Source organism: Pleuronectes platessa, chromosome 10, assembly GCF_947347685.1.
Source record: "Pleuronectes platessa chromosome 10, fPlePla1.1, whole genome shotgun sequence".
NCBI lineage: Eukaryota > Metazoa > Chordata > Actinopteri > Pleuronectiformes > Pleuronectidae > Pleuronectes > Pleuronectes platessa.
In genome coordinates, this window is record NC_070635.1 from 10181764 (window position 1) to 10251005 (window position 69242).

The window sequence follows — 69242 nt, forward strand, 5'->3', positions numbered from 1 at the left end:
AATAGCAGCAGAAGTGGCCAACAGAGTCTCAGTTACCTGAAACACCCCAATGTTTCAAGCTGACGTCCTCCGAGGTTTGACCAAACCTGTGGAAGCATCTCAGGGGTTTGCTCCAGGAAGACTCTGCTCCAGTGTTGGGAAATGACATGAGAAACAAGGAAAACACTGGTGTGGGCCCTAAAGCACTGGAAGTCACAGGAGGTAGCATCTTACTCTCCTGCCATTTTTTCCCTTTCTTTTTTTTTATGCAGCAGGCAACGTTTATTGATCACCGTGATTATCACAGCGGTCCACTCACACTGAGCTGCATTTTTCATAGTGTCTCTAGTGAAAGCTGTATAACAACTGCTTCAACATAAAGCTGTAATATCGTGCTGAAGATGTGCAGATGCACAGATATCCTCTTCTAGTAAGAAATCCACTGCGGCTGTCTTGCTTGGTAAGACACTAGTTCATCATCAGAACAAAAACAAAATCAGGCCGACAACAAACGTGACATGACCTCAGATCTGCCCGGTTCTGCCGCCTTCACACAGATCACTAAACATTACCTTTTTTCAAAATAAAGTGGTCATAAAGAAGGACGTCCAGTTAGATATGGAACGAGATTAATGTTCCAGATATGGATGAGCCAATCAGAGCTCTCCAAACATGATTGATGGGTCGGTGGGCCAATCAATGGCAGAATGTAATTTTATGTAGATGGGACTTTGTATCTAAATTACATTTATGTGGTACAGCGGGGGCTAATGGTAGCTAGCCTCCGTCAGTTCTTTCCCTTTAATGTCATTATGTTAAGTGGGGGTTGAGAATGGACATAACTCACTGAACGTTTATTATGCAAACAAATAATGTACCCATTCCTGCGCCGCCAGTAAATCATCTACAATATAAAAGCAACATCAATGTCGCCATTAAGAGAACGGGCAGCATTTCACTGCATCAGCTCCGCGCTCATCTCCGGGGCCCCACGACTACTTTCATATTCTCTCCTCATCTATATTCCCTTTTGCTAATTCTACAGTGCATCTTCTCTTAATAGAAGTGGTCATTTCTTTTTGTGTATTGTACAGCAATGTCAAATAGAAACATTTGTGGAATTCATTTACACAAAGTGAACAGGTGTGGGGTCGGGTCGTGAATCGGTGCTAAATCTGGCTTTGCGAGTAGCAGCGTAAGCTCCGAGCAGCGGGGCCACGCGCTGTCGGGGGTTAATAGGGGAACAAAATGACCACCTGTTTTTTTTCTTTTTTGTGATGAGGAAACTTTCACTCGTCTGATTGGTTCATTTGTTCGAGGACTGTTTGCTGGGTGGTTGCCTGATTGCTCCGCTGGATAACTTGAGCTAGGTAACGTGGTTTCTGCTCCTGATGATTACACTGGATAACTACACTGGAGTTACTGCCCGCTGGCAAAGAGACTACAACGAAATGTCTGGTCTGGATGTGGACACAGAAAAATCCTCCAGGTCTTTCCTGTGTCTCTCACATGTATCCTCTCACACACACACACACACACACATACACACACACACTCACACATTCACACACACACACATACATGTGATCGTGAGCAAACAAAAAGCTACAAGTGCAGTTTGGCATTATTGCTGATAAATATACATGGAAGCGTTTGTGTGTTGACACATACAAACAAAAGCAGTCTTGTGTGCACAGTCACACACTGTCAGACATATTGAACACACGCATACTTAACTAACATGCACACAAACGCACAAACACACACACACACTGCTTGTTTGTGGCTTGTGCCAGCTTTCTCTCTCTGCATGCCGACTGTGTGTCTGGCACCGGGGTTAAGGTCTGGAGCCACACACAAGCTGTGTGCTCTGTCTGGCTCTTACACACTCTAAATGGGCTTTATGAATGGTTAGGACTCAATGACTGAGTCAACACCAGGGGCCACACTCAACCCAGTCCAACAGCGGATTTTTGGAGATAAGTCAGAAACAACATTCCCCCAGTGCAGCCAGGAAGCATGTTTAAATTAATAAGCCACCAGGTTTTCTTTTGTTTTGCACTGCAAACACTGTGCCGTGGAGTGTGTCAGTCCACAGATGTGTTGCTTGTTTGCCTTCCCCGGCTGAACCCAAGTGCTTTAAAGCAGCGCAATGCAGTGTCTATGTGTGCGTCGGGTGCATGTGTGTGCATGTGTTTGTGCTCTTGCTGCCCCATCAAAGCCATGTTTGATCTGATCGCTGCGATGACTCCAGCTCTCGACATTGCGTGGAGCCGGTGACTCTGGCAGCCTATCAGATCGGGGATGGATGGACGGATGGGGGCCTCTAATCACAATCTTGTGCCCTCTGGGGGATGCGTACGTTTTGCCCCATTCATTACCATCAAAAATAAACACGTAAGTTATGTGCACACAAATCCTCACCACTGCTCTATCATCAGATCCAACACTCGATTGACGTTCAAATCTGAATCCAGACTGAAGTCTGACTCCACAAAGGGAGCTGTCGGTGGGGTGAGAGGGCGGAGGCCACACGTCAGCGTTTCGAGCCAGTCGGCAGCGTCAAACAGAGTCGGGGCCCGTCGCTTCCGTGACTTCACAGTGGACGGCAGAGGGGAGGTGCAGATGGGAGGTGGGGGAGGAGCTGGCACAACCTGGCTGGGGTTTATTACCGCGGGAGATGGAGGTAGCTCCAGCAAGAGAGAAGAGCAAAGTGGCGAGGGCAGGAAGTTGTCGTCCCTGGTGTGCAGCTGGGAGGCCTGGGACTGATCGACTTGAGGAGGAGGAGGAGGAGGAGGAGGAGATGGGCCGGGGGCAGAGTGGACCGGGGATTTAAGATCAGAGACATTGACAGAGTCTAGAAAAGAGGAGGTTAAAAGGATTAGACCCTTAAAGATGAATGAGTGCCATTTAAGTTCTATTCTTTATTAATTATAGGACACTCACCGTCGCAGGTAATAGGCTCATCCAAAATGTCATCTATGGACTGCCGAGGGTCCATCTGTGGCCAAAGGGGGAGAAAAAAAAGCTTAATTCCCTCGATCAAAAGAAATTGTTAATGCTCTCCTCTTATTCATCTACAGACGCTGACCTGGGCTTTCTGGATAGCCTCCTGTAGCTCCTCTTCCAAACTGCGAACGCTGGGCAAGGTCTGCACAGGACTGGCTGTAATCTGCACCGGCAGCTCAAAGTCCTGGCCAATCACATCACATGGTTGAAAGCAAAACACCTGATTAGAAAGCGGGGGTAGATTAGTCCGCAGGTGGTGGTAGGAGGACGCTGATGTTAGAGCAGTATTTTACATTACAGGCTCTGTAGTGTGTCTTTGAAAAGAGACGTCTGCATGCGATTATGTGAGAAATGTGTGTATTGGTTTGTGTGTTTACCTGTGTGAACAGCACCTCTGTCTGCGCATCTGTTTCTGGTTTCCCCCGAGAGCATCCTGGATCCTGTTGCAGGAAAGGATGCAGGGCTCCGTCACAAGACTGAAGGAATGGGGGGAAAAAAGGGAATTGATGCGATTAATTCTCACTAAATGAGCAGTTTTGCAACACATCCAAGTGGCTGGCTGTCCTCACCTCATTCCCAGTGCTCGTGGAGCGGTCCCTGGGCCTGCTCCGTATCCTCTGCCTCATCTCCAGCTCCACATTCAGCTCCTGCTGCTGCTGCTGCTGCTGCTCGCTCTCACTTCTCCAGGGAGTCACACACTGCAGGGGCGAAGAGGACGACATGGGGAGACTGGGACTGGGAGTTCCTGAGGCGGTGCTGGCAGGAGCCAGGAAGACGGCGTTGGTAAGGCCGCACTGTTCCCCTGCCAAACTGACTGACGCAGCACTTGTGAACCTGCTCGGCACGGCATTCAGATTTCCATTTGGACCGTCACTGAGAATCCCATTAGGGATTCCTCTGTCTTGGATGTAGAGCTGTTGGTTCGGGCTGCCGGGCGAGTCCGGTCCAGAGCTGGAGCTGGAGCCAGGGCTCTGGCTGGGTGGCAGCAGGGGGCAGGGAGTGAGGGGCTCCTGGTTGGTACCCAGTTGGCACAGGGGAGCAGGGGGCAGGTGAGTGTGAGGAAGCTGGAAGGGAAGTAGACGCTGCAACAGGGCCGGCTTTGTGCCGGAGACGGGGAGGCCACGCTTACGCAGCTGCTGCCGCAACTCTGACACCTGAGGAATGAGAAAAGACGGGGTTGGAAGGGCAGAGGGCAAACTTTCTGAAAATCATAAATCAGATCTCGGATACATATCTTATGGGCTTTAAGATCAATTATTACCTGCAGGGAGGTCATGAGGTTTTTTGTTTTTAAACAAAAACTACTTGACTGATTATCACAAAACCTATATGGGTCAGGAAGAACCCATTCAATTTCAATGTTTGGATCTCAGAATTTCTTTCCATTTCTTTAACATTGGTAGATAGGGAGATTCATTTTATTAGAGTAATTCATGGGTTTTGATGAGACATATTTAGACTGATATTTGTGAATCCAGATCTAGTGAATTTAAATGGTTTCATAAGGGGGAGCTGTTGGGCCTTAGCGGAGTTAGGTGTGATAGACAGGTGTCTCTTACTGTTAGATCAACGAGGTTTGCAGGCAGAGGCTCGGGGTTGGACGTTGGGTTTGCGTCCATGGGGGTGTGGTTGGTTGTGGCAGGCGCAGGCTGGGGGTTGAGGGGCAGGGCTCCAGACGACTTCACACAGTGATCTCTGCTGAAGAATGACAGCAGCATTGACGTCTGGCTGTGAAGTTGGCTCAGATTGAATTACTTGGCACTGTCACCAGGGAGCTCAATGCATACCTGGATACAACAGCGACCTGTTGCTGTGGTTGTAGCTGCTGCTGTTGCTGCTGCTGCTGCTGATGTTGTTGTTGTTGTTGCTGCTGCTGCTGATGTTGTTGTTGTTGTTGTTGCTGCTGTTGCTGCTGATGTTGTTGTTGCTGCTGCTGCTGGTTCTGGAGGATTTGAAGCTGGAGGATGACCTGCTGCTGCTTCAGGAGGTGGGAATAGGCTGGGTCTAAAGACTGGGTAGGGGTAGTGCTCTTCTGTTTGGCTCCTCCCGCTGAAGAAATAGATTTGATTTAGTGTTGGTTTTAAACAATAAAATACTTCTCAATGATTTAAAATAAAAATAAAAGAGACAAACGGATACCTCCAGTGCCAGAAGCTCCTCTCTGGTCTGGAGGAATGTACTGGTGATACTTGAGTTTCCTCATTTTGGGTTTGGTGTCCCTCGGTTTCCGTGGGCGGGGGAGGTGGTTGAAGTGCAGGGAGGAGCAGGTCGGGCTGGCAGGCTGAGCTGTCTGTCAAGAGGCACATTATCCACACGTCCTTACATTGCAACTGTACTGTGGTTTGTGGCGAGTCATTTGAAGAACGGCGAATAGAACATCAGGGAGAAATGTCCAGTCATTTTTACCTTGTTTGACAATATTTGCCCCGTGTCAAGGTTAAACATGAAACGTAACAATGCCTCATAAAGCTCCCGATGACAGCACATGCTGGTGTATGAATGCGTTAACCTATGGGGCAAATACTGAGCTACCCCAGAAGTGCAAAGTGACAGTAATGAATGCAGAGCAGCTAACAGCAGCGCTTTGTGTTTGACAAAACAGAGGAGTGACCATCCTGTTGGGTTAAGACCTCTAACGTGCTCGATTATCTTTTATGTTGTATACCTGCTGTGAAAGGCTGCTACCATGACAAGCACATGGTTTTCTCAGTGACAATAACATAATACTGCCTTTATTCGCCATTCATTCTCATCTTGAAAACAGAAGTGGTCCTCATAAGTTTTAACTAGCAGCTGAAGCACGTTGTTTTTTGTCTGTGACATCATTATCATGCACTAACCCCACATTACCTTTGGCAGCAGGGGGGTGGTCTGAGAGGTCAGAAACATCCCATTTGGTCTCCCAGTTGTTGCCATGGAGTTTGATTCACCCAGCGTTACAGTCATCGGGTGTCTGATGCCCTCGGTTGCCGGGAGCAACGTCAAACCAGACTAAACGCAAAATATAATAAGACTGTCAGAGTTGACCTACGACCCCATATATAAACTCATCAGCCACTTTTATCAGAGGTTGTTTATCAGACTTTCTTTCTTTTCAAACCTCGACCCTGTTTCCTCACCTGAGCATGAGCGGGGCTGTGGTTAAGGGGCGGGCCCACAGCTGAGAAGTCACTCAGTAATTGGTCGCCTGGGAGCCCTGGTAGAGAAGAGTAGGCCGGTGATTGGTGAACGCCATGTTGCCCGGTGGGCGAGGAGGAGGCGCAGGAGGAGATGTCATCTTCGAAGACATCAGCGGAGAGAGAGAAGGAGGCCGAACCTGAGGAGATGAAAAGTGAAGGGAGGTAAGGTCAGAGGAGGAGATTGGGTAGAAGGTGGAGAATGTGTGTGTGCGTGAGAGTGTGTGTGTTGTCAGTGTGTTGACTCACGGTTCTCCAGGGGCAGCGTGTGTTGGTGCTGTTGCTCCACAGGTCCAGGCTGACAATGGATCCTCTCGGTGAGGTCCTGCGCCAGGCGAGCCTTCTTCTGCCTCTGGGCGCCAAACACACTCCTCTCTACTGGGGGGAGGGAGGGAGGGATGGTGGAGTTAGGCAGGAAGAAGGGGGACAGATGGGAGATCAGTGGATGAGAGATTGGAGAGAGAGAGGCAACAGGAATTCAGAACATATGTGATGTGAGCATGCACAACATTGTGGCCACGGGCGATCAGTCCCGAAATCAAACCAACAGAGGCGTCAAAAAATAGTAAACACTCCTGTCTTCAGGGAGACGCTCAGTATTCCCCTGGATACAAACACATCCACATGATATTTTTTAAAAGGGCAGAGAAGGACATTTTGGGCGATCAGACTGTTAATAGAAAAACAGTCTTTTCAAATTAAAAGCGGGGTTAGAGGGTGGGGAGATAAAGAGGGTAGTGAGATGACACAGGGAGATGTCAGCGCCGGAGGAAAAAAGATGACTGATCTCCGGATGGGCGGGTTTATCACATGCCGTCAATCACTGATATGTTTGAAGGCGGTTTTAAAAAAAATCAAAGTACAGCAAGGTCATATTTCTGTTTAACTGACAGCTGATGAAACAGCGACAGATTTACACACTGCATTTCCTCGCACAACAATGGAGAGCAAATCAGCTCAGAAGTAACACAACGCAGACAGAGAGGAGGGAGACGAGGGGGAATCGAGGGTAAAACCGGACCCAGTAACATTTCTGTATAGATGGAGCATCTACCTTGTGTGGTTTTAGTGTTCAGACCACTAGGGGGCAGCTTCTGAGTGGTACCATCTTCATTCAGACGCTGCAGCAGGAAACATCAGGTCAGAGCAAAGCTACAGATTAGACAGCAGTTCACTGAGGGGGAAGGTTAAATAAAACTGGACCTCGGTGTCAGTGTGAATGAACACCAGGGTTTACACATATTCACCCATGAAACTATTATAGAGTTTGTTAGTAGATATTTTTGTGATTATAAATGTATTATATAAATACAGTCTATTCACCATTCACCATCAGTATATACATTTTTAATTTCTTCATAACTTACACAGAGGATATTGATAACTGCAGCTAAAGATTTATTCTCATTCTATCCCATCATATATATCCAGTCCTCCTAATTGTATTCACATACTATGTGTATTGGTATATAATGTATGTGTTGGTGCGTAGATTTATTTTAATGTTTAATTAAATTAATAATTAATGAATACATTATAATTTATTTAATTAGCCAATAAAAAATAAAAAATGTAAACATAATCAATTAGTGCTTTAGAATCAGTACTTGATGCATAGTGTGAAACGTGATGGATGGGATGAAACTCACCAGAGCTTCACTCTGGTCTTTCTCTGATTTTTGAGGTGGAGCAGTCGGTTTCAATCCTATGAAGACAAAGAAGACGTGGTTATGAGAGGAAATCTAAATAGCGAGGACATTTTCTAAAAATCGGATTTCTCATTTTGCTTTTTCTTTAGACAGCGTCAGCCGAGGGGAGCAGCGTCGCAGCTGCATCAACAAATCCCTCTCTCAGCCTTTTAAACTCCAGCTCCTCCACGTTACAGCGTGGAGCCTCACAGACGCTCTTTGGTGTCGGCAGGTATCAGAACGTGCAGCTCTTCTTGTGCAGCCTGTTTCAGCCTCAGACAGCCCAGTGGGACCTGGAGCCAGGTGCTGTGCCTCTCAACAAAGTAGCTGGGATTGCTTTTCATATTACTACAATATGGACTAAAATGTTAAACAATCTCCACACAGATGCAGAGGAAGATATAGGAATTTGAGCTTATGTTACAATTTATCAACTCTGTTATTGAATGATATTCGGGTACATATATTTACTTGTGTTGAAATTGGCAATATATCAGTTTCATTACAATTAAATAATGCAAGACTTGTTTTTGCATCTCTACAATCATGATAGCTGCTTTATGTGAGGCCCTTTTGCAGACTTGGCACTGGGCATATTTTTGCATATCATGCATATTTGAGGTCATTGTGTCATTGGATTTAAATCTATAGTAATTGCTGCCGTTGTTCAACAAGTATTTCTGTGTAAACACTCCAGAAGGGTTTTCAAAGGAGGTAAACGCTGGTAAATATGTGCACAGACATCGAGTGATCAATAGTCAATCATCTTTCAGTGGGAGAGGTGACTTCATTCGTATGAAATCCAACATGCAGTCATAGTGTAGATGGATCAATCACAATGTTAATGACACACATGGACTAACCAGAGTCTGCATTGATTTCACTCTGCCTCCGGTTCTGAATCCTCAACTGCAGCACTGACAGAGAAGGAGAGAGATCATGTCAAAAAATGATGAAATATTACAGTGAGTTAGTTTATTTCCCTTCACAGGACAAATGATCTGAGACAACAAAATCACGCTGACATCACAAGTAACATCGGAGCAACAGCGGACCACTCAGTCACTGTTAAATGATACCGCCTTGGGACTGATACCACCCCATACTTTGCAGTGCTTGTAGATTATGTATCTTCTCGCATGTCTGCAAACATCTACACACGCAGCACCCGTCTACGCACACATGTGAACATTCAGCACGTACACACCAACAGGTGACGTGAGGTAGCACTGGGCCCGTACCAGTGCCCAGTGCTTCCCTGAGTGCATGATACATTTCGTTTTGAGTTCTGAGACCTGAGAGACCTGACGAGGGCATGGGGAGGGGGGGGGGGGGGGGGGGGGGGCGCTGTGCAGGGGGTTGAGGGCAGCAACTATTTATCTCTCAGTATGTCTATTTCTGTTGGTCCCATCCCCCCTTCAGCTGTCCCACTCTCTCCACAAGCGTCTCATGCATCCCCTTCTCCTCACGTCATCCTCATTTGTGCTGCTAACCACACTCTTCCTGCTCTCCTGCCTCACTGACAACGCAAAACATCTCACAAATCGGGGTTTAACAGCAGATTTGCACACTGGGCTCCGTCCGCTTAAGACGTCAGAGGCGCAGTGCTTGTCAGAGGGAAGTTTTCTGTTTGGTTTCAGTGAGTGGGTGCATGCTTGTCTGACATTTGAATTTGAGTCATAGGAAATATATAATGTTGTTTGTTTATTTCTAATTTCCGTGATGAATAATGGCCTTTTAGGATCGTTGAAGTTAAACACTTCTTTGGTTGAACTTCTTGAAACTCAGACACATAAAAGCTGAAAAGGTTGAGAATCATGACTTAAACTTAAACACTTTTGAATTTGAAACAAGTCACATCCAAGGCCAACAATGAAATTGTTCAACTTGCTACACTGAATAAAAACTCAGACAAACTGTATCATAAACAATATCCAAAGTACATACATTGGTTTGATAGTGTATACTCTCAGCCTGATATATTCCTCATGTTTCCTCAGCTATGTACATACATGTTTTCAAACCGAGCAGCTGCTGTAGAGAATCATGTTTTCCAGCAGGTGTTTGTTCACCTAAGGGACCGTCTCCATGTCATTTCCTCGCCTTTCTATTTTACCAGACGTTTGCGACAGCTGCCCGGAACCACAACAGTAGCCACTGCAACTGCTGAAGGTTGCACTCGGCAGTTCTAGGCAGACAGTTGTTTAATTGTGTATCAAAGAATCATGGCTGTGTCCTGAAGTTGTTGTATTCAGCTGAGTGAACTTCTTTTGTACAAGTACAACTCAGGGATATAATTTAGAGTTGATGTCAGCTGTCGTTTCCCCCCAGTGTGCTCCCTTCTCATGTCACCTTCAATGATAACCTTTTCGACTGTAATCTTATATCTGCAACCTACTTTTACATTTCAAATCAAATCCACATAAGACCCATTTTACTCGGCAGCAAATCTGAGTAGAGACAAATAATCACTAATGAGTCTTTTCGCTGTGGAGCTTTATTTAGTGAAAGGTCTTGAATGAACACTGTTTTCTGGCAAATGCACAACAACTTCAGATGTAGTGTGCATGACAGTTTTCTGTATTTGTGTTGTTTTATTTTTTCATTTAACTTCTGGTCAATATTGATAAATTCCTAATAAAGCTCACCGATGATCTTTTAAAAAACTTTACAGCTGACTGTCCCACATTAATGTTTTGATACTAAAATAAATACTTTTCCCTGGTAACGGCCCATTGTTGTTTTTTATCAACCAACCAGCCTGTGTTTTGGTCAAAGTGTGTCACAGTAACATGCAGAGATCTCTGCTGTCCTCTCGTCTATTCAAGACATCGCTGTCGGTGAGAAAAAAAACACTAAATCCATTCACCATGATCAAGACCTTCACTCTATTGACCACATGATGGACAAGGTGACTGATCAGCCAATAACTTATCGCAAACAGTTCACCCCCATATATTGATGCTAATGTTGCCAATTATGCCCGAGATGTAAAGCCGGTGTCTTAGATGAAATAAATCCTCCTCCTTGTTGAGCTGGTGGAGCGGAGCCTCGACGAGGGTCCTCACCTGAGCGGAACTTGTTCCTGATGAGAAGGGACCTCTCGGAGGCCAGCAGTGTCATGGTCGAGGGGAGGTTGCGGGGGAAGCCTGGGAGCGGAGCAGAGAGAAAGAGGAAATTCCTGGTGTCACTCGACCAGGAGGAATGGACCCTCCTCTCCTTCTGTCTCTCTCTCTGCTGGGGGAACATCAGGGGGAGCAGAGGGAGCGGGACAACGAGAGAGACAGATGCTTGTTATCCACTGATAGACACAAACCAATATTGATAGAGGCACACAAAGCGCAGCCGAGATGGATGTGGGGGGGGGGGGGGGGGAATAGAGACGTAAAGCCTCTCAGACCTACAGGCAGACTGAACACTGCGGTGAGAGCTGCTCTGGCAACAGCAGGCCTCCCCACAGACGGCCTGTCATAATCACACAGAGAGTCACAGAGGCCCACCCACAGAGACGGAGCTGACGACACAGAGAATTAAACAGACAAGGAGGCTTTTCCTGAGACGGAGCGAGGAGCCAGAGGAAGAGGAGGATGAGGAAAGTCAAGCTTGCATGAGGGACGGAGACAGAAGCCCCAGCAGATGCTTGGGCACCAGAGCTGGAGGACGTTGATCTGGACGGACAAACCCGAAGCATTGCTGCACCACACATGTCCCCCCACAAAGCAGAAAGAGCTGGGAATCTACATAAGCTGCATTAGTGCACACACACACACACAACTTATTAACAATATTGATTTGAACTGGCCGGCCACAGAACACCCAGAGGAAGCCTGTTTGAAGGGAACGGACAAACACACAGACACACACGTGCTGTGGAATAGCTGAGGTGATGCATACTAAATCACCAGAGTGCTCGTCCTATTCCCACCCCCATAAATGCACACACCTGACTTATTTACAATATGAAGAGAGCAAGAGGAGGCCACTCACTCATTAATGCAGTCAAATAACAAGCAAGTGATTGAGAGGTCTCGTCTGGCGAAGGCGTACCTTCACAGCACTCAGAGCACTGACAACACAGAGAGAATAAAAGCAAGAGAATGAAAGAGAATACTTACAGGAAAAGAGAGAATTGAGTCCCCCGGGGGAAATTGGAGTGGATTTAAGATTAAATTGAGGAGAGGTGCGAGATGGAGGAAGAGAGGGAAAGAGAGAGAACTTCGTCGTGCGTTTAATGACGATTTCTTTCTTTCATGTTCTTTTCATATCCTTTTTTTTCTGCCTTCCTTTTCGCCCCCCCTCTCAGTCTTCTCGTGTCCCTAAAGGCGAAATGCAAGGAGCAGAAGGACCTGTGGTTTCCTGCGTCCCCCTTACGATAGAGACTCACCCTCTCTACCTCTGCCTCGCACTTTCTGCCCCTCTCCCCCATCCGCCCCAAAGCATCCTGGATCCTTGGTGCCAACTGTGAGCGACTGTCAATCTCTCCCCCTCCCCCTGCATGGCCTCATCTCCCCCTCCCCTCCCCTACAGCAGCCATTCACTCCCCAGCTCCCCCCTGACATACTGACTGACTGATCCCCAGGCAGGATCAGACAATAAGTGCTTTTCTTTGTGTTTGTGTACTGTCAAAAGTATTCACAGATGAAGTTAGTGCGGCTGCTTAATGTGAGCGCCTGAGCTGCCACATAATGTGACGGATAGAGAAGTGAAGGCAGGATAAAGAGAGGGTTTATTACGAGGCAGCGGGAACAAGCCCGGGAGTGTTTTGGACTCACATCAAATCATGTGCTGCAGCAGGACTGCAGGCTCGTATGCTGCTGTCAAGATACCTTTGGGTCAGACCTCTTAATGTGATTTAGTGGTGTTTGCGTGCACTTATGCATGCGTGCGTGTGTGTGTTTGTGTGTGTGAGTGTGTGTCCTCACAGAGTGTCACAGGTCACTAAATCAGTGTGCATCAGCATAAAGTTTACAGTATGTATCAGAGCTGGAGTTTCACTTCGCTGTTCAGGCGTCCAAAACAACCTGGGTGAACATGGGGGAGAATGTGTGTGTGTGCATGCTGTTTTACATGCGTGTGTGTGTGTGTGTGTGTGTGTGTGTGTGTGTGTGCATGTCTGTGTGTGTGCATGTCTGTGTGTTTGTGTGCCTGTAGGCTACAGTGTGAAAGTGGGGGAAGTGAGGTTGTAGCTGGAGCACCTGTTCCGTGGATTTGACAGACAGGCCGGCGTGTGCTGGTTCAGCAGGTCGTAGAGAGGGGGAGACACGGAGGGGAGGTAGAGAGTGGTGAGAGAGGAGACAGCAGAAAAGTTGGGGAGCAAACACTTGGGGGGGGCGGGTAAGTGTTTACGATGAGGACATGAAGAGGGCCGGAGCCGATAGGGTGGGAAAAAAAGTCGGCCGCTGCCATTTTATCTGATGTGGAAAGAAAAAGACGGTGACGTGGAGATCCACTAATCTGAGAACACGCAGCAGAGATAACGCTGCGTGGGCCAATTACAGTTGCCATGGAACAAAAATGGAACAACTAATGGAACACCAAATGAATGGGAACCTTCAGTTAATACATGGTTATAGACAGACGGCACTTTCAGGTGCCATTTGCACAGCATGACTGTTTGCCGTGATTATAAAAGTGTCACCTTTGACAGCTTTTGCCACCCCTGCATTTCACACACACACACACACACACACAAACACAAACACACACACACACACACACACACAAACACATACATTGACACCATGGCACATTATTGTAGGAAAGGTGATGTAATTGCTTTTTCCTCTGCTTCCCTGCACCACATCTCCGTCCTCTCCTCCACAGCCGGGACTCCCTTTCTGATTAACACCTGTTATCCTTCTTTCAACACAACCCTCCCTCTCTCTCTCTCTCTCTCTCTCTCTCTCTGACACACACACACACACATGCACACACACTCTCCATAGTGTTAATCCTGCACTGTGTCTGGTGAGCGAGGAGGCCTGCACGCTGTCAACCTTCCCCTCGAGATGTATCATATTTCTCTGTGTAATTCTGGGAACAGTAATCTTTTCATATAGGCCCTCGACTTCACACGAAAACGCCGGCTAAATAGCTCAATATAGCTCGGAATGACAACACACTCCATGTGTCTGCATAGGTGATTTCATATTTATGGCTCTTTGACTGCAGAGTTTGAATGCGGCCCTCCTGTCTTCTGCTCTCCACCCTGGTGTGTGTATCCCTCCACCATTTGAGAGACAGCACAGAGTGAGAGAGCCAGGTCCACACAGCACATCATAGGTGTGAGTGTGCCCTCACATGGCGGAAACGTGAAACAACAAGCCATGCATGGTGGACCTAGGGGAAAACAAGAAAAAGCATTCACGGTTAGTTTAGCTTCTCGCTGTTGGGCTCCCGTGGCAGTAATGGGACGTCTGCGATGCAACAAAGCAGATACACAACACAAACATATCAAAGCACTGAACGTATCAGAGCGAAACACACCAGTACAACAACACACCTCATTACATGTGCTGCCTCTCCCTGTTGGTTCACTGGGTCTTTTCTCACCTCTCTCTCCTCTCCTCCTATGCCTTTATCACTTCAATCACTTGGCCGTGTGCCTTGTGCCACTCAGAAGGCCCGCTGCCCGCCCTGCTTAACACAACTACAGACACACACACACACACACACACACACACACACACAAGCACAGGCACACGCACACACACACACAGATTTCTGTCCATCATCCATCTGTCTGTCAGTCACTACACTTTGAAGCTCTGAGCAGTCTGGATAGCTCCCAACACTACATCCTACACACACACACACACACACACACACACACACACACACACACTGCACTGTACACACACTTCTCCAGCTGGACTGCTGATCCCACACATTTGGCTGGCTGAATATTCATCATGCACTGAGGACCTTGTAGCTCAGCGAGGCAGCGGCCCACTGGTATTAATTAGGGGACCAGAACCTGTTATATGAGGATTTATTCTGCTTTTTTTTTTCTTGACAGCATCACTTTGATTTAATGACTGAACCCTCAGAGTGACCTTAACAATGTGTAAGTGGCTCCTCAACGAGCCTCTACAAGAATGATAAGAGCAGTGGGGAGTTCACCATCTTACAGGGTTATGTTATTATGAATAAAACAAATCCTATGGTGTTATATGTCGTTTTATAGAGTGATATCTATCAACAAGATGTGAATGTTTGTTGTTAGCTCTTTGTTAGTGAAAACAACGAGCATGTTTCATTAATAGTGACATGACTTTATTTATTTATCATGGAGAAACAAGAAGAGAAAAAGCTTCAAATTGGGATAAACTCACTTTACAAGTAGAAATATTTTATCATAATTTGTAGCTGTATAAATAATCAAACAATATCTTTTACAACTTAAAAGCTTATATGGGCACTTGGGTCATTTGTCTTGTATGTTGGGATCCTACTCATGTATTTGCAACCTGGCCCATAATGGTCCAAAACACAATGGTTCACATTAATTCAGTTAGTAAAGTTCATTAAAACAAATATTTCCAGTAAGACTTGGTCCTGAGGAGGTGTCTCTGTAGAGACGTGGGGAAAAGGACAAAACTGTTCTTTCACTGTGCATGGAACGACTTCTGAAGTTCTGCTGAAGTGAACACAGGGTTGAACTTCCTTTCTTTTTGTTTTCCGCTGACACTGTTTCCTCGTTAACTTGTGGCAGAGGGGAAGTAAAACAATGAGGGAGCAATGACTTGTTTTTTCTTCTGCTGAAGCCTGATATTAGCTTTACATGAACTTTTAGATGATTTCAAGATACAAGATACTTACATTTACATCCCATTAGGATCTGATTGTGAAGACACATTATAGTCACCAATATCACCTACATATGAATGTGAGTATTGACGGACCTGAAGACCTGTGTGGCCGCCCTGCAATAAATAGCATTACTCATAACACTCACTTACACTCTGGAGAAGTGAGGTTTTCAAACTAAAACACAATGGAGCTCAGTGCAGGCCTCTCACCCAAAGTGCCACAGTGTCACTATCAGCACAATAGCCGGAGCAGGAAAAAGGAACGGGACGGCCACGAGGACGCAGGTAAGTCATTTGAGCAACACAGTATTTAATAACTTATCTCCAGCTGCTTAGCTCTGTTAGGCTCTCTGGCTTAAATGGAGCAGAAAATTGAGAGAGTGCAAAAAAAACACAGGAGCTTCTTACAAACTCAATTACTCCCTGGAGGGAGGCCAAGTGGTCGGCTTGCACACCCCAGCAGATATATATTGAGTATCGTCTTTTTTTTACTTTCTTCTTCTTCACAAAGATTTATGTCAAGTCTCTGCTTTGGTGATTAATGGAGAAAAAAAGACAATAAACTCGGATAATCAACTTGAATTAGCAGAGATGAGGACGCCAGCGGTCATTACTGAGAGATGCTTTACAGGAGAGTGAAACCTTTCTATTAAAAGACAGATTACACATATTAAGATAATTTTACCTGATGTATGAACACAACACCGATGTGGGTGCAGACTGAAAATGAAAAATATTGATTCAGTGACAGTTTACAGTCAAAATTTAATTCAAATAAATTAAACAGAATTCACATAAAACAAACAAATCTGAATATAGTGTTTATGTTGGAATAACGCAAACATTTGGTCAGACTCTTACTTGATATGGATTAAATACATCAACACAAGAGAAAAGCATCTTCCTCCACAAAGAAATAAAAAAAACAAGTGAATGCTGAGTTCCAATAAATCAAGTGCAAATGACTCACAGTGTCTCTGACGGTAAGAAAGATAGATTACATCTCTCACATAAGATAGTGCAGCTCTTACAAATAGATCTCTTTGTATTGTATTTACACGTAGAGCAGATAATAGTTTAGGGAGTAAATAAGTTACCCTTCTTCTCTTAGCACTTCAGGGTTTCATCGTGGATTGAATGGGAATGCAACTTCAAGGAGGCCCGTGAGCAAACTAATTCCTCTTTTTAACTCACATAAAAACTATGACTTTAAGCATGAGCCTTCCCTTTTTTTATATATGCAACTTTTTTTCATGTTAAATCAAAATCAGGTATGACTTTGAAAGCTGCGTTTTTTTGGCCCATTAAATGGAATAGGAATAATATACATTCATATAAATAAATAACTATTAAAAAAACGTTGAAATAAATATTGTTAGTGCTTCTGTCTTTGAAAGTAAATAGATAAGGAAAGTTTAGTGTCTTTAAGTTTCCATTTCAGACTCGGAGTTCTCCAAGTTGGACACGGTGGAGCTGTACCACTCGGCGCTCTCCTCGTCCTCCTGCACTCCGGCAACTCCACCGCCGCCCATGTCCCTTCTCTCGTTCAGCATCTCCATGGCTACTTGGTGGTAAGGGTGTTTGCGCTTGGTGTGCCGCCGCAGCGTGTTGCGCTCGGCGAAGCGCGTGTGGCAGAGTTGGCACTGGTAGGGTTTCTCCCCAGTGTGGACCCGTTGGTGGCGCTGGAGCTCGCCGGCCTCCCTGAAGCGTTTGGCACAGATGGGGCACACAAAGTTCCTCTGGCCTGTGTGAATGTGCTTGTGTCTCTGTGGAAGAAAACAGCAATATTTTCATATTTTCATATTTTATAACTTATTAAAGTGGTTCAAATCCTCTTTATAGATTACTTCTTTATGAAAGGTGACATCTACTGATGTAAAGATGAACCTACAGATAACTATGGTAAATGGACTGTGTGTATTTACCACTTTTCCAGACTTATGGACCAAACCACACCAATATGCAGCCATTTCTCTACCAAATATCTTTATACATGCACAGCCAACAGGGCAACTTGGGTTTCAATATCTTTCCCGAGGACACAGGGGATCAAACCACCGACCTCCTGGTCGGTAGACGACCCTCTCTCTCTCCCTCCTTAGCCACAGCAGGCCGCCACAACCCCTTCACTTTAACCAGGCAGCTGTTTGCACCAGTTGAACTCCAAAAACCCACTGAATGTTTCCTGCTCAGCACCAAACTTTCTCCAAACAACTGCTCCTGTCACTCTGAATCTACTGAATGTGTAAATTAAAATGATTATTATCAACTTTAAAAACAACTGATTACCACAACACTCGGTGGAAGGGTGTGATATGAGTCTGGGAATGACTTTTGGTGCAGATCCATTTTGTTTAACATTATAGGATTTCTCTATATTATTATTTATTTCTCAGAGAATAATCCATGAATACTGGTAGAGATTAATCAGACATGTTTTGTGGACTCACATCTTTGAGTGTGTGCACTTTGGTTCAGATCAGAATAAAGTGGTTCCTGAAGGGGAGTGTTGGGGCTTGGCAGAGGTTTGTGTATCGATCAGTTGATAGAGAACAAATCAAGTGTTTGGATATCATAACAGTGTAATTGGTCATTTGTCTAATTGATAAGTCAAATATTTAAAGGTCCTAGTTTCTAAAATATCAAAAGTTTTTCCTCTGCTTTATAATATTTTTAACTTAATAATTTGGGGTTTTAATGGTTGGCTTCGGACTGGGAAATTGTGAATAATAATTTTGAAAAACTCTGGAGGAGTAATAAATAATGGAAATAATCATTCGTTCTCAGCGTGTTTCTGCTGCTCCAGAATGGCCAAAAGAAATCAGCTACTCTGATTGCAATGATAATTAGAGACATCTGTTCAAGTGACGTCTGTTATTATTACCTGCAGATGGCTGGAGCGTTTGAAGGCTTTGCCGCACTGCTGGCAAACGTGAGGCTTCTTCTGCGAGTGCGTGATGGCGTGGCGCTCCAGGTCGGAGAGGTAAAAGAAGACCCGCGGGCACAGCTGGCAGTACAACACCCTACGGGCCGCCAGAGAGTTGGGCGACGCCGCTGGAGAGAGAGGATCCAGCAGGTCGAGCGTATCCGTGGGGAGTATGGGTCCGATGGGCGGGGAGGGAGGAGCGGCCATGTTTGAGAAGTAGAGGTGGTCGTCCAGAGGTAAATGTTCTGAGTGCAGGTCGCAGGGGTCGAATCTGGACTCCGAGGCCGGGGATTGAGCGTCTGCCTCGGAGCTGGGCAGAGCTGAGGGGTCAAAGGTCATATTGGCAGACGGCAGGTGAGGAGAGGCTTCTGCAAAAGTTGATGGCTTGTCGTTTTCATTTGAGATTCCTTCGGCAGATATGGCTTCAGTTCCAGGGTTTGGGTCAGTGGAGGTGGTCTCAGCGTGGAGAGGGGGGGCCGGGCTGTTGTGGTCACTCTGGGGAGCAGGAGCGGACGAATGGGCAGCAAGGGCCGACCCAGAGTTTACATTAGTCACTCCTGACAGGACGACAGGGAGGTCACCGGCGCCCAGTCTAATGACAGGGTGGGACAACGTGGGCAGAGGGGACCCCAGTGAGCCGACCTGACCACAGGACAGCGGGAGGGAGACCGGCGCTGATGCTGCAGTGATCTGAGACAGCTGACCCGTCGAGGGGTCCAGCACAGCGATGGGGGTGGAGGTAGAGTCGCCGGAGAAGGAGGGCACAGAGGAGAGGAGAAGGAACATGGGGGTGGAAGCACCGGGTGAGGTCTGAGCGACGGAGAGTGGAAGCGAGAGACCCAAGGGAGTGGAGGAGAGCTGAGGAGAGGAAGAGGAGGAAAGGAGGAGGATGGGAGCATTGGTGGAAGGGTTAGTGAGGATCTGGATGGGCTGACTGGGAACTGAAATCCCAGCAGGAGGGGACAGAGCAGCATTGGCCTCCTGGACCGCTTTAATGTTTGACTCTGAGGCCTGTGAGGGATCTGAGGTCAGAATCAAACTCGTGAGGGCGTCTGGAGCGTTTGTCGGATCAGCACCAAGTGACGGTGACTCGGTTTCAGGGGCCATATCAGAAAGTGCATTATCTAAACTTTGGCTGAGGCTCGGCTCTTCTAACGCCAACGACTCCTCTCCTTCCGTCTCCGCTGAACGAGCCCGATCCGAGCTGGGATCCTCCGGCGTGGAAGCATCGACCTGCGGCACTTTCACTCCGTCCGGACTGAGAGTATACGGGATTCCCTGGTCGTCTATGAGAAGAAGGTCGTCAGTGTCACAGTCGATCGAGGAGAGGGAGGTAAAGACAGAGGTAGAAAAGAAATAGGGAGACAGCAGAGAGTCTTCAAGTGTCTCTGTGTCGTTATCGTCCTCTTCTACTACGTCTCTGTCTCCATCTCCCTCGTATTCATCTACCTCCATGACCAGCGAGGTCTCACAGCCAGAGTCATCCAGACAGCCCCCACACCTCCTCTGAAGAAACTCTCTTTTCTTGGGTAAACTCAGGTCAAGTGGTTCCGTCTGTTCTTCCATTCCCACCTCGCAGAACGTCTCATACGTCTCCAAGTGCATTTCTTTCAAAATCAGCGGAATATTTCTCTCAATTTCTCCCTCTGTAGTTTCCTCTTTAATCATCTTCCAACTCTGTGTTTTATCTATCAGAGCTTCGGACAAATCCAAAACATCTCCCTCTCTGCACATTTTATTCCCTCCCTTGGCTTCCGTCTTGTGGAATGATTCTTCCTCAGGTTCCTCTGCCTTTTGACGAGCACCTTCCTTGAGTCCAGCTCCATGTTTGACGGCAGGTATTCGTATTTCTCCTCTGTGTCTCCCTGCTCCTGATGAGGCCAGAACAGGCCTCCTGAAGTGTCTGCGAGCAAAGTCTTTGGTCTGGCTGATGGCAGAGTTCGTGATTGGCCTCTCGCACCGTGGGGGGACGACAATTCGGATCCTGATTGGCTGGCTCCGCAGAGCAGGCACTCCGGTCTTGACTGTAATTGGCTGCCTGAGCCCACCAATCTTAGTTGTTTCCTGAGAGGCTGGCTTGGAGTTCCCGCCCCCCTCTGGCTTTCTCCCATTGACTGGAGGAGCATCCTGTGTGATGATGGTCACCGCTGCTGTGACGGGGCATGGCTGGAGGTTACCTGGTACAGTACCGAGGGACGTTTTGTCCTCTGAGTCCAAGCAGCCGCCTGTCACTGCCTCTGGTCCCCCTGCACACCGGCTGCCATTTTGGGCATCCAGACTGCCACTGGTCAGGACTGAAGCCAACTGAGAATCCATTTTGGGGCATACCTATTTCTATCTCTATGAAGTGGGGGGGATAGGATAATGAATTAGAAACTCACACTTGCAGAATGAGGATAAAACATTTCATGAATGGCAAAGGAAGTAAACACACATCCTGTGATATCAGTTTTTTAGGGGTCAAATGAGCAAACAGCCAATATCATCACTGTTTTGTTTTTTTTATATTAAAACCACAGATTAAACTCCTTTATCTCTAACTGACTCATCCCATGACACCTCCCTCCTCCTTCGCCTTCTCCTCCACCTCCTCTTCCTCCTCAACACGAGATTCTCCTGGTAATTGTGCTGTTACCCTGCATGATCCAAAATTACATCTCGGCTAAATGTGACCGATTGATCCACAGAAACGCACCGGAGCGCAGGAGGGTCCGAGTGATGCGAGCGAGACGACATTTCCTCCCTCGCACTTCCACCGCGATCCACATGCGATCCTCACAACAAAACGCGTCATTCTAAAAATATTATTCATGATTCCGTTTAAATTTCCAGGTTGGTTTAGTTTGTTTTTTTGGTCTGGGGGGGATAAAGCGAGGAGCAATGTCCGCGGCGGACGAGACGCCATTACGCACAGTCCTAGGTCCGAAACGCCCGTGTGGCCGTGGTGCGCCCTGACAGCTCTCGGACCTGGGACATCGCTAACCGCGTCGCAGGAGGAGCAGGAGGAGCAGGAGGAGGAGAAACGTGTTTGTTTGCAGACAACCGCGGTGTGCGGAGCGCCGCGTCCCCCTCTCAGCCACCGCAGCTTCCTCGAACCCACAGCCAGCCATTTTAGAGCCGAGGGTCCGAGGCACCGAGAGCGCAACCCGGCGGCTCCGGGACAAACTTTCCCCCGGAGCGCTGTCATCTCTCTCCGGCCCCCGCTGCTGCCAGAGCCGGGGCAGGGCGCTTTGGATCCCGTTTAAAAACTGCATATCTGAACTATACTCCACCCTCGCTGCATGCACAGGGACTGGCTTACCCGAGCTGCGGAGGCTTCCGGAGGACCAAATATGACTGTGCAGTGTAAAGGGTGATGCTGCGAATGCTGAGGGAGGGAGGGGTCAAGGGGAGTTGCTATGGTGTCGCAGCCTACCGGGTCCGACCAGTGGCCATGTTCAGCCTATGAGTACGGTTGAACCTGCAGCCTGCACACGGAGACTGTGCGTGTGTCACAGGGAGGATGGAGACAACAGGCACTCACACTGTGAGGGTACATGTGCAGCATGAAAGAAAAGGAAACTGTTTTCACACTGTTTTTTTTATTTCAAATCATTTCAACTGACAAGCCCGAAAACTTGATGCATCAGGCTGAAGAGGTCAAATCACACATCACAGGGTCACACTGAGTACATGGAGGTATCCTGACGGCTGTAGCACGTATCATGGAGGAGGATTAATGTGCATTAAGCCACAAAAAGAAACAGTTTTCACATTATTTTGACCTCAAATCATTCAGACTTACAAACCTTGAGACTTCATCAGGCTGAACACATGAACAGAGAGATCACACAGTGCATGAAGGTATCATAACTGCTGGGGCCTGTATCATGGAAGCCTGTGATTGCATCTGTACCTTGAATGAAGGTTGTGGTCCCGCCTGCAGTGAGATAGTGTGCAGGAGACGTGAGCGGGATACCGGCCGAGTGGCCACATTCAGCCTGTGAGTATCGAACCTGCGGCCTCAAAGTCACAGAGACCAGGCAGGTGGGGGATGGAAACACATGCACTTGAAGTCACACACGGATTTATAAGCAATCAATAACAATAAAAAAGGGAAACTGGTTCTACATTGTTTTTATTTCAAATCATTTAAACTTACAAGCCCTAAGGCTTGATGCGTCAGGCTGAACCAGGAGAGAGATCGCGGAGTGAGAAGTCACAGAGTCATAAGGTTACATGAACATAACTGCTATAGCACACACTATTGTACTATATATACATAATCATCATGGAGGTCTATGATTGCATCTGGAGGAGGATGACAGATATACTGGAGGTTATAATCCCACCTGCACACCAGCGCCCAGCCGACCATGATCGTCAAAGCAGCAGGATGGTGGAGCTCCCTGAAGGAGACAGCTGCTGGTGTGAGCTGGGGGGGGGGGGGGGGGGGGGGGGAGTTATTGTTGAGTGTTGGAGGGTGGGCCGAGGTCGGACGTGCGAGGTCGTCCCTCCACGTCAGCGTGCTCACACTCTTCGATCTCCGAGATGAGCCGATGAGGGAAGAGTTTGAACTGCAGCCATGTGGGCTCTGGAAGAACAGAGGGAACGTGCAGGAGTGATGCACAAGTCTCCAAATGTCAATAATGTGAATCAGCGCCTCCTAATGTTCCTCTGACTCACACAGTGAAACAGATCATAGAGTTCTGTGTGTGTGTGTGTGTGTGCGTGTGTGTGTGTGTGTGTGTGTGTCTGTTTACCCTGATAGCATGCTGGTGGCTCCAGCTTTCCGTCGGAGCACGTCTGGATGGCAGTAAAGCTGCACGCCTTTGGAGGATGTTTGCAGTAGAACGCCACCTTCTCTCCGTGAGGCACCATGGCGTCTGTCACGTCAAACGGCCAACGCTTCACTCCACCGATCATCACACGGCTCCTCTCAGCAGGGATGAGACAGCGAGCTGAGAGAAGGATCAACAAGGCGCCAGAGTATAAATCCTAAAATCATCTTCACACATGCATATTTATATGTTTTCTAGGCCTGTTCACGTGTGTCTTTATGTCCATCACATTGGATGTATCACAGGGAATTAAAAGGCTGGTTTCCATGTGCTTAAACAAACCCCACCACCCTCCGCCACCCGGCTTCCGAGAGGACCTCTCTCACCTCTGCAGTAAGGGGGCGACCCGCTCCAGCTGCCGTTGGACAGGCAGGTGACCTTCTGGGGTCCGTCCAGGAGGAAGTTCTTCTTGCAGAGGTAGTGGATGTCAAAGCCGACCTCATATTCAGTCTTCTGCACGGCCACCACGTAGCCCTGCTCCACGTCGCGTAGAGGCTGACAGTACACCTCTGAGAGAGGAGGGGGGGGAGAAGATTACCAAGAAATCCACTCGTATTTCAAAAGATATGAATATGATTAACACTGGATATTTTTACATGCGTCTGATTTGGATTTTAGAGTTGATCTACAAATAGCATTGCATTTTTTAACCCTTGTCTTTAAGCCAGGGTCAGTTTTAGTTCTCATCCGATTCGAGTTGCAAGAATTTACCACTGAAGACTAGGCCATGCAATATCAGGATCAACCACAAGATGGCAGAAAAAGACTGCCAAAGAGAGCAGTGCATTTTGAAAGTGTACTTGCAAAAAGTGTGTGTGTATATGTGTGTTTCTGTCTGTCTCCATTGATTCACCCTTTCTCACATATCTGAACACACAATCACACACTTACACACACACAAATACACACACAACGATGGGAAAGAACTCTTCAGTTTATGCTAAATGACTTCATCACCCCTCATCTTCTCCTGCTAACCTTGAGAGATGCATGAAGTCACACTGAGTGCAAGGTCGATGCAACACACGTGCACTCTCACACAAACACACACATGATTGTGCAGTGCAGCATGCTCCTGCACACTTACTTTTGCAGATGGGATGAGGATCCTGCCAGGTCTGATTGTCCTGACAGAAGTTTTCACTGCTCCCCACTATATCGGCTCTGCAGGACAGAAGAGAGAGAGAGTCATGACCACAGACGTACAGTACTGACGGCTAAGAGGCTGCGTCTGAAAAAAGCGATGGAGGAAATAAAACTGTAAATGATTATTTTTTTCTCTCTCTCTCTCTCTCTCTCTCTCTCTCTCTCTCTCTCTCTCTTTCAAACTGTCTAACTGTTGTGTGTGCACGGTTCTGACTGACACATCCACTCAGGCTCATCTTAGCCTGTGAGATGAGTCAGTGTGTAAAAGGGAGTCAATGCAAGATTAGACTGTAATGACCTAGTTAGTTCAGTGTTGAGACTGTCAGCTGGGAGATCAAAATGAATTCCCTGCCATTCATCGCTCGACACCCATCGTTCCCCAACAACACCTCTCCTGCGTTCAAGGCTTCCCGTCAGCTCACTCCCTCCATTTCTGCCTTCGTGCCTTTTCAGGTTTTTCAGAGCCTTTGCCCACGCTCGCACACATTCTCCTCCCAGCAGCCCCCTCTCACCCAGACAAGCAGCTGTAGCGGATGAAGGTTCCTACAGTGGCGTCGCCCTGGATGCTGAAGGTGTCGATGACCTCCTCAGGCAGAGGGCAGGTCTGGGCAGCGGCAGGTTCGGCCGACTGAGTCTCTGAAGGTCAGAGAAGAAAAAGAGGTTAGAGACGAGGAAAAGACAGATGAGCAGAGGTGGAGGAAGTATTCAGATTCTTTATCTAAATGAAAAAAGCAATAAAACTCGACATCATACTTAGATTCATGGATTAAAAATGCTAAACAAGGAAGATAATGCAGTAGAAAAAACTGTTTCCTTGATGCAAGTGTTACTATCAAAACTAACAACTGATGTTGATGTAGTAATGGGTAAGAAGCATTTTACTGTGTAGTTGCACAACGTGGACTAATTTTGCAATTAAGTATTTATCAATTGGGCTGTTTAGTGCATAACACAGCAAACTCTCTCAACTTATCATATTTTTTGTTTGCGATTTATGATTTGTAAAGTACTTAGTTGTCCACAAGCTGCTCACACAGTCAAGTGGGTACATATACATATATACAGTATATACATTCTTCTCAAATTATTATGATTGCATCTTTATTAAATAAGAAAATCTGAAAAGCCAGAGGTGGGAAATGTATCCATTCTGTACATACATTTAAAATTCGAGGTACTAGTACTTTACTCATGCAATAATAATTATACAATAAGATGCATTGTTTACAAGTAAATACTTTTACTACAATATTATGTCAATAGACTTAAAAGCATCTGTATTAACTAATAACCCAAATAGTTATATAGTAGGTATAACATCTGCAGAACATTTTCTTGCATTGAGCGTCATTCTGCACTGTTTGGGCCAATTTAAGTAAATAGATGACTTACTAACTCAAATACTTGTTTTTATTTGTATCACTACATGCTGGATACCTACATGTTCCACCTCTTCTCTTCCTAAACTGGTTAGTTTGAGCAGTTTTCGTTCCAATGATAGATAGATCGAAACTATTTAAAGTACATAAAGTCAACTTTGACTTAGCTGGGGCACTAAGCAGATCAGAAACCAGTGAAGAAACGGTGAGGGAGGATGGAAAGATAGAAACATCCATCCATGCTACCTCGTATGACTTGTGCTACACTCAAGGTTTCTATTCTAGTGACCCACAGAGGCGTTTCACCCCAAATGTTGTTATTTAAGTTGAAATAACACTTCTTAGGTAATAAATCAAAGTTCGACGAGCCACAGAAACGCTGCCCAACACCTCTCCGAGCTCACAGCTATATATCTGTGATTGTGTAACACCCAGCGCTGTTCATCCCTGGAAGTTTGAGTACCTCACGATTGTGGATATATAAATACCAAGAGTGGTGCTTGGAGAGAGGCTGCAGCGACCCGAGCTGCATCAGGCGCAGGGTTGTTTGAGCTCAACGCGGATTTGAAAGGAAGAGACAGCACTTGCCTGAGGGCTGTCTTAGGTATCGGAGGCCGAGAGACGTTAATATAAGAATGTAAAGGGACCTATGGGAGGAGGGAGAGTTACGGGTCTGTTTGGCTGCAGATGAGAGCCTGAAGCCAGGTTCTGTTTTCACATACCGCCCCTCTCCTGCCTCATCCTGCTGCCACCCACACAGGCTGCAGTACCGAACTGCTACCGAGAAGAACAGGTGTATTAAATTCACCTTTTCGAAAAAATTTGATAAATTGTGAGTTTTGAATGAGTCGCAGTATTAAATCCATCAGATTCAGATTGAGACCGACGATGCAAAGGACCAACCAGGCGTCGTGTAAACCCCCCATTGCTGTTTCTACTCTGTTTCTACTCACGCAAATGCACACACCGACATATCTACACACCACTAACACTGAATAGCCCAGAGCTGCATGCCTGTCCTTGGCTCTCATTGTAGAGAGAGACCTTATCAGAGGCCTCAGATGGAAGAGGATGAGAGGAGAGAGAGAGATGAGAGGAAAAGAGGATGAGAGGAGAGAGCAGCGGAGAACAGGGAACAGAAAGGCCTGGAGCGGCATGAGCAAGAAAGCTCTCTGACTCTCCTGACTGTGATCTGTCGCCCACACACACACACACACACACACACACACACACACACACACACACACACAAACATAAACTCTGTGACACATGTGCAGTCCGCCCCCCCACACATACACATCTAATGTACACAGAAAAAACCTCTCTACCTCTCTCTCTCTCTCTCTCTCTCTCACTCTCTCTAACAAACACATTCTGGTACAGACACACACACACAGCAGACACATACTCACACTGGCACGCACACACACAGCAGACACACACTCACACTCACACAGTGTGCACGCAGCTCTGTGCCACTTTGACAGTGATCCGCCGCCCACTGCCTCTCATCAGGCATGAAGGAGCTCGACTCACACTCTAACACATATGCAGGAGGACGCACAATACGAAACGCTCTCACACGTTCAAAACCCACCTACCTTCTGCCCGTCCCCCGGCAGGTGCACACTCTACGAGGGAGCTGAGAATCGTATCCCTGGTTCACATCTTTGAAATAGAGACAGAAAGAGTCTCCAGGGTGAGACCAGGACCCAGCTGGGCCGAGGACCCGTAGGGAAGCAGCTTCACTGGGGCCCAGTTGGGAGATGAAAGCACCAGGATTTAGACTTAGAGCAGCACCAGACTCTCAGGTGCTGCACGTTCATGAGATCTGCCTTTATACTTTCATATTATTGATGGTTTCAGTTCATGTGCTGCTGTGCAACGTTATGGCACAGTGGTGAGTGTAATAAGGCTGCACAGCAAGAGAACAAATAGTGCCTTCACATTGTCGTGCTATATTTAGTGAGATGGAAAAATTAAAATAATTCACCACTCCAGTATCTCAGGGCACAGTGGTTGGTCGTTAATTAACATAAATCATAACTCCCCTCTTTTTGGGAGAGAGAATTTACTTCAGCTGCTCGTGAGTTTGTCTGGATCTGTTCACAGCTCCACTCCGACTCGGTGGCCTGACCGAGTTCATAATTAACATGTCATACATATTACATTCTGGGTTAATTAAGAGATGGCAAAAGTTGTATAAGCACATGAAACTTTTAGGTTTGAGCAGTTTGTAACGTTGGATTTTTGTTGAAACTCTGATCAAGAGGATGCAGTTCACCATGGTTACATTGTGTTGGCTGTAATGTGGGTTTTTGTTGTATTATATTGGTTAATATAGTATTGTATAGGATATATATTATAGTTTCTTTTCTTCACTCTTGGATAACAGCACAGAAGAGAAGGGCAAAATGATGCACTACACAATAACACCTCTAACTGTGTACAAAAAGATGGACAAACACACAGTTTTGTGACATGTAGTGCACATACGAACACGTTATGCACATATGCATATCCACCTACGTGCACACGCGTGTGCGTTCGGCTTTCGTCGCCTCTATAAACTCAGCAGCAGCTCAGGAGTAAAATCCTCTGACAGCCAGTACGAACAACTACAGCTTTGGTTGCTATGGTGACGAGGAGAATAGGTCCCAGTTGTGCAGCGTGTCAGTCGTCCCAGTCACAGACGGGTTTCGTTTCTGAATCCCAGTCTGTCGCTCTCTGCCTCTCCGTCTCCGAGGAGCTTTGTTTGTTCCCTGACCATCGCTGACCTCCACATGCGGCTCTCGTTGAATAAAAGACAATATATTGAATCCACTCCTCCAGATGTTCATTGCCTCTGTGTGATGAGGATGAAGCAGAGTGAGAATCGTTTTTTCCTTTTTTCTGATGAACTCAAACCCACCTGTGCAGACGGGCTCATCCCCACTCCACTGCCGGTCACCCTGACAACGGCGAATAGTGGCGTCCAAGCCATTGGGCATCGAGAACCCCGGCGTGCAGCGCACCTCAAGCAGGGCCGAGAAGGAGTGAGTGGGTGAGAGGAGGTGGGCCGCCGAGTTCTCACCGGAGGCCAGAGGCCAGGGACAAGTACGACCTGAGGAGAACAGAGAGGATCCGGAGAGAGGAGAGAGAGAGCAGGAGGAAGGGAACAAAACATTTGTTTGTGGTTCTTTGTACAGCAGAAATGAAATGGTTTTGCTCTAAACCACTTTAAAGGAGCACTAATGAGGTTGTGTAACTCGGCTGGAACCATGCACAGTGCCCCTTGTTACAGTGTGCAGGCAGAATAAAAAGCTCGTGTTCAGCGTTGGCATACGACACGTTTCAGCTCAGATTTTGTACATGACCGAGGCTTTTATTTCATTTTCCATGAAACACACACACAGACACAGATGTATGTTGGCACAGCTGTGTATACACACGCACCCTCACCCTCACACTCACACTCACACACACACACACACACACACACACACACACACACACACGCACACACAAACACACACTCACCCACACACACACACACCACACACAAACTGTTAATGACTGAGCCCCACTGTGGCATTCACAGTGACAATTGAGGGCACACATGCATACAAATAGTTACCTGGAGCCACACAGCTGAGACCACACTGGCCGTCACACAGACACTGGCGCTTGCTGCCACAGTCTTTGTCGTCTTTGCAGTGCCGAGGACACGTCCTCCTCCTCTCGTCTCCCAGAAGTCTCTCCGGACACGACCCTGTTGTGACACCACACACACTGTCACACCGCCGCTCTGTTTACCTCTATTCTACTCCATTTGTGGCCCCTTGTAAAAGCTGTAAACACACAGGGCCGTGATGGGAGTTTACTGCCAATTCTGCTTTTCTTTGTGTTTGAGGGAAAGCAGAGTCAGTGTGGGTGGCCCGGGCAAACGTTTGCCACCCAGGTTGCCAGATGAGTAGGTTTAGATGGCAGCCGTTCAAATTTCAGTCTTGCTGTGGAGTGTTCAATCAGTTAATGTTAAAGCTTCATTCTGTGCATTGTCTACGGGGATACTCCAGTACTTACAGCCCCTCCTCATTTCCTCTACTCCACCATATGGGCTCCATCACCCATTATAAACCCAGAGCCCCACATTTTCTACATTGTACAATAATATCGACACACCCTTAATGTCCAGAACATTTGAGGGGGGAGAGGGAGGGGGACTCAGCCTGGGTCCCCCCATATTTCATCTCCGAGAATGAAAACATGTGTGCTACTGTATTCACTCGGCCCACAGCACATGTGACCACAAACACACACGAGCTGCGCACATTCACGCACGATCTTCCCAGAACAGCATGGACACACAGTGTACAGTGCACAGTGTACGCTATATTAGAAATGTAATTTGTTATAGCAGATCTGAAATCAGGCTATGGGAGATCTAGAATCCCCTGTGACGGTGTGTGAAGGGTCAGTGATGATCACTTTGTGCAAACACAATTTGCATTTTTTGGGGCAATGACAAAATTTGAATCAAAATAAAACAAAGATAAAGATGATAATAAATACATTGACTTACCCTTCAGGACTGAATGCTACTGCCAAAGATTCATCTTGTATTTGTTTTACTTCACCGTCAACATTATTGACTCAACTGAGAACTTTTCAATGCGCACGAGGAGAAAAGTACACACAGTGCACTGCATAGCCTCATACTTAATTAATGCTAATGATTAAGTGCATCAGTTTGATTAATTGCATGGTCCCAGGCCCAGTCTGCACCTTTACACCTTCATTATTCAATCTCAACCACAGCGGTGAAAAAGTTTGACCGGTCAATAATGACGTAGAATTAATATGTGGTCGTTCCCCCCTGCATTCCCAGGTCCTGCTGTGTTTGCTCTGTATGCAGGGATCAGTGTGAGTGATAAGAGTGATGTGAGGAGTCGGGGGGGCTCACCTGAAGTCTGCAGGGACACCGTTCCAGCCAGAGCCCACAGGGAGAGCAGCAGCAGTGCACAGTCCATCCTCAGAGCCAGGCCTCGGACGATATGAGGGAGGGACGCACACACACTGCATTTTTAAGGAAAGGGGGAGAACAAAGGGTGGGAGAGAGTACAAGGGTTGGGGGGGGGAGTCACGGAGGGGGCAAGGCAGAGAGGAGGGTGTGTGTCGGGGGTGTGCGAGTGAGTTTGGGGAGGGGGGCACAGGCCAGGAGCTCACAACATCTGGTTCGTGTTGAGGAGTGGAGAAGTTGGGAAAATTCCAGTCTGCAGGACCTTTCACCCATTTCTGTTGGGAGAGCAGATGGGGGGGGGGGGGGCGACATAAACATGGCTGTTGACCCAACAAACAATAATAAACAAAAAAAACAGCAGCAAACAAACGAAAGATAATTGTGAGTGGAGTGAGGGAAGTCGAATTTTACCTGACGTCGTGTTTCTACTCCAAACATGCGGCTTGGTGTGACTTGTGTTATCAAGATAAAGACCAGACAGACTCTTATTGAGCAGTCGCTTCCTCTTCAGAACAAAATGTTCTCTGATGTTCATCTGCACTGAAGAATAAATCTCCATAAACAGGAAGTTGTAATTTAGGAAGGTATCAAATGCCCATTAAGTGTTTGAGAGGAGGAAACGCTGCTGTAGGTGGGCAAGAATGCACATTTGGGAGTGTTTGATTATCAAAGGAATGTACACAGTGTAAACAAAACACGGAGGAAATAAAAACAAGTCGTTCACCGCATACTACAGTCGGGTTATTAAGTAGTAGAGCTGAAATTTGACCTCTTTTGACAATTTGAGTCTAGAAAACTGGCTTTGATTTAAGATTCAAGCCGCCAGAGCAACTCAGACCTAAAACACTAGTCATGGAACACATGAGAGAGGCAGAGCAGTAGTGCATGAGAACAATCTTTTATTGGTGTTTTTTGGGAAATCTCAACTACATCCAAATAACCAGCGCCGAGTGGACTCATGGGCACCATGGACACCACTGATGCAGCAGGGCAGTTGGAGTTCAATTAAGAGTCACTAGATTCATCAGCCGCATCTGTGAGGATATTAGAGACTAGAATCCTGCCGGGAGAGCAAACAATCACTGATTGAGGGTGATAAAGGCTGAAAGAAACCGACACGGAGCATATTGACTGTGTGCATCGTCCGTACACCGCTGAGGAACAGAAGAGGACGTCGTCGAGGGGGAAAAGAAAGTCTGCAATGAGCATCGTGTTCAAGTTATTGAGCCTCGTCTTTTGAAATCCAAGGAGGAACAGGTGGCAGTAGTGTCCGGAGCAGAAGAGTGAGTCGTGTTGAGTGTCTGCAGGTCTGAGACGGGATGGAAATAACAGAGTGAGGGTTTCTCTTCTTTACATCCATCGGAATAGTCTTTCTGAGGAGCAATGAATATCAAAGACGTTTCAAGGTGCAACAGATCACGTTCATCCAACGAAAGAAAATAATTCAGTAATATAGAACAGCAATAATAAGAGGGATAATCATCATAATCATAACAATAATAATAATAATAGCAGTAATGGTACCTACTCACCATGGTCATTAAGAGGATTAAAAATCACACTCTATTACTAGTCATCCCTCCCCCACGAACATAACATGGTGTACCATGGCCCTGTGCAGGTGATGTGGGTACACAGAGACGTTCATAGATACAGTATAAAGTAAGGAGTAATAATAGGAGTAAACAGTAAGGAAGGAGCAGTATTGAAAAAAGCACTACATAGCAACAAGCTTTGTGGATCAACATAGGAAATTTTGGCTTTTATTTCTCCCAGAAATCTGAGAAATTAACACCATTCCACTCGACGGGGGTTCTCGACCCATCTCCTGGAATACATCACATACACAAAGTAGTATAGGCCTATCCAATATACACATCATTCCTCCCCCTGCGGTAATGCTAATTATAGTGTGTTCATAAAGTACGGTAAAGTAACGATGTGCGTTTTACTGGGAAGGTTGGATTACTATTTCAGAATACATTACAACACTGAGATTTGACTTTCTCTATGTACTGTCCGGGTACAAGGGAGACACCGGGACCGATTGTTCCTGGAGGAGTTGACTGTGAACGGGGGCAGAGAGAGAGAAAGAGAGCCTCCGGGTTGTCCATGCAGACAAAGAGAAATGCGGATCGGGAGGAGCAGGGTTGCCCTGGGCTTCACGACGAGAGCGAAGCACCAGAGAGGAGTTACAAAGCCCGCCGCTGGGATCGAGGAGATAAGAGACACAAGTATGGACTCGTGAAGTCAATTCAAAAAGGGGAACACACATGACCGGACAAGACATGTGTTAGGATAACGCGGAGCCGTTTACATGTGGCTCTCATTCTGCCGCTCTCTCTCCCCCCATGCACGCCCATTCCCACTGACAGAAACAGAACAGGAATAACCCCAAAAGTTAAGTGCTCGAGTAAAATCCACAAAAATGTCAAACTATACGATTCTGAGATAATTTTGCTCTCTATATTACAATTTGTTACATGCGTCCTCGCCACTGCTGCTGCGTCCTGACTACAAGAATCAAGTTGAAAAATAACCATCGATGGCTGACCACCTGTGAAAACAGCTTCTGACTGGTCTATAATAAAAAGAGATTTACCATAGCTTCCCCCCGTCTCTATGTCCCAGTCCTGTAGAAAATATACAAAATTATTCTCCAAATTTGCTCCCCCTCTAAATTTGTCATAAGTATTATAAAAATATACAATTCTCCAATAACAAAACTCTTAAAAGTCACATCTGTCATCTGTTAAATTATTCTCTCCATCCATGACTTTTAAGAGCTGACACCTCAACAAGACACCTGAGCTTCAATACACAAACCTTCTCCTCGTCTTATACATTCATCATCATCATAATCATCATCATCTTCCTCATCATCATTATCCTGACCCCATTCTGTCCATCGTGCAACCCCCCCAAAGTTCAGTCTTGAATCCAGCTTATATTCCTCCTCTTCCTGATTCCGCTCCGTGCCTTCATCACTGATCAGCGAGACGGTTCTCGTATTTACTAAGGATGTTGCGGCAGCGGCCGAGCTCCTTCCGCATCTCGGCCACTTCCTGTCGGAGCGCGGCGTTCTCTCTCTCCAGGTAGGAGGCGCGCACGGTGATCTGGTTCTCCTTGAGACGGCGAGCATCTCGGGAGCGCTTCGCCGCTTCGTTGTTTTTGTAGCGCCTGGTCCAGTACTTCTCATCCTGGAAGGGGAACAGACAATACAGCAAGTTGGGTATCTCAGCATCTGTCAGTGATCAGATCCTTTAACAAAGCTCGATGAGGTAGAACTATGTCAATAGAAGGATCAATGAGAACTCAGAGTACTCCTGTTACTGGTAATGTGGGCGTTTGGCCATGAATGAGCGTGGGACATGTTCCTTTCACAAACCTCCTCCTCTGCACTGACTTAATGTCCGAGAGTAACTACAACATGCAAACAGCCTACATGGCTCACATCCCACTGCTGAGGAAACTGCACACAGCTTCAACACACACTGTTGGGTTGACTGCTGATTAATTCACACTTTTACTACTAATGTAAATTATCCAGTTTCTAAAGTCCTCTCAATAACACATGTGTTTCTATATTTGTTTTAACTTTTTTTCTAAATTCTACTTTGTTGCCCTTCTATTTATTGCTATTCTGCTTTCTTTTGTAGTTAAAGGTTTTATTGGAGAGGAATGAAAATTATACTTAAATAAATCTTTACTTTCAGTAGTCGGTCAATAATCTGAAGCAGTGAGTCTAAATCCACCATCTTAGATTATATTACTCCACATCCCTGGATGACTAGTGAATTAATGTATGCCAGTCATCCCACTCCTTCGCTAACCCTGCAACATGTATGTTTGTGTATATACAATATCTATCCATTATCTAGCTAGGTAGCTACATCTTTCTGTTTATTTCCTGTGTGTTTATTATTGCTATGCATTTGTTGTGCATTTGTAGCAAAGCAGTTTCCATGCAGGGATGAATAACCTGTTAGTCATTCTGATTATGATCAAGCTCTTTCGTGAATGTGTGTACTTTCCCTTTCGCTCAGTAAAATGTACGTAAGAATCTGCACAACAACAATTAGTCCTGAAACCTGTCATGCAACAAATCCAATTGCAAAATGCCAAAAGATTTTGGTTAAAGCTTCTCAAGTGAGTGGATTTGCTGCTTTTAAATTGGGGTTAGCATTATGTGCTGCTTTCTGATTACATTCTGGGTTTAAACTCCTGACTTGTGCCTTCAAATGACCAGGTCCTGACCTCAGATTACTTTTGCTCCTCACCCGTGCACAGAATTCTTTTGGTGAGAAGAGATCATTCACCTTCATGTTATCAGGCACCAGGATCTTGCGGGCCTTCTTGATCATTGGCTGTGGCTTGAGCTCCTCTTCGCTGAAGGAGTGCCTCCGGGGGTCATAGTTATGCTGGCTGGGGCTGCTGGACATAGCCATGTCCGAAGTGTCAGCGTCAAACATTCCAGCCCCATCAGGCCCGCTGCCGTCGGGCGTCAGCAGAGGTGGACAGGAGGAGGAGGAGGAGGAACAGGGTGACTCACACGACTCGTTCATACTCGTCTGACTCCCTGGAATTACAAGGAAAATATTGGTGTTTTAAAAGCTTGTGAGTGGATTATATTTAAACAGATATTTATTCTACCGTCAAATATTAAAGGAGCTGATGACAACAGGCCAGTGTGATAATGATAGGAACACATGCAGCATTTCACCAAGATGGCCACCAGGTGGAGGCAGAGAGCTGTTAGTTGTAAATAACAAAAACACATTCAATCAGCTTCCATGGACTGCACGGATTTCAATCGAGACAATTTCAAGCAAGACTAATCAAACAAAAACAGAGGTATTATGCAGTTACTTCAACTTTTTCAAAATATACTTCTGTAACACAGATCACATCTGCTGAAAAAATCTGATGTTCCATAGGCCTTCCATACTATCTACACATGCCATTGATATACAATGGAAAAATTTCACTTTCACTGAATATGATTTATTACAAACATAAGAACAGGCCATAATGGAAAATCCAAATCATCATTCATTCTGCATAAGGTCAAACTGCCTGTTGGAGAAAAGCAGAACTTTAGTCTTTATGTACCTGAGGATTTTGTGCAATCTCCTTAGCCACCGTCCAGAACCGAAAAACCAATACAGAAATCTAAAAGCGGACGTGTTATGTAACTTTGCACCCCTCCCCTCAAAACTAGTTTCTTTAAGTGGGGCCAATGTAGGGTTATACCTAACCCCACCCCCTTTAAAGGGATAGTCCACTATAATGAGTGAAAATTCACTCATTATCTACACACCACTGTGCCGATGATGTGGGGGGGGGGTGGGTGAAGTGTTTGAGTCAAAACACTTCTGGAGTCTCAGGGGTAAACTTTGTTAGAGCAGAATCCGATATAATTAAAGTCAATGGTGACCTAGACATCAGATGTAATAAATCAACAGAAACAACATTACATGCCTCCATACTGCTCCTGTGGTGTCATCCAAGTGTCTAACCCTAAGCCCCCAACATTCAGATTCAACTCCATACGAGACTTAAAACACTGTGTTTTAAGCCTAAAAGTCAACTGGAAGTGACTACGTTAGCGGACATTAGCACTTCCGACGTTCCATGAATGCACCCCGTAGGAATATCAGTGGACTTTTAGGCTAAAAACTTGGTGTAAATGACCTTGTTTCAAATCGAAAATGAATATCGGGGCTTGGAGACACTTGGATGACAACACACGAGCAGTATGGACACATGTTGAGCTTTGCTGTTGTTTTATTAAATCACAATTTACTTCAAGTGTTTTGTGGACTCAAACACTTCACCCACCCCTCCATCGGCTTAGTGCTGAGTAGATAATGAGTGAATTTTCATTTTTCAGTGACTATCCCTTTAAGGTTCAATGCACATCACTGGAGTGACCTCTCGTCCCTAGAGAGGAAAAACACTCCCCTTAATCCTTCCTATAGCTGTGTACACCAACAGACCAATCAGCCTCTTTCCTATTAATATAGACACATATTCAACAAAATAAAATCAATCAACACTTTAGACTTAATTTAAAAGTTATCTCAACTTATGAAATCACAATATATGGTGAAAACAGAGCACAGTGGTTAAAGCTCAGGAATAGATGAAGACATGACAGGATATCAACACCACAACACAGACGCCTGAACAATGACCACAGAAGTGCATCAAAACCATCTAATCGAAACCCGAAGATGTCAGGCTCCTCAAAGATGATAATTAAATTAGACTGACGATGTGGAAACCCCATGAGCAACATAAAAGGAGCATAATAAGTCCTCAAGTAGAAAGAGGAGCAGGCCGTTTTTTTGGTTGGAAAAACCAAACCCAGCCCCTCTATCTATGATACTGTACATGTGGCCACCTGCTTCACATGTTATCTGAAGAGCCATAAGCAGCGATCACATGGGTAAAGGCTGTGTCAGGACCAGGTAATATGAGGGCATGTTCTCACACCAGCTGCTCATTACAGTGCAGACTGTTCCTACATGATGTTCATCTGCTCCACAGCGACAGTGCCACCATAACACTAACAAACAAGCAAGAGGGCTTCTCCAAGAGGAAGTCAAGCATCCTCCATGCAACAAAATATAATAAGGAATTTGGTTTGGGTGGCAACGAGGTATTTATATTCTCTACCTGTGACTAAACCAGAAGGTTTAAATTATTCATCCCTGCTTAAACCCAACAACCACCTGGTGCAGTGTTTTGCTGGAATGAGAACGGGCAAACCCTGAGCACCTAGCGGTACACGGCTGCCCCTCTCCGCTTTATTAGAAAGCTCTGGGACGCAGACCTGCAAAGTAGATTTAGTGCAATTTTGTCCACGTGTCTTCAACCTTCAGAGAGCTTGAGGGCTTTTCCCCCGATGAGAAACGGTCCAATAGGTCTTTGCATACTTTTCAGGACTCGTACAACAGCATTCCAAGAAGAAGGGAAGCCCGTGAGAACGTAAATTGTATTCCTAGTCTATCTTAGGTAGTTGAAATGATTAAATGTTGTCAGATGTTGTTTGGTTTATTATTTATGAATTAGATGTTGTGTGGATGACTCTATAATACTACAGCTTCACTTGTCTTAAATCGCGGGAGATGAGGAGAATTACAATATTGGCAAAATTGCCTCAGCCCAAACCTTACAAACTCAACAGGATTTTGTTTTTAAACAGCATTTTTGTGTTAAGTGTCACAAATCTGTTTATGTGAATAAAAGACTTGATACAAAAAGGGTTTTAATCTGATGTATGGTCCCTTATCTTGCAATATAAAGTAATTATCAGACCACGCACTTTGTCACGGACGGGCTGAATTGAAGGTTCTGCATCAGTATCCCACTCGGTATAAAAGCCTCCTCTGGATACCAGTGCGCTTCATGTCATTCAATGGGGATCAAATGTTCGGAATGAAGTCCAGCAGCACAGGGAAACTCTTCCTGTTGCTTCAGTGTGTCTCCTCCCCCCCGTGGACTCCTCCTACATGTCTGGTGGCCCTGCCTCTAGTCCTCTCACTCCAGTACTCGCTGCACGTGTACTGACGCGTGCACATGGCTGTGGCGTGTGAAGTGGGGAGAGATTTAAAGACACGCAACCGCAAACACTCCACACGCACACACACACAATCTCTCTCTCTCTCTCTCTCTCTCTCTCTCTCTCTCTCTCTCTCTCTCTCTCTCTCTCTCTCTCTCTCTCTCTCTCTCTCTCTCTCTCTCTCTCTCTCTCTCTCTCTCTCTCTCTCTCTCCCTCTCTCCCTCTCTCTCCCTCTCCCTCTCCCTCTCTCCCTCTCCCTCTCCCTCTCCCTCTCTGCTGTGACCCTGCTGCACATAAATAATTGGCTGGGAGTGAATGCTGATTGTGTTGTGCACTGCAGAACACTGATCACATGCCAAACTAAGACCAAACCTCCTCGTCAACCCTACGAGATTGACTCATCAAATAGCTCAGGGCTAAGCTGCACGTTTCTGTCCTTCACCTCTCTCAGTCTCGTTTCTCCACATTTCCCTGATACCAACTTTGAACCCAGTGCCCTACTGCAAAGTGAAAAGAACATTTCAGTCGGTGTTTAACAGCCATTGGTGAACTCTGTGTTTTTTCTCTGTCAGGTTGACTTTGCATCTAGAGCCATGTGACTGTATCTGCTGCCTTCAGGTTGACCCCACAGCACAGAAAAATGCTTTGTCAACACGGCAGAATAACCTCAAAGAGGAGTTGAAGTTGTGAATAAATAGCCCATGGGAACATTTCAAACACCACATAACCTTGATTGCATCTCAACCAATACTGGATTGTAGGGTCTACTGGTGTCATATCAGTGGCAGGGGACTATTTGTCTCTTGCGGCTATTCAACCTCCATGATATTGTTGTTGTGAGTAAAAACCTTGAAGAGTGACATGTCCTTGTTCATCTTTTTGCCCCCTGGTTCAAATCTATTCCCTCGAGATCAAAACGTTCCATGTCATTGAAACTCACCATGCAGACAGTCGGTTCCTCCTGCGAGGCTCTGCGGCTGGGCCACCTCCAAACCAATGAGCGATGGGGAGGAAGAGGGCGAAGAAGACGAGGAGCAAGCTGGGGACGAGGGCGGTAGGCACTGGGAACTTTGGCTGGGCACGGCTGAAGGGGAGCTCTGTGAGGGGATCTGGGCCGAACTGGAGCTGTTGTTGTTATGCATGGCGCCCATTCCGTTTTCGGTGAGAAACTCCTCCAAGTCCATGTACTGCAGCTGGAAGAGGCCCCCATCTGCCGGCAGTGTGCGATCCCACAAGAGAGGCCCCAGGAACTGGTTGAAAGGTCCTCCTCCATTTCCACCACTACCACCACTACCAGCATTACCAGCACTACCAGCACTACCAGCACTACCAGCAGCACCACCACCAACGCCATTACTGTTATTACTGCTGACTATTCCACTGTTGTTCCTCGTGGAGTCCTCATCCAGATCCGGTCTGTCTTTATCTGCCAGAGAGAAGAGCCATGGTTAGATCAGGATGAAGATGAAGACAAACAGCTTTGGTGTCGTTTCATCTTTAAGTACACAAAGTTCCTCTGGTAAAGAGATGCTAACACCAACTCTCCATAATCAGACGGAACTAAATGAGGCAGCAGGTGTATCCATAAGATGCACTTCTGCAAAATCTGCCCCTCTTTCTATCTCCCATTCACACTCACAGATGGACCAGATGGCAGCTGAATTGCGGCATTAAGGGGGAGCTGAAACCAATTTGTTGCCATAACATATACGTAAGCTCCTCAGCAAATCTCACAATGGCTGAAGATAAGTTTTTGGCAAGGCGAGCGGCCAGGACGCATGCCTGCACAGAACTCCAGCTGAACCAAAACATGTTATCGCTCTGTGTAATCTGGATCTTAATTTGAGAGTCGCTGCAGGGATTATAATCCAGGTGTCTACTCAGGAGGATCACGGGGGAGTCATCACGAACATGTGGGATGGTGAATCATTTTTGTGTAAAAATATGCACCAGGAAACATGACAAATGCTGTTTGTTATATAAAGTGCTACATGTTTGTATTACAGTAGCAGTGGGTGGAACGGAGAGGAGTATGACTTATTCAGGCTCTGCCATCGGATTTATATTGGAGGTGGACTGTGTCAGGTGACAGTGGTGCACATTCAACATAAACAACAATGTGACAACTCATCCACTTTCTCACCTTTTGCATCACTGGGGTTTTTTAAACGCTGGTCCCCCTTCATGGGGTGCTGCAGGAGGGACTTGAGCCCCGCCATTGGGTTGATGTGGCCCCCTGTGATGGAGCCTGCAGGCTGGGTGCAACTTCCAAACTGTGGGCTGGCGCCGGCTGGGAGGTCGGGGGTCGGGAGCTGCGACAGCTGCCTGGACATCCTTGACCAGACGGGGGCGCAGAGAGACCCCCGAGGGGGGGGCACTTGGAAGGGGGCGAGGGGATCCGAATGGAGCACCTACCAATGGGACAAGTAGGCTGCTGGATGACTCTGCATGTGTTTGCAGGAGGGTAGAGGGAGGGGAGAAGGGGGGAGTGCGGAGAGAGACATACGTAGTTGTGAGAAGTGTTCATTTGGAATAGAGCAACCATTGTACTGTACAAGTATACGAGCGGTGCACCCATGACAGTTTTATGACACTTTGAAACTTCAATGAAATCGTACACAACTTTTACCTTCGCTCTTGTAGTTGCGGGTTCCTTATATGCACGCAGAAATATTATCATCGAAGTATTCCATCGCAGCCGAGAGTTGTTCAAAGTGTGCAGGGGATCGGGCTGTTATTCTCAGGAGGAGTGGGAGGAACACTCACACCATCCGAGGAGAAACACTCTCCACAGAATATAGCACTTCTTGCACAGGCGTGAAAAATGTCACCGAGAGAAGGAGAGGGAGAAAAATGTCTCAATTAAAAAACTTGTAATTGTCCAAAGCTCAAAAAACAAGACTCCGCAAAAAAAATTGGAGTTGCCAGGTGAACGCTCCGTCAAAGCAAAATAACGTGAGAGGATCGGTGTGTACAGAACAACACGCACAAACACGCACAGCGGCTGAGCTGGTCAGATGACAAGTTGGATTGGTGTTTGTCTGCTCTGTGCTGTCGGGTTCTGCTGTCCGTCCGTCCGTCGGGAGGAGGAGGAGGAGGAGGAAGAGGAGGGGGTCGTTTCCTCTTTCTCTGTCTGTACTTTCGTGCATCCGGTGGATCCAGTCACGGGCGCACGGGCTCGGGGGTTTGTGTCTTGGGCCGCGCGACGTCCACGTACGACCGTGTCCTCTCTCTCCCTCCCCTCACGCGCGCGCGCTCACTCCCTCAGCTGGAACGGACACGGGCGGCTCACGTGACGTCACGCCTCTCGCGGAGGCAGCCAGCGGAGCGGGGCGGCGGGAGGGGGGCGGGGCTCCCGCGGCTCCGGTGCACATTATTTATGAGACACACCCACCCCCCCCCCCGTGCCACATGTCGAGGAGCGGCAGCTGTTTGTTTTGTCTGACAGGTACAGACGGTGCCCGCTCCCGGTCCGTTCACCGCCGCGGCAGATAAACATGTCACCGGGGCTCTGAGAGGGGGTCCACGTGCACTGTCCCTTCACAGATCGCCCCTGTCATCCCCGTGACTAACGTGTTTACGTTGAGGATTTCTGCCTCAGCGCGCTGCCCCTCGCTATTAGAGCGTGGTTCTGGCCTGCTGTAATAATCGGGGAGTGCTGCATGGCTTTTCCAGTTTCCTTGTAATCCACTGAAAACGTGAGCGCGCTGTTTTTTCAGGCCTCTGCACGTTGCCTCCCGGCGCACAATAGCTGCTGCCGCTCACGTGTGTCAGGCACGCGGGGAGCAGGTCCTGGCCGTTCGCGGCTGCGGCTCCCATTGGACGCAGCGGATCGTCGCTCCGCCCACGACGCGCGGCGATTGGGCAAAAATAGGTCGAACAAACCCGCCCGCTCGGGTTCTCCCCGTGCATGCCCCTGCCGCGTGAGAGAAGTTCGAAACACAAAAAGCGCGAGTGCCGTCTGCTCCAGCTTACAGGTGCAGAGCATATGCAAAACAGTGCGCGCCGCAGGAATTCACCTCCTCGGTTTGGATGCAAGAGCTGACAAGTAAAGAGCTGGCAGACTCCATGTCATCACACCGCTTCAGAGGGTCGTGGATGAATATTAAGCACTAAACATGAATGTTATTATACCTGTGCTGTCAACAAGGGCTCCAGAGACACCCAGCCGGGTTTATTTTTTATTAGACTGTAATTATCAACCCTGCTCAAGCAGCTGTAACTATAAATCATATTTTCTGAGTGTAAACCAGAAACACGCACTTGTGGCTTTAATATCACTACAACACATCTTACAACTCGTGTTACTTGCGGGTCTGACTAAATCATAACATTGTGGTTAAAATACTAAAATGCAGCCGTACTCTCTATCATAAAACCCCTGAATTGGAATCACAGGGCGAGATTAGACTAACAAATAATCTGATTTTCTAATCCAATTAATTTATACTTTTCAAATACAATTGAAAAATGACATGTTTTGACTATCATTCTTTAATCACAAGGCTGTTTGCGTGGCTAAATTTAACTGCGCATTAATTACTCACTGGTGCTCAAGCATTGCTTTTGCTTTGTGCCATTACTGTTGTAAACAGCAGCAGTCACACAGTTCATACACACTCTCTCCCTTCTACTCCCTGTCATTGCAAAATCCATGTGACTGCCTCGCCAGGCCAAGAGTACAGTACGATGAGGTGCTTACTGCCACCTTGTGGGCCTAGGAGGGAACTTGTACAGAGTTATTTATCCCAAGCAGTGATATGAAATATTGTGAATCTAAATGATTGGAAATTGTGAAATTATCTTGATGAAATCTGGCCAATAACAGGGATGCCTTGAATGAAATTTATTAGTATATCAACTACATCCTGAAATCCATTTAATCCACAGAGTGATATGAAATTCACATAGGACATTAAGCTATATGTAGCATTTAAAACTTCAATACTGACTTTGGTAACAGTTACATCTTACTTGTGTTAGGTGACTAGCAGTTTTGTATCATATTCTGGAGATTGCAGTAGGTGACTTTGAATCAGAAAAGAAAGGAAAACAAATGATTACACTTAAGGTTTATTCATTGCTGAAATATAATCAACTACTAACTTCTCAGTAAATAATGTGATAGAAATCTACTAAAAACTATTATTTTCTTTAGAAGAAAAAAAAACAAAGGCTTGACAGGGGTATGACAATTTCATATGTGAATAAAGTGACAAAATGTACTTAAAACTTATTTTTCTTTAGAAGAAAAAAAAACAAGGCTTGACAGTAAGAATATGATTGCAACTCAGCAAAAAGGTAAAAAGGTAAAAGGGGTTAAGTATAAGATTGGTATGAAAACTGATTGGGTTACACACAAATACATGGAATATTACTTTTGTTTCTATCATGATAGGTCCATGTCTTTAACACGCCGTGAAGTACAGTAGAAATAATCATTGCTAAAAAGAGCATACAAATAACATGAGATAAACATGTGTTACAGTCCACTTGTTTAACCAGTTCTTAATCTCTTGGTATAAAAGCTAGGAGTATCTCAAATAAATGCAGTAAAGTGAACATAATAAGCAAGGCGTTAATAAGTTTCTTCATTTTGGCAGGAGAGGGATCCTTGTAATGCTAATTACCAGCAAATTTGACATTTTATCTATATGTGATTAAATCACTAGGGAATATAGAGTAACTTTTAAATCAAGTTTTACACTACAAACTTTCGGGGATATACTGAATAAACCATCACATACTGTAGGAGTGATTTTACAACCTCAGCAAAAAACTTGACCAGAGAACAAACATGCACTGACAAACTATCAACAAAGGTCTTTGTCTCCATGTCCCTACTCCTAATAAATGCACTTTACATTTAAAAAAAATTCCTCAGAGCCTCTACGTGAACAACACCAAGACAGAGTACACAGCAGAGACGTTTATCATACAGCAAAATGTAGCAGGGATTCTAGTTATGGGAAAGATAGATACATTAGCAGGTCATTTCAACTAAACTTGTCTAGTAACTGCACAGTGTCAGCCAAGCATAGTGTCAATGCACTTAAGGGGTTAATGATCCTATGCAAACAGTCACGTCTTTAAAGACATCTTCCAATATAAACTGGAAGAATATCTGGTGATATTTTATTGGATGCTCTACAGTAGTTGTTAACACACTCATTCTAAAAGTCAGCAGAAAACATGTCAGTCAACAGAGACACGAGGCGTATTCTCCTCAAGGCAGTGGATGCCTTTTCATGTCCCTTTTTCTCTCACCTTCCCATTTTAAACCTGAAATATCCCTCTTTTATGCCAATATTCAGATGCTAAGTGGTTCAGTATCTGTATGGTTCCTGTAGGAGTGGCATCTCCTCCTGACCCTTGAAGGCCTCTCCCTCTCCTGGTCTTTTTAAAAGCCTAAGCATCGTATCATCACCTCGCTGAAGTCCTTTAGCCCTGCGGCGGCAGGACACCTTGTGCCTGTGGAGAAGTGTAGCATTCCAGAAGCGAGCAGAGCAGCGTTGACAGGAGAAAGTCCCTTTAGCACGATGGGAGGCCCGATGGACAAAGGCCGCCAAAGGCCCGTGAGACTGCTTCCCACATACAGTGCAGCTCAGTCGCTCCTGAGTGGTCGAGACTTTTTGTGAATGTTTAACTGCCATGTGGACTAGAAGTCCCGCTTTGCGGGAAAACACAGAATTGGGGCATATAGGACAGCCAAAACGTTTCACAGGGACTTTGAGAGATGACAGGATCTGCACCTTCATCCCCCCAGTGTTGACAAGCTTGTACCCACCACCACCTGATCCTCCTCCACGCCTAATTGTCAAACGAAGAGAGCCTTGCTTTTTATTCAACTGCCCTCTTATTGTACAACTTATCTTTCTCTTCTTTTTGCTTCCATCATATCTGACTAAATCCTGGGAATCCCATTTATTTTCCCTCCAATCTCTCCTGTCGGACTTTTTTTTTTTCTTCTTGAATCGTCTCATATCATCGTTTGATAACTGGTTGCTGCAGTCAAGGTGTTGGTGGGACTGGGTGTCTGACTGATGATGGAGATGATGGTGGGAGTGATGATGATGGTGATGCAGATGATGATGTTCAGTAGAGGGCAGTTCCGTAAGCGGCTGGAACGGGGCTGTGGTGTGAAGGGTACGGCTACGGGATCCAGCTGGGTATATGTGCTCTCCTTTCACCCCAGCTGGGGAATGTGGATGGTGTGGGGGCATGATTGTGGAGTTTGGAGGCAGAGGCTGCGAATAAGATGGAGCATTAGAGGCTGAAGGCTGGGCTGCTGCAGCATCATAAAAGAGGGGGGAGTAACCACCTGGAGGTTGTGGGGGTGCCTGTTGGTGGCTATGAGTCACAACACTGTGACTCTGTCCTCCATGACCCTCTGCGGAAGGAGCCAGCTGTAGCAGGACATTGGTGGCAGCCTCGCTCTCTGATGTTGACTGATTAACATCACTCCCACCTCGGTTGTCTCCAGACAAACTACTGCCTTCTTGAGGGTTAGATGTTTCAGCACGGGTCATCCCATGCTGTGACTGCCTGTGTCTTGTGAGGCTATTGGAGTAGGCAAATGCTTTCCCACATACCTCACAGCAGAAGAGCTTTTCCCCCCCGCCTTCATGAACCGTCTGGTGGTGAGCAGTCAGATGGAAATGATGGCGGAAAGACTTCCAACATATAGCACAGGTGTACAGTCGAGGTGGAGGTGGGGCTTGTGGTTGGGGTGGGGGTGGAGGCTGGGGGTTGGTGTCTTGAGGCTTGACATCTTGAGAGTAGGGGTAATAGGAGGAGGTGCTTGGTGCTTGGTTCTGGCTCCTTTCCTGGGCCACGCTACATTGAGGGTTTGGGTTAAAGCTGTTAAGGTTCTCCGGAGCTGGTGTTGTGGGCACCTCTTCCAGCTCCCCTTTCTGGTGGAGTTTGCTGTGCCTCCTGAGGCTCTGGGAGTAACCAAACTCTTTCCCACAAATGCTGCATTTGTAATTCTTTGCCCCAGAGTGGACTGTTTGATGCTTGCTAAGGTGAAAAGCTTCTCTGAAATACTTTCCACAAACAGTGCAGTGATGGGGCTTTTCTCCAGTATGGATGCGGTCATGCCTGCGTAAGGTCTCACGGCGTGCAAATCCTTTACCACAGACACTGCAGAGGTGAGTGCGTGGGAGCCCACTGGGCCCCATTCTGGGGGTGTACTGCCTACGTTTGGGGGGCTGTCCACCAGCTGCAGGATCTTTCTTAGCTCTGGGTTTACGCGGACGTTTTGGTTTGGAAGTAGGATTCTGTGGGTTAGTGCTCATAGCCTCCTGGCTCCCACCACCTCTGAAATTCTTATCCATACCAGAGGTGGATGAAGGTGAGCCCAAAGGACCTAAACCAAGACCACCCAGCAGACCTCCTATGATGTCTCCCCTATCATCCCCTCTATTTCCACTGTTACTAGCTGCTGTTATCGCAGAGATTGCATTATTGACAGAGCTAGTGACATCATCCTCTGAGTCATCCAGTAGAGAAGAAAGGGGCAGGTGGGGCTGTTGCTGAGGATGGTGGTGCTGGCCGTGGCTCTGTGAATGTGGATGCAGTGTTGGGGCCAAGGGTGCCTTTCTCAGAGCTGGGCCTGGCATCCCACTTCCACAGGGGGAGGCACCAGAGTAGCATGGAGATGGATTACCTTGAGAACGGTGGTCATCATGGTAGCCTGTGTAACGATTCCGAGAGTAGTCAGTGGGGTATTTACCATCTGTTCTGTCCCTTTCATTTGAATTCCCTCCCCTTCCAGACTGAAACAGATCACATCCTAAACCTGATTTTGGTTCTCCTTCCCCCACAATGATAACACCATCTTCTTCCTCAGTTTTCCCATAAATAACCCCTCTATTGCTCTGATAAGTCCCCCCTCCTCCGTTACCTCCTCCGCCTCCTCCCCCAACTCTCTCCTCACCATCAGCTCCTGTCTTGCTGCCCCGTTGTTTAGGTCCCCTACCGGGCTTGCCGCAGGTGCCTGAGGCAGCATGGTTGAGAAGAGATGTGCTCTCACGGAAGGCACGGCCACAGGCGGGACATCGGAAAGGCTTTTCCTCATGTATCTTCTCGTGGCGTGTCAGTGACTCTCTACGATTAAAAGCCCGAGAGCACGTGGAGCAGCCATATGGGCGGGCTGAAGAGTGTAAAACTCCATGTTGCAGGAGGTGCCCTTTTTTCTTAAAGGCTTTGCTACAATCAGGGCAATGGAATACTTTGTCTGGGCTACAACAAGAATTAGATGAGGGTTGGATAGTTTCTTGGGTCGAATGGGGAAGGCTTGGGTCAGACTGTGTTTGATCCTGTGCTTTAATGTGAATAGGGTTTGGCCCAGTATTGGTACTAGTGTTAGAACCTGCTGCAGTTGGCTCATGCATGCGTAAGTGCCTGCGAAGGCTTGAAAGGTGAGGAAAGCTTTTGGCACACTCCCCACAGCTATAAAGGGGCTCTGTGTCTGACTCTGTGGGGTTGGGCTGCAATAAGCTCTGGTTATCAGATTTAGAATGGTGAGAATCATTAGTAACCAGTACTGAGGCAGCAGTGGAAGAGGGTGCAGAGGAGGAGGAGGAAGAAACTACGGATGAGGATGAAGATGATGAAGCAAGCAGGGATGATGGGTCTCCACCCATATTTGACATACCAACCCCACTCCCAATTAAAGCTGGTGGCTGACCATGACTTAGTCCTCCATTACTACTAACACTGGGATTACTGTGGCTGCTGTGCCCATGGCTGCTGCTGCTATTACTATTGTTTTCAGATTTTCTCTGTGGCAAATAACCAGCCATAGCTTTCTTTCTTCTACTGCTGTGGCTACCACTGCTACTACTTCCACCTCCAGTACTTTCCCCTTTACCATCGTCCTTACATAAGGATAAATGAAGGGGGAGATGGAGGGGCAAACCTGCTTCCTGCTGCATTAGAGAAGCTATCTGATTTGAAGAAAGTACAGGGATGCCCTGAAAGTCAAAGCCACTGAGTGATGAGGGTTGGGGGCCGGGGTGAAGTGGGTGGTGAGGATGAGAATGAGAGTGAGGGTGAGAAAGGGTGTGAGGTGGAAGCTGCTGCTGCTGCAGGGGAGGCTGCTGTGGTGTGTGCTGTGGCTGGCTAGAAGAGTGGCTATGTAAGTGAGAGGAATGCAAAGCAGGAGGCGGAGCGAGGCTAGTGCTAGGCTCCCCACCAGTCTGACTTAAACCAATGCCTAAGTGATTATGGGTTCCCTGTTGAACAAGAAATTGCTCTAAACTAGAATTAGCAGGGACCCCAGACAGGAAATACTGATTAGCAGCTAACATGCAACTAAATTGTTGGTGAAGGCTCCGTGCATCAGACTGGGCTCCAACTAACTGGTGTCCCAAAGAGCTGACTGCACTGCTGCTGGAGGGGTTATTAGAGGTGGCCACGGAGGTTGAAGGAGAAGGAGAGGAGGAGGAGGGACCAGGTGATGCTTGGGGGACAGAGAGGCCAGGATGCAGAGGAGGAGGGGGTGGAGGTGCTGATGTTACTAATCCTCCTAATCCCCCAGCACTCCCACTACTGCTACTTCCCCCAGCAAAGTGCTCAAAGCGGCCTACACTTTGGTGTAACTGCTCCTGTGCTAGTGCTGCCTCAGACGGGTGGAAAGAGCGCAAGAACTGTGGGTAGACTGAAGAATGGCTTGAGCTGCTGCTGCTCATCTTGCTTGACTTTGAACGAGAGCTTTGAGATGAAGAAGGCTGTTGTTGTAAAGGTGGGGGAGGAGGGGCACTCATCTTGGCAAAAATGGAGGCAGAATCAGAAAAGGCGTTACCTCTAGACCCCTGCAGGGGGCCCAAGCCAAGTCCAGACAGAAGGGCTCCAGAAGATTCAGCCTGCTGATGCTGCTGCTGCTGCTGGAGTTGATGCTGGTGAAGTTGCACTTGCTGTTGATGCTGAAGTTGTCGATCTAAACCAAGGCCTTTGAACTGGTGGGCCTGGTGCCCACTTAACATCTCTATAATGTCCAAATTATACTTTCCAAATTGGAACATTTCCCACTCACTGGCACATGGGGGTGCAGGGGCCAAACCTCCAGCAATAGGAGCGGCCAACAATGATAACTGACTGTTGAAACGACAAACTTTACCCAAAGGTTGAGTTATGCTACTTTTTCAGAACTACTCGAATGTCACTTTAAATCTAAAATTCCTTTCTCCAGATTGTTTACTTCTGGTGCTGCTACTCCCACTTGATCATCCACGGCCCGCACTCTACTTCCAAAACGAGTGGGGTAGCCAGGAAGATGAGCTTATGATCAAAGGGTAAAATGTCTTTTTGACAAGTAGACGAGTTCCACCTAATTTCAAAATTGCTTAGAATAGCTTTATTGAGAAGCAGTTCTTGTTGCCTTTGAGTTACAGCGTTGACATTTTCCTTCATTTATGCAAGTTTCCTCATCCGTGTTCAGCGGAGAAGCTCTTAAAGCTGAAAGAAAACAAAATTCAAACAGACACGACAGTCATAGAGGGGAACAGTGCTATGATTCATAATACTTTTCTTACTATGCATTCAATAGCAGGTTAGAGTCTAATAAGTGATTGTATTGGATTTTATATTTTCAATTTCATACTACAAATATTTTATATACAATGTTTTTTATGACTTGATCTGTTCTGCTATTTGCCAGGCTCATATTTCTTATTGTCGTGAGCCAGTACATATATTTACGTTGGGTGAAGACATACAAATCTTAGCAATTCAGATTTTAATCTTTTATAACAACTTACCATGATATCAGAACTGTTGCCAATTCTTTTTTTATCAGTACTATGGAGGCAAAAGTTATTTTCAACATTCTTATTGTTTATACATATAGCTCTTAATGGCAGGTTTCGGTGCTTGTATTCTGCCATTACCAAAAATGTATTGGATGAGACTAAGGAAAAACACAATGAGGCATGGCAGTGTTGGATGAAAAACCACATTATACAGCAGAGGTTTCACTTTTGGTAAATTGCAGGTGTATCTGTATGTGGCTGCTTATTTGGATTATGCCCACACTACTTAAACCGGTGGAATCCCTGAAGCATTTGACCACTACATTTGATAGCATGACTTCTAGTTATTACTTCAAGGAAGTTCACTCTTTTCCTACTGTACACTATGTGATAACAGAAAACCACACAAGCAAATAAAAAAGAAATGCCATTGCCAACTTCAAGCCGTTTAAATACCACTTCTCAAACTAAAATCTGTGTTTCAGATAACATAAAGTTAAAATGAGACTGGCTACATTGCAGCGTGGCTCTTGAATTTTCTTTAAAATATATTTTTGTGGCCTTTATAGTTTTACTGATTTACATTTTGACAGAACCAATTATCACAATGGTAGAGACTAGAAACATCTAGCTTCCCTTCTCATATTTCTGCATACCTCAAATTGGAACAATGTCAGTCCCTTATCCAGGTTTTCCATTTCAGCATAAACACATTCATTAGTTATTAGTGTTTAACTTGACGTCAGGGAGAAGCAAATGCGGGTCAACCTGTCCAGCAAAAAAATGTTAATTATGTTCATACGATGCTTAGGTTAAATGTTTTTTGGAACCCTCAAGTGCACCATATAGGCACCTTTGACTGTTTCACTATTGACTTTTAGTTTATTACAATACAGACCAACACGCTCAACACGGTACAATATTGAGTCAACTATTAAACTATCAGTTTCATTTTTAGCGTAGAATCAGTGGACATAGAATGAAAATCTCTATTCTTTTGTTTCATAGATGTCTTCTAAGGACTATTTGCAGTGGGCATAATGGCGGATAATTACAGTGTCATGTGCTGTTTATTACCTTACCAAGGGTCAAGAGGATGATTTAACAGTAGATATTAAATTAAATCCATTCAAACTGCCCATACTGAAGGCTAATTACAGTTCATGGTTCGTTTTTATTTATATATATAGCACTTTGCTGCATGGTTGCTACCTGTTCAGATACTAATCCGATCTTCTCTCATGTGCAATAACTGTTACGGTGAATTATAACTCATTTCACACCAACTACCAACAATATTTAGAGGTTAAATATAAGCTATTTAACTAGAGAGCCACTTTTCATCTGCAAAAAATGGCGAGGAGAGCAGGTCTAACTGTTGCATTAAGTTGCGAGTTGTTTGATGCCCGTTGGGATGGATAGTTATTCTCCGAATGATGCTCCTTGAAGTGCACTGGCTACAGTAGCATCACTCACTTTTGAATCTCGCATTGCTCACCTCGTGGAAATCTTACCGTTTCCTCTGATCGATGCGATGAAGCTTGGGGGGCAGTGAGCTCCTCTGGCCGATGCGGGAGAGAATCTATCGTGTGTTTGGCCGCTTCTCATGTTACCGTAGATCAGCGATTCCTGCGAAGAAGGGCAGAAAAACATGCTGAAAAAAAACACTCATGTGAATCCCGACTCCGCTGCACAATGTAAACATTAGCAGTGCGTTCCGGGGCGCAAGTAATAACGGACGCACTTGAGGCGGCATCCTGAGACATAAACATTGCGCGTGGGGGGGGGAAAAAGGAAAAACATCGGAAGCGCTCGAATGCAAAAGTTCGAGGTTTCTCCTCGTATCATATTCACACCGTCTCCCCGTGTTTAGCAGCCTGGCGCCGCACACACGCAGTCCACAAGCCCCGCACACAACCGCCTCGGCTGCCGCTGCCGCTGCTGCTGCTAACGTTAGCCGTCGACCCGAAACCGCGACATTAAAAGCTCGCAGGCGTCAGCTAACATCGCGACGCCCACGCTAGCACGTACATCTGCGAAAGTTTTATTAGCGGGGAATGTTTACCTTCGCGTTCCGGTGGCGGGAGCACGGTTGCGGATGGATGAGGCCTGTCACGCCTTCTTCTGCTGGCCACCTAGCTAGCAGTCGCCGCTTCCATTTCTGCGTGCTGTTTTCCAGTCGATAGCCAGAGCCATTTTCAGTGATGCTGAGCTCGGTGCGCGCTTCCACCGCAGAAATCAACGCCGTCGGGCTCCGCAGCTTCCTCCTCGACACTTCATCTCGACAGGCGGCACCGGCGGGAGCTGTTCGGCCGAAGCTTTCGACGGCCGCGAGGGATTTGGACGCTCGGTGGCAATATTTTTGGGTAAAAGTGAGTGACGTGTGCTCCCTTAACATTGGTCCTTTCCGGCCCTTGTAATATTTCCGGGTAGCAGCTGTGGGGCTCACGACGGATTCACCGTTTGGTTGCACGCTGGGTTAAAACGAGGGTCCGGTAATGGTGCACATTCACACTCACACTCACACACATACACACACACAGCACCAAGTCCAACACAACGACACTACACAACACAACAAAACACAAAACAACAGTCTCTGTGGGAGGTTAAGGACTTTTCTCCAGGCTGTTGTGGCTGATTCCCCGCGGCCCTTTGATGCTCTAAGGAAATTATACATGCGAACTCTAACTGTTAAAAATAAAATAAGTTTGAAAGAAAAAATACAAGATATCAAGTGAAACATTTTTAATAAATGTCTCAATCTTTTATTTTGTCCTCAGAAACACATGATGCCATATAATATTTATGGAGGTGGAACACTCAATACGATAATAACCAATACAGCTCAGTTTATGACAGTGTAGTTAAGCGAGGATAAATCAAAACCTATTTAATTCATTTAAAAGTTAATATCAGTTAACTCTATAATCACATTTGACACATATGCCTTACATTTATATTTGCTTTGACAAATCTTTGCCTTTTTCAACAGAACCAGTTTTCCTGGTATTCAAACTAAGTTGCGTTTTGCTCCTTGGCAAATTATGATTTACATAAAAATATATTGTGGGTTTAAAAAATATGATGTACTTTACATTGAAAGACTCAACTACATGACAGTAATACTCTCTTTCTCAACCCACATTAGTAAACTGCTACTGACATATAAATGCATCTGTAATAACAACCCAACAACTCTACGAGCGGCTTTAAATATGTACGATTACATATTTCTTATTTAATTAACAATATAGCTGCAGGACCTTTATTTAAAATGGGACATTTATATTTTTGTGATATTGCTTCTTATATATCTTATATATCCTTTTCCTTCTAGTCTTTGCTTTATGACTCTGGTTGTATGTTTGGTCTAATTCTCATCCTGCAGAATTGTGGGAGCAGCCAGAGCCAAACATCTAAACATCTTCAAACGTTTCCACAGCCCTATACACAGCCCTATAGGTACATGTTGAATGTGCAACATCTGCATAATGAACTGCATCCTCTGGGTGTGCTCGCGGAGGAAACATTTGTTGATGTGCTGTCACATGCCAGACATCCAGGGTGTGACCCCCTTAGTGTGAATATTATTTCCAATAAGTCAGTCTGAGTTGATGTAAGCCTCACAGACATATGAATAAAATCTATACTGAATAAATGAAGTGAAGAAAGGGAAAGCACCTCCGACATATTTTGAATACACAATAAGAACAACAGTAAAAGTACATTTGATGTCATTAAAGGGAAATCTACACCACTTCCAGTCTTTTGTCCAGTTTTTTGTCTTCACTGTTTTATCTTGATATTTAGGACATAGGATACTAAAACACACTAATAGTTCTGAGAACAAATAACAACAGAGATTTTACATTAAATGTTTCTTAAATTTATTAATGGAGATGCATATATGCATATAGAAAAATCGTTGCTGAACCATTCGCGGTCTCAGTTGTTCTTCATTCATAATAAAACTGCTTAAGTGAACAGATGCAAATCAACAAACACCATTGTTGGATCAATATAGTGATTCAGTCCCATGTTATGTTTGACAATTATCATATTATAAGTTATGTTCTTCTAAAGCTGTGAGAAAGAAGTTTTTAAACCTCAGGCTGAATTAAAATGCAATCAATTAAATCACAGAGTCGTGAATAATTTCATCTCCCTGATTTTTTAAAGGATGGTTAATCATGCCTGGGTTAAGATTCTAATCATGTGCTTGAACAACGTGGGACACAGAATATTTGGATCCGGACAATCAAACGCCCTGAAAGCCTGAATTCGCTCACACACACATTTGTAGTTTGTGAAATAAAATCTTCTTTCATATTTTCTCTCTCAGTTGCAGCATGTGACTGCTCATAAACTGAGCATCATTTGCGGGAAAACAGGTTCTCACTTCAGCAGATGTATGTTGCATCCGCTCATATAGTGTGTGTAAATGGTGGCAGGTGTTGGACTGTGTGGGCAGGTTATCAGCCATGAACAACCGTTAGGAATTAGAGCCATTAGAGTTTTGTTCTGCTTCTCCAGTAAACTCCACATATGCTGCACTTCCTGTGTAGGTAGTAGTTAAGTGTTATAACATATTAAACTCAAGATTAAAACCTTTGGTGACTATATTTGTCTCAGAGCCGAGGAGCCACCAAACCTCCTGCTGGTGAAATGTGAAAATTACAAATATTACAGTCTTTGCAGTGTAAGGTGCATCCTCGGCCGGCATTAACTGCCTAAATCTAACATATTGTTATACCCCTTGTGCACATCCTGTTGAAATTATTTGTACATCCGCACATCTGTTCTCTTTTATTTAAGCCTGCATACATCTCAGTGCAATAAAAGTATTCACAGGAGGATTTATATATGATCTATGTAACCTGGATCCCACAGTTTGTACAGTGTGATATAACTCCGGTGGCCCAGTGCGTCAAATTATATGAGGACAATTTCCCCTTTTCATTTAATTTAAAAGCACAGCTGTCCACTCCCACTGGTGCTATATGGTCGTACTGTGGCTAACACAATATCTCGCAGCCTGGTGAGAAGGGGATTTTATAAAAGCTCTGTGTGCTCACTATCCTACTGAAGGATTATTATCAATATATGGCTGGTGGTTGCTTCTGGTTTTGACCCCTTATTTTTTTTTAAAGCTTTTTATTCTTGTTTCTTTATAATGTAACATCCCGGTTGGAAACTTGACCTAAAGTGAGTGTGACATATTGGCAAAAATAGAGAAACTACCTCAGGCCATCCAGCAGTTCAGGCATGTTCTTCCATAATAACCATCAATGTCAAGTGGCACAAAATGCTGTCGATGATAAGTGGATTATTTAAAGTTTATTTTACCTGTAAATCATTTGGATATATTCATATTCTGCTACTTCAAAATTCATCTCCACTCCGAGTCATAAGAAAATAATGTACATATGACTCAACTGCATTAACCTGTAAAGTTAGCTACTTAGCAGATTAGGATTTTACATATATATGCTGTTACATTGATAGATTCAACTATGACAGTAATGATCTCTTCCTCAACCAACAATAGTAAAATGCTACCAGCATACCAATGCATCTGTAATAACAACCCAACAACTGTGAGTGGCGTTAAGTATGTACTGTTACATATTTTTTTATTTAAGTTACATTTTCACAGCAGGACTTTTATTTACAAGGGGACATTTGTAGCAATATTGCTACTAAGTAAAATAAAATTGATAAGAATACATTTGAGTTTTTCTCCTCTGAAAATGTCTGTGTTGCTCCACATTTAACCATGTGTTTTAATTCAAGAAGAAACTCAATTTAATTCTATTTTTATAGAAAATTACTTCTGCTCAAGATAGTCCAGAATTAGCATTTTGCAACCAGTCAACATCAATATTGATTTCAGATCTATATTACTGATCTTAGATGGATAGGTCTGACAACGAGACACTTCATAATAAATAGGACCTATGTTTCCCTCATAGATTAATAATGTATAATTAAAAACATGTATGAGCCTGGTTTGCACAGAGTTAATTAATTATCAATGTTCCATGTAGATATATTTGACCTTCACTTATAAGTGAAGTAAAAAAAAAAAAGAATGTCATGCTCCATAATGAATGACAAAACATTTTTATTTTTCCACCAACTTTATTATACAAATTCTGTGTAAGTCACTGTCGTATCCAAGGGGATCAAATGCATCAAGCAATAACAAAAGGGTTGTTTTGTAATTTGTAGGCATGAAATTAAATCCATGAATTTCATTACTGGACATTGTCCCAGATCGTACAATTCACTGTAAGCAATGCTTTACATTTCAGGTGGCCATGAACCATCCCCACTCTAAATGAATCCATCGTGGTAAAAACACACACCATATTCATTCATTTCTTTCTGATCTCGCCTGTGTATTAGTTCTCAGTTGTGAAAAAAGAAATCACCCCTGTAGCCATGTAGGAGGCTACAACAATAGAAAGACAACAAAAATGCTATGAGTTTGGCACTGTACAATTCAATAAATACTAACACATAGTTTGCGGAATCCTCAAATTAATGTCGAAGAGATCACTCAAAATATTCTGATTGTACTAGCTATACAAAATACGATACTTGCACAAATTAGATTAACCATTTATAAAAGTGTGACGATGAGTCTCGATGGATATGGCTTGTGAGATATTACAGACTTTGCTACAGACCTTTTTGTGGCTCTATTAAAAAATCTAAAACTACTTTATGTCATCTGTCCTAATTCCCTGAAAAAGACACTGCGCTCAAAGGTTTCCGTCAGACCTCAGGTTTTTCTCCCAAGGTTTATAGTAAACATTCAACCGAACACACATACATTATGGCATCAAGGTTTTTTTTGTGTGAACAACCCATAACAAGTGGATGGGTCAGGCGGCTGCAGAAGAGACAAGGGACTGTCTCTCCCCTGGTGGCGTTACTAACGTCCGGCCTGTCCCAGACGCCTCTGCCCCTCACAGGCTGTTAAAACACTGTCATACGTTCAGAAGGCTGCAGATTATTTCAATCGATGTGTTTTGTAACCAGTGTGGAAACCGATGAGTTATCACTTGAGATCAAGGAGTCATAAGGCCGATGTCTAGACACAGTACATACAGCTGGAGAAACTGGCCATAGAAGCATGGGTGACCTTAAAATCCGGGCATACTGTAAAATGCCTCTCAATGAAATGGAGCTGGCATGCATCAAGATTTAGAACGTGGTTTTTTTTTTTAGACTTGAATTTATGACCAGATGTATGAAAAAACTAGTCATGAGAACGCTAGTTATATCTAAAAACAATAAACACTTAAATCCCACCAAGTAAAAGAACATCACACCATAAGATAATTGTTAATAATAACCATAACAGTTATAATAATTATTAATAATAACACTCCATCATATTCAGAACAACTACATTTAGCACTGTGTATAGGAAGATTGTCCGAATGAAGTCTGTCTTTGTGTTGATCAGCGTTTAAATCTCTGGACCCCTCCACCGAGCAGGGACACGTTCCTCCTTTGATCTGTGTAATTCCCTGTGACTTCTGTCGATTAAAGAAAACTCCTCCGCTCTCAGTGCAACCTCTCGATGCGCTGATCAGTCTCACCTCCAGCCGTGCTCGTACAGAATGTAAACCTCAAGGACACGATACAAAGCAGGTCTTCGTATCTGGTGCAAATATCAGGGGGGGGGTGGATTTGTGCAAAGTTTTGTCTCCGTCTCTCTCTTTGAACTGTGCTTTGATTGCTCTTGTTTTTTGTACACATTAATACTCAATACATCATGACGATATCAACACGAAATCAAGAGAAAGAGATAGCATCTTATATGGACCACAGATATCACATACTACAGTATATAGGATAGGATAGCCCTTAGTATTGATAAGCGTCGTTATTGATGTTTTTTTTGTGTTATTTTTTTTTTTACTCTTTTCTCGTTTTAAACTCGTTCTGGCTGAAGTGCGTTATGATACAGCGAGGTCCTCGTCTGGAGGAATGGGAGGGGCTTCCTAACCACCCGAGGGTCTCATGGCTGCAGGAGCCACGCAGGAGGAGACGGCCTCGGCTCGCCCTCTCTCCTGACTCAGAGGTTTGTTTGTGTGGTTTGCTTTCGGCTCACTCAGAAGCCGATCCTTTGACTGTAAAAAATATCACTGACTCGTATAATTTGTCACCTGGTGAGAAGACTAAAGTGGTGATTGTCAGACCAGCTTCTTCTGTGGTATTCTCGTTGTATCTCCATAAATGGCTTTGAAGGACAGTTGTGTAAGTGCAACCCCTGCGTCATGGTCTATTCACTTGTGCTCTGTGGAAAAAACCTTTGCTCCTCAACCTACATTTAAGCAAGTTGCCCTTTTATTGGTAAACTGAACTCGTCATTCTGTTTTGTAATCTCTTGACTCGTGTGTGTTAACGTCAAGTTTTTGTATAAATATGAATATTCTGTCTGATGGCTCTTTATCATTTGGTAGCCCACTGGTCTTACAGGTTGGGAAACACTGATGGGACAACTTACCCATAACGTAGTGTAACATCATCTTACACTTGGGCAGTGTAACAGTGATCAGAGTGTGAGGTCCTCTGGGGTTTCGTTTTAAGGTCACATGGAAAACTAGGCAACCCAGGCGTCAGATTGGTAGTGTGGGAACGTCGGCAGTTCAGATCGGGCGCAGAGTCCCGCCAGTGGCGTCAGGCTGCTGGGTCCCAGTCGGTAAACAGCCGCCACCTTGTCCGCTTGTTTACAGAGGAAGCAACATAAAAGCAGTTCTGTCTCCCTGTGTCCGGACAAGGTTGGTTGAGCAGAGTCTCAGATCTCAAAAAAAAAAGGAAAAAGAACCTCACCAGGCACACGGTTCATTCAGACTCATCTGGTCCACGAGGCTCTTTACCTGTGAGATTCAGTTCAAACGAAAATCATAGATGGCGAGGGCTGGGCGGGTTGACAGTCGAGCAGGTGATTGGCTCAATTCTCGATGAATTTCTATGACACAATATTTCCACGTGGTGCTTCTCTTCATCAACCTCTTTTTTTATGTCATCTGGTTCCCTATCTAATATGGCTCCTGAGTACTTCTTGAAAAACATATATATATTTATATATATATATATATATATATATAAACAAAGCATGAACGACACGTCTATTGGTTTTGTTTCTCCCTTCTCGTCAGTCTCTCTACAAGTAATGGCACCGCTGTATATGGCAATATGGCAAATTCTGTTACAAAATATGGCTGATGTAGGCTATCACATAACTGGAACAGAGATTCCCCAGCTAGATTTTTAATTAAGTAATCATATTTAAGCTATTTAATTACAAGATAACACTAATTTGAATAGCCTAAACACATTATACTGTTACTATACTCTATACTTCTAGTTGTTTTTCTTGTTGTCGTATATCTAGTAGTTAAATGCAGGAAGGTGATCTATTCCCATGCCTTACATGAGGGGTAAACTCCACATTAGGCCCGCCCCCTCACACCGTCACCTCGTTTTTACTCCCTGTCCTGATCCCCTGACTGCCTCCCCCACTTCCTCCTGACCCCCCGCCGCCCCCACCCGGGATGAAATGTAGCTGCTCGATGGTGTTCTGCCTTTTTGCTGCAAACGCCATCCTCCTGGCGCTGTGGCCCCCTAGTGTTCCCGTTCCCATGACCACCCCCGCCCCGGGCGTCTCCCCTGCCCAGCCCATGCCCCCGCTCATGTGGCCCGTCATCGGCGCGTTCCTCTCCTGCTCTCTGCCGGACGTCGGGTGAGAGTTCATCTTGATCATGTGGTGCCGGTCCAGGGAGGGTGTGGCGCAGACGTTCTGCTGGGACTGGGCCTTCTGCTGGCGAGGCAGCGTGGGGACGTTCCCCCCCGTGTGGGCGTATGGATCCCCAACACCCATACCACCAACCCCCATCCTGTCTTCCAGGTGGTCTGGTGACATGAGCAGCCGCTCCTGTCTATCCTGTCTCTCCTGCCGGTCCTGGGCCTTGCGGGTGAGGGTCTGTGTGTTTGAGTTCTTATTGGAGGCCACCATGGCTTTGTAATACTGGTGTTGCTGGTTCTTGGACAGCCGGGACAGAGTCCCTGTGTTACCAGGGACGTCACCCATGTTGAGCAGCTGATCACTGGACTTTACTTTTCTTGGGTGTTTGGACAGAGTATCGTAGTTGGAGTTGATGTACTGTGGTTCTGGGGGATCCAAGGGGTAAGGATTGGGGGTAGGTGAGGCAGGCATACCAGATGGCGGCGGTGGGATCCATGGGCGAGCTGCATGCCTGGGGAGGGTTCCTCTTCCACCTAGGGTGTAGTCTCCCCCCCAGTGGAGGTGATGCTGGGAGGACTGGAGGGCCGGCTGGGCTGTATGAGGCCGGCGCTTGGTGGTGCAGTAACCAGACGAGTACTCATCAAGACCTTTTTCTGGAAACCAAACAAAACCAGAGTAAATAGAATCAGCAGATCATTTACGAATCCTGCACTTAATGCCACAGTGTCACCGTTCTCCAGTGCTCATCCGACAACAACAAGGGAGCGGGGGGGCAGACATGCTGGAACATTTGTCCTTGTTTCTCAAAATGAAGGAACTCACCGAGGCGTTTGAGCGAGGAGTATCTGTTGAGCTCTGGCTTGGTGGCGCTCTCATAGGAGGGAGGCAGCTGAGCCAGGTTGTGCAGGGAGTGGTGGAAGGACGGCTGGGATTTGGTGTTGTTGTGTTTACTGGAGAGCAGGGTGCCCCCAGCTGCCAGCTGAGCATTGTTCATCCGCGGGGTGCGCTCTACGGAGACCACAGGGAGAAAACCGCTGTGTGTTAAATGAGCTTCGCCCCCTCTGGATATAAAGTCCCCTGCACGTAGCAGCGTGTGTGAATCTGCTAACATTCACTGGAAAAACACAGATTTTTAACTCTCGCTTTCAAATCTTACACAAGCAACCAAAGCTAAGACAATCGTGATTACTGTTGGGATGAATGAGAGCTTAAGACGAACCTGAATTAAAGTAAATGAAGCATTGTGGTGATAACATGTCATTTATTCGGGTGCCAGGCTTTCAGCAGCTGCCTTACCGATCGTTGCGGTGTGTTTGGGACTGGAGCCTGACGATTGGATGAAATTGTGCTGCAAATTGCCCACTGCAAGAAGAGAAGAACAGAAGGTAATCAGCTCGCAAAATGGATGGCAGGCAGTTTCAAGCTAATATGGTATTTTAGCCTTAAAGATTACGGCAGTTGTGCGTTCGCCTGTATCACCTTACCTACATATAAGGCTTATAATTAATAAACATTTCTGTCTCCTTCGCCTTGTACTTGAATTCTGGTGTGGAGAGTTAGGAGAAATACTGAGGATACAGATCTCTATTTATTAAATACCACCTTCGAGGATACTTATTTTCCTTGTCTCAAAAATATCTTAGAGATGAGACAAACACACACACAAAATTCCTCTGCATACAAAGGATGCATTGACAAAAGCTCTGATTGTGCGTCAGATTGTGCTATTCACTGTGCTGTATGCTGTGAAAAGCCCTGCACCCTCACATCTGTTGTCCTTGGTGGGAAGTCCTGGGGCATAAAGATTTTTTGGAGCTCTCCCCAGCGTCCCATGTCCGTCCCCCACAGTCAGAGCCACGCTGTTGTTCCTCTCATCCTGCTGAACCGGACTGGACTGGTGCCGCAACATGTCCACCAGGGCTCTGGTGGTAAAACAAACAAAGACAAGAAGGAAACGTGAGATTAAACTTGACAAAACTTGCCTGGATGTGATATCAAATCAGTTTCTACCAACATTATGAAACCATTGTAATTTATGATTTAAGACTAGGATCATTTTGTGGTTGATTAGTTTTTTTCAATATCTTATTTTGGACATGAGATCGTTTTTTATTTGATCGGCGAAAGCTCAATCATATTCATGAGAGGATAAAGGCAAAATAATAAAGACTTTATTTATTTTAGAGTGTTAAAATAAATTTATTTTAAAGTATTAAAATAAATAAAGTCTTTGTTATTTTAATTATTTAATTTCTAAACAAACATCTTCAATTTTCCAATAACATGATGCATTTGATTTAAACAGGAATCAGCCATTATCTTTTTTACAATCAACCTGCTCATAGTCTGAAATATGAATTTGTCTAAAATTATAAAACTGTTTCTTAAAAATATTTATAATAATATTATTTTAGTGATTCAAGAATAGTCCACCACTACATATTGTTCTACTGTCATGGTCCTCCACCGGCCAATAAAAAAGGAACTTACATACGTACAAAAATGCTCACATATATTGTCATATTTATAGGATAACAAACCCAGAGGAAATGAAAACAGCAGCAGCCCCTCAATGAAGATCAAATATGTTTTAACTGATGATTAACAACATGATTCGGAGCCCAGAATGAATCTAGTCCATTTATGGAGACCTAAAAACCTCATTTCATTACAGTCTTCACGTATGGAATGAAAGAAACCTCACCTGGGCATGTTGAGGTCCCTCTGGTTGGCCTCCTGTTGCACCTTGTTGAAAACCACCTTGATGCCCACAGCGACCGCCACCATGAACACGATCACGCCGCCGATGACGAAGCCGGTGTTGTGGCTCTGTTGCTTCAGCGGATCGAAGTCTGGGTCGGGACCTAGTTCATCTGTTAAATCCATGGTGTCTGTCTGTGGCTTGGCCCAGTCTGGAGAGTCATAGTTTCGACAGCTGGCCTGGTCCAGTTGTCGGCTACGCTCTGGACAGCAGAACCGGTAGTGGCAGGTTCCACAGCAGACGACGAAGCTGTCCTTGGAGCAGTTGAAGGCGGTGTCAAAGTGTCCCATCACGTCGTAATACCCCCGACATACATCCATCCATCCATCCATCAGCTGTGGTCGAGGGTGCGGTATCAGGGCTGCGCCTAAAGGAGGAGCAAGGGCGTTCTTCGCTGTAGTGACAGTCTTGGGTAACATGACCTGGGGCAGGGGCCTTGGAGGCGCCTCGAGAACTCCCTCTGAGGTCTCTGGAAATGTCTCAGCCGTTTTGGTCCTGCCTTGGAGAGCAGCTGGCCTGAGATTGGCCTGGATGGCGAGGAGCAGGAGCGAGGGGCCAGGGCCCCTCATGGGCTTCTCTGTGAACGGCCTGCCTGAGGGGTCTGTGTGCTCAGGAGGGAAGGACGGAGAGGTCTCCGCAACAGTGGTAATTGGAGCAGTAAGGAGGGAGAGCAGGGAGACAGCGAGGACTCGGAGATTGGTGGTGGGCGTCATTTTTACATGACTAAGAGATCTATTTTCTGTTGTTGAGTCAATGCAGTTACAACGCTGTATCCGCTTGTGCAGCTTAACCAACTAGAATGCCATGTGAAATATTCAGGAAGCATGCACAACCTTCTGAATATTGATTGCGTATCAGTAGTTTCATTCAGTGAGGTTCCGATGAGAAATTTGAAAAAAAAGTGGTTTTGTTTTGGCGGAGTGTTTATATTATGTAATAGGAGAATAGGCCAGGAGAAGTACAAAATGGAACACTATCAAAACCAGTTCGTAGGAACAGTTGAATTAAAACTGTTTTAATTTACTGCTAGAAAGGAACTGTGTAATGACTTCATCAGGAGCACCTCTCGAGTCCACAGCACTAAAATGGATGCAGCTCTGTAAAGACGACAAGCTGAAGACACAACTCGTCATGCTTTTAGTCTGTAACGTCTTCTTCTGCACGTCCCACTGAGCAACACGACATGTATCTGACGCTCTGTGCTGAATGGAAATATATCTTGTGAGCACAAAGCCCAGTAGAAATCACTAGCAAGTATTTTTTAATAAAATATGGCAGTCCCATACATTCCTGTGCTGACTGTGGCACTTCCACAATAGTCTATGGCCGGTGCTTTTTCAAATGTAAACAGTTAAATCTATTTTGTTCACTCCTGGATGACTATTCCAGTTCGGCACTGCATACATTCAGAATTAGCACTTGTTTAAGATGTGAGGGATAATTTTCTGGAAAAATGAATCTACAACTCTTCTCATACATTTTTTAGCATTGTAAACAATCGAATTGAAATAGAACCGGCTGCACCGCTGTCCATTAATGGTGCCTGGTTTCTCTTTAGCAGGGACGTATCTCCTTGTTCGCCTCTTCTGAGCACATCTATAGATACACTGTGTACTTTATCTCAATCTTTTCTATTGTCGGATTAATGTGCATCCGTACTCGCCTGGCACATAGTGTTACTGTGATTGGGACGGGGGTGATAATGAGCCAGGCTCAGCTTAGGTGCTAGAAGACTGTAACAACTGAAAATCAGGAGTAAGCATAAACCAAGGGAACGGTTCCCGGCCTGTGAAGCACATTGCAAAACGAGGCAGATGTCGCTGGTTTTTAAACGCTCTGCATTCAGCTCTTAGGCACAAAATCACTCATCAGATATGAACTGAATGGCAGAGAGCATCTCCGTGTGACATGTCTCTTTAAGTAAAAATTATTCTTGATTTGTCTCAGAGGTTGAAAGAATATCACTTTTGTTGAGAAATATGTAAATGGGTGAAGTGATTGTGTTGGAGGTGTTGGCAATAATAGACAGAGGCAGATCTGTCTCCCACAGCAATTATAATTATATGTAATTATCAAAAACGTCCCTATCTGTAGCAGAGAGTGTAGGCACAGATGGGGGAGACAGAATGCTCAAATCACCGAGGGCTCCACTTGTTTCAGTTACATGCTCCTCTAACCTTCGGAGGAGAGTTCAGCGGAGGAAAAAACGAGAGACTCAAAGCAGCAGTTCTCCTACTGACTAATGTTCCCGAGAGGAGAACTTGTCTTCTTCTCGACTCGAAACGTTCTGCTTGATCTCCGGAGCCAAACCTGGTATGTGTTGTCCGAGTGTCCAACTGCAACACAAACGAGAGACGTGATTAGAAAGAAGCTCGGCCACCTCTTCTCCTCACACACACCTGTTTGTATGTGCACACGCCACTGTCATTTTGTATTAATTGCATTATGTGCGTTTGTGCATTGTGGGTGTGATAGTGTGTGTTAGTGTGTGTGTGTGTGTGTTTGGCTGCAGGAGGAACACCCTCCTGAAAAGCCAGCGATGGAGAAAGGGAGAGAGAAAGGGAGCAGAGGGATAAATGCAGGGTAGGGATTTAAATGAGCAAAGAGATTGTGGCGAGCGGGGAAGAGCCAGAGGTATAGATGCAGAGACGACCGTGAGTGGGAGGGCGGTGAGTGGGTGGCACAGAATCAAGTACATTTCTCCCAGCACTTACCAATACAACATAGCACATCACACAAACAGCACCACTAAACAGATCTGCAAATACAGTGCGTGCCACACACAGAAAGAGTGCTAATCAGGGGCTGCTGTTAGAACACTTAGAGAGGGAGAATATGAAACTGTACAAAAGCTGTGTGTGTGTGTGTGTGTGTGTGTGTGTGTGTGTGTGTGTGTGTGTGTGTGTGTGTGTGTGCGGGACTATAGTAGACATTCTGTAAACCTCCTTGTAGTCAGCCTCTGCCTCCCCTTTTATTCCTCTTGCTCCCTCCTTCTCCTCTTTCTCCCTCGTTCTGCCTTTCTCTCATTCTCAGATTCTGTGCGTGGGTTGAGGCAGCTAACTCTCTCAGAATAGCAATGCAGCTCTGTCTCTGTGTGTGTGTGAGTGAAAGCGACAGTGAAAGAGAAGGGAGGCAGAATCCAATCTACACCCATTAACCAGAACCGGATTCTCAAATTCACATCTGCCCCGTCTCCTGCTCGATGAGATGACACTGACGGCTTTACGCTGTCATCTTCCAGCCCTGCTCAACTTCCATCTTTTTCCTCTTTTTTTTTTTTTTTTTGCTCTGACTCACTTCACTACATGAGGATTTTCTGGACAAATATCCAAACCATCGTAAATCCCCCCCCAACAAATGTGCAGTTTCAATGCAAATTCATCTGAGCAACATTTCAATTATTGCATTCCCGTCATTCTGCGATCAAAAGCCTCAAAAGTCTAATTTCACATCTTTGCAGCAACAAGACTCAACAAAGGCAGCAAAATGTTCTTGTAACTATCCCTGAGCGTGCTGATGAGGACACACGCACTCACAGACACACACTCACACACTAAGACACAGAGAGAGAGAGAGAGAGAGAGAGAGAGAGAGAGAGAGAGAGAGAGAGGAGAGAGAGAGAGAGAGAGAGAGAGAGAGAGATGTGAAGATGCATTCCTGAGTTACATGGCCACTGGAGGGAGGACAAAACCATTTTCCAAAACATTTCCTGGCATTGTGCAGGAGCAATTGTGCGTGTGTGTTTGTGTGTGTGTGTGTGTGTGTGTGTGTGTGTGTCTGTGTGTGCGTGTGTGTGCGTGTGTGTGCGTGTGCGTGTGTGATGTGAGCAGTGCACGAAGCAAAGCGGCGGCGTTAGTTTGGCTTCAGCATCTGTGCAGACGGCTGAGCATGCGACCACTTCAACAGGTGTTTGTTATAGATATGAAACAAAATGGCTTCTTTTTTTAAATGATGTGATTCGGTGGGGGAAATACAATTTGAATAGAAACGACTGAAAACACAGAATGGGGGTGAAAGCAGCAGCCGTCAGTCAAATAAACGCTGCGCAGTGACTTTGCATCAGCCCGGAGATGTTGCGCATCGGCTCCTCACGCCACTGCACAATCCTCCCTACACTTAATAAGTTGCAATGAACAAGCATGCGGGTTATGGACAAGACGTGCTTGTTTCAGAGAGTGCGTGGGTGTATCCGTGCCGGTATGTGTGTGTGTGTGTGTGTGTGTCCGGCTGGATGCGTCTCCGTGCGCGTATGTGTTATCTTAATATCAATATGTTCCTAATGTCGCAGTGTGCTGGCATTTGTCGATCAAAGTGATGAAAAACATGTCTGCCACTGCATTTGTGTCGGTGTGTGTGTGTGTGCGCGCGTGTGTGTGGATGTTTCTGTGGCGCAGCTTTCATCCAAATGTTTTGTTTGACATCCTCCTGGCTCCGTTTAAAACAGATGCCAAACTGGGGATTTCTACCGCGCGCAAAAAACGCACAGCGAAGGAAATAAAAGCCGTGTGCGTGATATTCAGTGATCGATGGTGCGTTAAGAGAAGGTGCATTAAATGTCGTGTCTTACCTGTGCGTTGCTCTGGGGGTCTGATGCTGGAGAGCAGCGCTGGGAGAGCCTGCGCACTGTATCTCTGTCAGATGGCAGCCTGTTATTGTGGCGCGAGCTGATCAGGACAGCTTGAACTGTTGCCGGAGCTGACGCCTGCTTCGAATGCTTCTTTTTGAAAAGGAAAAGGGAAAACAGCCGCGCTGCAGATCTCAATCGTTCTTCATCTGTTTCCATCCGGTTTCTGATAATCCATTGTTATAGAGAAGAAAAATAAAAGGCGAGCAGAAAAGAAAGAAGGAAAGAGAGAGAGAGAGAGATGAGAGAGTCAGTGCCCGTAGAGATGTTCTGAGGCTGGTCTGATGCATGTGACAAAGGCAATTCAATGGGAAAAAAATCCCGTCAAGTTACCGCCTGTGTCCTGGAGAAGACGCAGCAGCAGCAGTTCAGATGTTCCAAATCTTAAAAGTGGAAAAAAAAGAAACGTCTCTCAAGCTTCAACTTTCTCCTTTTCTCTACTACTACTGACCGCGGCTGCTTCCCTCCATCACTTCCTTTACACCACCTGAAACTGCGCCTGGACCTCACCGGGGTCCGTCAGCCGAGGAGCGCTGTGATTGGTCGCTCGCTCTGGTGCTGATGAGAGTCTCCAGCTCCGCGACGCTGCAGCTGCTGCTGATGATCATTAGGACCATTCAACTGGTGGCGTTCATATCTATTCTCTCATTAGGTGAATAGCCCCGGTGGAGTTGGATTGCATTTTCACAGGCTCTGGTACGAGAAGACAAATATCGCTCAATGATTTGCCTCCTGTTCTTTATGGAGAGTAAAAGACAGGGATGAGACAGAAGTAAAGAAAACAAAAAAACTTCCTCTTGTATTGTGTTATTAGTAAATTGAAGACCCTAGGAGATACACACAAACACACACACACAAACTGAGCGAGAGTTGAAAAAAAGGAGCGACACCGAGAGACACGGTTGCCACAGCAACTGTGTCATTATGTTGGTGGCAATTATGAAAGCGATGAAAACGGAGAGGAGAAGCGGATTGGAGCAAACGCTTTGACACTGGAGCGTGAACGAAACTGTCAATTAGAGACGGGCCCACATTGGCAATTCAGAAATCTCTTTAAGTTTGGGAACTGGCTGAGCCTCACACCGTGGAGCGAGAGGTAAAATGTGATGTTTGTAAAAAAAAAAAAGGGGGATTTAGTTTGGCACATGAGTGCTCAGCACATGAGTGAAACCAGGTTTGGGATTCTCTGTAAATTGTAACTCTAAGCATTCTGTTTACATGAAATCAGTGACACACAAGGATGAATCACAATAATCCCAATTAGGTGTGCGTGACACAGGAAAGCACAGCATATGTTTCCTGATGGCCTTCATCTGACGCACACGCTGCATCAACTGGGGTGTGTTTGAGGCTGTAATGGCAACCTGCGTGAACCAGCACTGTGAGAGAGGCCTATGACATCAGCTTTTTTTCTGAGGGATGAGAGTGTGCTGGCGAACACCTGAGCAAAATGCTTCAATTAACACAAACCACGGTTCAGAGCCAAACAGAATCCTCCCTGAAAATGGGTTCACAAAATGAGCCTGCATCAGTACGGGAAGGACTTAGGACTCTCACGTGGAGATTCAACAGCTACCTGGAGCTGTGTGAAATCCCCCACTGCTTCAACTGCTCAACCACCATCCCCCACTCCCCAGGAGAACACTCCAACGCAGGGCTGCATGACGACAGACCTGTTGCCCTGACGTCTGTGGCCATGAAGTCCTTTAGACGACAGACGAGGGCCAACTCGACCAAACAGGCTGATATCAACGGCGGAAAAAGGATTAAAGGAGCTCCACCAGCCACCCACCAGGACTTGTTCTGGAGTTAGGAAACCAATCACAGATTCCTCA

At 45.7% G+C, this 69242-nt stretch overlaps 6 protein-coding genes across 11 annotated transcripts; all 6 read right to left on the reverse strand.

Moving 5' to 3' along the window:
- Nucleotides 1-2399: 2399 nt before the first annotated feature.
- si:dkeyp-69b9.3 (myocardin) lies at nucleotides 2400-10975 on the reverse strand. The gene is made up of 15 exons (XM_053432092.1): nucleotides 10921-10975; nucleotides 8716-8769; nucleotides 7814-7869; nucleotides 7219-7285; nucleotides 6414-6539; nucleotides 6108-6304; nucleotides 5839-5979; nucleotides 5128-5278; nucleotides 4857-5037; nucleotides 4548-4686; nucleotides 3558-4142; nucleotides 3366-3464; nucleotides 3071-3208; nucleotides 2926-2980; nucleotides 2400-2836 (listed from the first exon to the last, which is right to left on the reverse strand). The coding sequence occupies exons 1-15, from the start codon at nucleotides 10973-10975 to the stop codon at nucleotides 2400-2402; spliced, it is 2481 nt and encodes an 826-aa protein (XP_053288067.1).
- A 5433-nt stretch (nucleotides 10976-16408) lies between these two features.
- On the reverse strand, nucleotides 16409-21947 carry LOC128449077 (hunchback-like protein). Of its 3 annotated transcripts, none has more exons than XM_053432086.1 (3): nucleotides 21891-21947; nucleotides 18548-20929; nucleotides 16409-17429 (listed from the first exon to the last, which is right to left on the reverse strand). In XM_053432086.1, exons 2-3 carry the CDS (start codon nucleotides 20903-20905, stop codon nucleotides 17088-17090), a joined length of 2700 nt encoding a protein of 899 aa, XP_053288061.1. In that variant the 5' UTR covers nucleotides 20906-20929; nucleotides 21891-21947; the 3' UTR covers nucleotides 16409-17087. The 3 variants fall into 3 exon arrangements, with proteins under 3 accessions (XP_053288061.1, XP_053288064.1, XP_053288063.1); XM_053432089.1 differs by lacking the exon at nucleotides 21891-21947 and adding an exon at nucleotides 21285-21466; XM_053432088.1 differs by lacking the exon at nucleotides 21891-21947 and having other exon boundaries at nucleotides 18548-21276.
- Nucleotides 21948-23013: 1066 nt separating this feature from the next.
- Nucleotides 23014-30953, reverse strand: ntd5 (ntl-dependent gene 5). The gene is made up of 10 exons (XM_053432314.1): nucleotides 30877-30953; nucleotides 29551-29685; nucleotides 28569-29037; nucleotides 27536-27682; nucleotides 26523-26581; nucleotides 25068-25191; nucleotides 24497-24573; nucleotides 23736-23918; nucleotides 23332-23529; nucleotides 23014-23162 (listed from the first exon to the last, which is right to left on the reverse strand). The coding sequence occupies exons 1-10, from the start codon at nucleotides 30941-30943 to the stop codon at nucleotides 23032-23034; spliced, it is 1590 nt and encodes a 529-aa protein (XP_053288289.1). The 5' UTR covers nucleotides 30944-30953; the 3' UTR covers nucleotides 23014-23031.
- An 859-nt stretch (nucleotides 30954-31812) lies between these two features.
- dbpb (D site albumin promoter binding protein b) lies at nucleotides 31813-41755 on the reverse strand. Of its 2 annotated transcripts, none has more exons than XM_053432120.1 (5): nucleotides 41130-41755; nucleotides 40644-40944; nucleotides 39441-39926; nucleotides 35253-35512; nucleotides 31813-34133 (listed from the first exon to the last, which is right to left on the reverse strand). In XM_053432120.1, the coding sequence occupies exons 2-5, from the start codon at nucleotides 40831-40833 to the stop codon at nucleotides 33918-33920; spliced, it is 1152 nt and encodes a 383-aa protein (XP_053288095.1). In that variant the 5' UTR covers nucleotides 40834-40944; nucleotides 41130-41755; the 3' UTR covers nucleotides 31813-33917. The 2 variants fall into 2 exon arrangements, with proteins under 2 accessions (XP_053288095.1, XP_053288094.1); XM_053432119.1 differs by having other exon boundaries at nucleotides 35214-35512.
- Nucleotides 41756-43560: 1805 nt separating this feature from the next.
- Nucleotides 43561-52775, reverse strand: si:dkeyp-69b9.6 (Krueppel homolog 1). 3 transcript variants are annotated; one of them, XM_053432079.1, is made up of 4 exons: nucleotides 52319-52775; nucleotides 51768-51882; nucleotides 49308-49960; nucleotides 43561-47195 (listed from the first exon to the last, which is right to left on the reverse strand). In XM_053432079.1, exons 3-4 carry the CDS (start codon nucleotides 49525-49527, stop codon nucleotides 44827-44829), a joined length of 2589 nt encoding a protein of 862 aa, XP_053288054.1. In that variant the 5' UTR covers nucleotides 49528-49960; nucleotides 51768-51882; nucleotides 52319-52775; the 3' UTR covers nucleotides 43561-44826. The 3 variants fall into 3 exon arrangements, with proteins under 3 accessions (XP_053288054.1, XP_053288056.1, XP_053288055.1); XM_053432081.1 differs by lacking the exons at nucleotides 51768-51882; nucleotides 52319-52775 and adding an exon at nucleotides 50910-51761; XM_053432080.1 differs by lacking the exons at nucleotides 51768-51882; nucleotides 52319-52775 and having other exon boundaries at nucleotides 49308-51761.
- A 3586-nt stretch (nucleotides 52776-56361) lies between these two features.
- On the reverse strand, nucleotides 56362-67563 carry LOC128449081 (protein shisa-7). Its single transcript, XM_053432094.1, has 6 exons — nucleotides 67351-67563; nucleotides 62727-65119; nucleotides 61790-61944; nucleotides 61319-61384; nucleotides 60845-61030; nucleotides 56362-60675 (listed from the first exon to the last, which is right to left on the reverse strand). The coding sequence occupies exons 2-6, from the start codon at nucleotides 63494-63496 to the stop codon at nucleotides 59744-59746; spliced, it is 2109 nt and encodes a 702-aa protein (XP_053288069.1). The 5' UTR covers nucleotides 63497-65119; nucleotides 67351-67563; the 3' UTR covers nucleotides 56362-59743.
- Between the last annotated feature and the right edge of the window lie 1679 nt (nucleotides 67564-69242).

Excerpts from the sequence above, each read along its gene's own strand:
- si:dkeyp-69b9.3 (XM_053432092.1), bottom strand. The coding sequence starts at position 10,975 with ATGACACTGCTGGCCTCCGAGAGGTCCCTTCTCATCAGGAACAAGTTC. Across the intron at positions 6,540-7,218 it reads GAACACTAAAACCACACAAG|AGAGGAGTGTGTTTGGCGCC; the intron begins GTAGATGCTCCA and ends TCCCCCCAGTAG. Across the intron at positions 5,279-5,838 it reads CCACCCCCCTGCTGCCAAAG|ACAGCTCAGCCTGCCAGCCC; the intron begins GTAATGTGGGGT and ends GCCTCTTGACAG.
- LOC128449077 (XM_053432086.1), bottom strand. The coding sequence starts at position 20,905 with ATGGATTCTCAGTTGGCTTCAGTCCTGACCAGTGGCAGTCTGGATGCC. Across the intron at positions 17,430-18,547 it reads AACGCTCCAGCCATCTGCAG|AGACACAAGCACATTCACAC; the intron begins GTAATAATAACA and ends TTTCTTCCACAG.
- ntd5 (XM_053432314.1), bottom strand. The coding sequence starts at position 30,943 with ATGGACTGTGCACTGCTGCTGCTCTCCCTGTGGGCTCTGGCTGGAACG. Across the intron at positions 26,582-27,535 it reads TGCCGGGGGACGGGCAGAAG|GTCCCTTTACATTCTTATAT; the intron begins GTAGGTGGGTTT and ends CTCCTCCCATAG. Across the intron at positions 25,192-26,522 it reads ATACCTAAGACAGCCCTCAG|AGACTCAGTCGGCCGAACCT; the intron begins GCAAGTGCTGTC and ends TCTGACCTTCAG.
- dbpb (XM_053432119.1), bottom strand. The coding sequence starts at position 40,833 with ATGTCCAGGCAGCTGTCGCAGCTCCCGACCCCCGACCTCCCAGCCGGC. Across the intron at positions 39,927-40,643 it reads AAACCCCAGTGATGCAAAAG|ATAAAGACAGACCGGATCTG; the intron begins GTGAGAAAGTGG and ends TCTCTCTGGCAG. Across the intron at positions 35,513-39,440 it reads AGGAACCGACTGTCTGCATG|GGAGTCAGACGAGTATGAAC; the intron begins GTGAGTTTCAAT and ends TTGTAATTCCAG.
- si:dkeyp-69b9.6 (XM_053432079.1), bottom strand. The coding sequence starts at position 49,527 with ATGTTCCAATTTGGAAAGTATAATTTGGACATTATAGAGATGTTAAGT. Across the intron at positions 47,196-49,307 it reads CCCCCTGCAGGGGTCTAGAG|GCTACCATGATGACCACCGT; the intron begins GTAACGCCTTTT and ends ATCGTTACACAG.
- LOC128449081 (XM_053432094.1), bottom strand. The coding sequence starts at position 63,496 with ATGACGCCCACCACCAATCTCCGAGTCCTCGCTGTCTCCCTGCTCTCC. Across the intron at positions 61,945-62,726 it reads AGGGACCTCAACATGCCCAG|AGCCCTGGTGGACATGTTGC; the intron begins GTGAGGTTTCTT and ends TTTTACCACCAG. Across the intron at positions 61,385-61,789 it reads TCCCACCAAGGACAACAGAT|TGGGCAATTTGCAGCACAAT; the intron begins GTGAGGGTGCAG and ends CTCTTCTTGCAG.